Consider the following 72,089-nt stretch of genomic DNA (forward strand, 5'->3'; position numbering starts at 1 on the left):
CAGCAGGATACTTCGTTTTACCACACAAGACTTCAACATCCCTAACAATTCCCACAGGGCAGATAGTATCTCTATTGGCAAGCTGAATAGTGACATCAATAGGCTCTATCTGAACAGGTGCAATCTCATCTTTGATTTCATCGTATAAGGATTGAGGTATTGCACTAACACTAGCACCCACGTCACATAAACCATGATAACAATGATCTCCTATCTTAACAGAAACCACAGGCATGCCAACAACAGGCCTATGTTTGTCTCTAACGTGAGGTTTAGCAATTCTAGCAGCATCTTCACAGAAGTGAATATTATGTCCCTCAACTTCTTCAGACATAAGGTCTTTGATAATAGCAATGCTAGGCTCAACTCTAATTTTCTCAGGGGGTGTAGGTGTTCTAATATAGCCTCTACGTATCACAGTTGAAGCTTTAGAATGATCCTTTATCCTAACAGGGAAAGGTGGTTTCTCAATCTAAGCACTTGGAACCACAGGATCATTATAGGCTATGACTTTCTCTTTAACTGGAGTGGGTTTAACTACATTAACTTCTAAAGGAGGATGATATTTAAACCACTTCTCTTTGGGGAGATCAATATGGGAAGCAAAGGATTCACACAATGAAGCTACTATCTCAGAGTCAAGTCCATACTTAGCGCTAAAGTCACAAAAAGTATTTATCTCAACAAAGGATTTAACGCAATCAAAAGTGAAATCCATACCTGACTCCTTACCTTCTTCAAGCTCCCAATCTTCGGAGTTGCGTTTAGTTCTCTCCAATAAATTCCATTTAAAGTCAATATCTCTCTTCATAAAAGAACCGGTACAAGAAGTGTCAAGCATGGTGCGATCATCATGAGAAAGCCGAGCATAGAAGTTCTGAATGATAATTTTTCTTGAGAGCTCATGATTGGGGCATGAATATAGCATTGATTTAAGCCTCCCCCAAGCTTGAGCGATGCTTTCTCTGTCACGAGGCCAAAATTTATAAATATAATTCCGATCACGATGTACTAAATGCATAGGATAAAACTTTTGATGAAATTCCAATTTCAACCGATTGTAGTCCCATGATCCAGTATCATCACATAGCCTATACCATGTCAACGCCTTATACTTCAAAGATAAAGGAAAGACCTTATTCTTGACCTCATCCTCGGGCACACCTGCAAGCTTAAATAAACCACAAACCTCATCTACATGGATTAGATGCAAGTCTGGATGTGATGTTCCATCTCCTGTAAAAGGATTAGCCAGCAGTTTCTCAAGCATACCCGAAGGAAATTCAAAGCAAATATTTTCAGTAGGTGCAGCAGGTTGAGGAGCAACTCTTTGTGCTTCCGTTCGAGGTGAAGATACCCCGAACAAGCCCCTCAAAGGATTAGTATCCATAGTGACAAGTGACAACAAATTTCAGCACACTATATGAATGTTTCCTTACCAAGTTCCACATACCAAAGGCGCTTCACTCCCCGACAACGGCGCCAGAAAAGAGTCTTGGTGGCCCACAAGTATAGGGGATCAATCGTAGTCCTTTCGATAAGTAAGAGTGTCGAACCCAATGAGGAGCAGAAGGATCTAACAAGTGGTTTTCAGCAAGGTAAAATTTGCAGGCACTGAAATTGTCGGTAACAAGTGATTGGGTGGTGAGATGATTCGTAGCAAGCAACAAGTAACAAAAGTATCAACGGTGCAGCAGAGTGGCCCAATCCCTTTTGTAGCAAGGGACAAGCCTGGACAAAGTCTTATAGGAGGAAAAACGCTCCCGAGGACACACGGGAATTTCTGTCATGCTAGTTTCATCATGTTCATATGATTCGCGTTCGTTACTTTGATAGTTTGATATGTGGGTGGACCGGCGCTTGGGTACTGCCCTTACTTGGACAAGCATCCCACTTATGATTAACCCCTCTCACAAGCATCCACAACTACGAAATAAGAATTAAGACAAAGTCTAACCATAGCATTAAACTAGTGGATCCAAATCAACCCCTTACGAAGCAACGCATAAACTAGGGTTTAAGCTTCTGTCACTCTAGCAACCCATCATCTACTTACTACTTCCCAAGGCCTTCCTGTAGGCCCAAATAATGGTGAAGTGTTATGTAGTCGACGTTCACATAACACCACTAGAGGAAAAACAACATACAACATATCAAAATACCGAACGAATACCAAATTCACATGACTATTATTAGCATGACTTATCCCATGTCTTCAGGAACAAAAGTAACTACTCACAAAGCATAATCATAATCATGATCAGAGAGGTAATGAGTAGCATCAAGGATCTGAACATAAACTCTTCCACCAAGTAATCCAACTAGCATCAACTACAAAGAGTAATCAACACTACAAGCAACCTTACAAGTACCAATCGGAGTCGCGAGACGGAGATTGGTTACAAGAGATGAACTAGGGTTTGGAGATGAGATGGTGCTGATAAAGATGTTGATGGTGAAGAGTCCCCTCCGATGAGAGGAGTGTTGGTGATGACGACGGCGAGGATTTCCCCCTCCGGGAGGGAAGTTTCCCTGACAGGATCGTCCTGCCGGAGCTCTAGATTGGTTCTGCTCAAGTTCCGCCTCGTGGTGGCGGCGAAACCCCGAAAAACCTCCTCTGTGATTTTTTCCTGGACGAAACCCTCCATATAGCAAAAGAGGGGGCCAGTGGGCTAGTGTGCTGCCCACAAGCTCCCATGGCGCAGCCTGGGGGGGGGGGGTGGCCGCGCCGTGCAGGCTTGTGGGCACCCCCTAGTGCCCCTCCGGCACTTCTTCGGCCCAGTATTTTTGATAAATTGGGAAAAAAAATCCCCGTTGATTTTCACGACGTTTGGAGTTGCGCAGAATAGGTATCTCAAACTTGCTCCACTTTCAGGCCAGAATTCCAGTTGCCGGTATTCTCCTTCTTCATGTAAGCCTTGCAAAATAAGAGAGAAAAGGCATAAGAATAGTACCGTGAAGTGAAATAACATCCAAAGAAGCGATAAATATCAACAAGGAAACATGATGCGAAATGGACGTATCAACGAGTAGTTGGCTCGTCAGCCATCTCGAGAAGGATGTCGTGGAGTCGTACGAGCGCCTCTCGTGCTGCAGTCTCCACGGCCAACATCAGATCCTCCATCTGTGGTCCTTCAAAGAACCAGCTAGTCGGGGAGTCATTAGCCTTCACTATCACATCCATGTGATATTCCTTAGTGTCGGCGTTGACCCAATGCTCGTGGTAGAGGAAGATGGGTGTGCGGCGTACTTGACACTTCTTGAGGCTATCAATCAAAAGCAGAGGAAAGCCCGTCTCCAGAAGCATCTCAGGTACGGCAGCCATCTACAAGATGTAGAGGAGAGGGTTAGAAGGTTTTTAGTGGGTGCAGATTCTCAGGTTAAGTTCTATGTGCACTAATCGTTTCGGCTATCGTCCATGCTACCTAAGGCTTCCTATAGTCAGGATGGCTCTGATACCAACTCTGTAGGGGCCCCTACTTACAAGTCGAGATCACCGTGCTCAGTAATCCCAGAGATCAATGCTCACCGAACACAGATACCGAATAAAAGAGTCTTGCATCCAAGTACCAATTATTACATCACATGACCACATAGTCAAGTTTCACAAAGCAGAGCCTAAGGCCAAATCACTTTGATACAACTAGTAGCGGAAATCATAGGGGCTAAGCGGGTGTCCATGCCATCAAACCTACACCGACAGGCATGCTGACTCGGAAGCGTCCTAGTTCGCAGGGGCGTCTCCGAAGACGTACTCATCTCCAAACTCCAGTCCTTCCATGTCTGGTCAATAACATAACCAGTGGCAAGACAATGAGTACTTTGAATGTACTCGCAAACAGCCCATGATATGAACAATGAAAGTGAAGGATAACAATATCATGCATCTTTGGTGCAACTCATCTTGGTGGAATGATCATGAATATGCATCAAGTTAAAGAAATACTTTTGAAGAACAGGTTACAGATATCAATATATCTGTCGAGGGTTGAGCCATCCGGGCTCACCCTATATGCCAAGTCTCCAAACTTGGTCATATTATTACTTTCATAGCAACACCTTTTTCATCACCACACACACACACTTGGTTTATGCGGAAATAGCTGGACGTAGTTTAAGCAGGATTACCCAACTGTCCTTGACCGTGGACACGGCTATTCGAATAGTTTTACACTCTGCAGAGGTAGTACGTTGGACCCACGAGATCCGGGGAACTTCTGTGTCATCCATGACTCGCGGTATATAACATACCCGAGGTAAGTACCCGATCAATGCCTTTCCCCTGACGATACTAGACAAAGAGATCCACTCGATTGGTACCCAGCCCACATGTTGTACGTCTTACGTGCACCAACTTTGGACAGTACCAACCATGCGGGGACCAACGGTGTGACTGAAACTCATAAAAATTGCAGAGTCGTCCTACCTGGCATGACCCCATCACGAGAGTGACCACACATCACTCCCGCCACTAGTAATGTGGCTCTTTGCTAGCACCGACCAGAGTAATTAACATAGCCCCGTCCCATAAGGGGTAACGTGGTCGTACTCGTAAGGTTGGGACAGTCGACATATCATAAATCTAACCCCATTTCCGAAACCATACTCACACAAGTACTGCGTGCATCACTTCACCAAAAGTGACCACCTATCTCATCATCACCCTCGGGCATTAGTGGCACCCGACGGGGTTTTCATAAAATATTGCTTTATGTCATCAACATGCTCATGATAATACTACTTCTATCTTTACTTGTCAACATGATATTAGCATGACCCTCAAGGTGTAGGATCAAGCTCAATGCATGTGCTCCGGGGGAGCCATCGGTAAAATCATATCAAATAATTACTGACACTTATGATCATATGCAACAAAAATACTTGTTGTATTAATCATGCAAATTAACACATGTCCAGTCATGGTCAAAGGGTTGCTTGCCTTGGTCAGCTAGGTATCCGGGGTCTTCGAGGCCTTCCGCTCCGATTCCCTCGTCACACGGGTTTTCTATCGTCGATAAAACAATAAATAAGAAATAGCTCACACAGAAACAGATCGCAAAGTCATTTTAAAAATGTTCTTTATTACTGATAAATCTAAGTTATCATTATGAAAAATATTTGCCTTAATTTTCCTTGAAGGAACATTTTTTTAATTAACCAACCAGAAGCAAAATTATTCCAATTTAGTCCTTTTTATTATTGTAAAACAGAATAGTTGTAGAAAAATTCATCCAATCATGTTATTAAATACTACATATTATTAGCAAAATAACAGTGGAAAAATTATATTTTTTACACTGGTTAAATGTTTTTATAAAAATCTTAGAAACTAGGTTTTAAAAAATAAAAGAAAAACGGCTAAACTCCTGGTTTGGCTCGGCTTGGAGCTGGGCTGGCCCATGGCCAGCCGACAACCTGCCCAGGCGCACGCGCCGTCAGGTTTGAACCTGACGTGCGGGGCCCTGCGGTCAGTGGCTGTGGACAACACGGGGGAGGAGGCTGGGCCACCGACAGGTGGGGCACACGTGTTGGGGTCGTCTCCTACCTTTGGCCAGAGAGAAGGAGGAGCACGCCGGCGAGGTTGCCGACACCCTCAAGCCCCAACAAGGACTGGAATGGGTTCGCCTTGCTGTCGCCTACCTGCTAGTGGTCGGAACAACGTCGGAGAGGCAGGGGTTCGCCGGCGACGAGGAGGCCGTGGCAGAGGAGTTTCGGAAGGTGGTCGAGGAGGTGGCTAGAGACACGGAAATGCTCGAGCGAGTTGGGGAAAGCTTCCTGGGGTTGAGAGGATCAGTTTGGTGGGTCGAGGGGCGCAGGAGCCTTCGTGTAGCCGGAGATCGACCCGAGCTCTGAGGCGGAGGGGCCTCGGTCCATCTCGAGCACTAGGGCTCTGCTAGGTTGCTGGGGTGGCTAGGGAGGTACTAGTGATCGTGGTGAAGCTATCTGAGGGGTGCTGGAGCGAGGGGGAGGGCTATTTATAGGCCTGCGACTGTGAGCCGATTCGGGAGCACCGGTGACTCACCGTGGCGCGCATGGGGGTGCAGAGAGGAGCTGGGTCCGAAACCACGGTCTCGGGACATGGTTTTGGACTACCAGAGCCATCTGCTGCAGAGGGGGAGAGTGAGAAGTCGAGCATCCGTGGCCGCGCATCCTTGGTCGGTTCCGGTGCGCGCGGGCACGCGTCGCACGAGCTCTAGCGCGGGAGAGGAGGGGCCCTGAGGCTTTCTCGACGCAGAGGGTTTGTCGGGGAAGAGGTTGGACACCTCGGGGAGGCTGGAACTGGCCGAGAGCGCCGCCCCCACCTTGGTGGCTTCCTGTAATGCGCCCAGAGCGCAGTTTTGGCATGCCACGGCATGCTGGTGCGCTCTGAGGCACTTTGGACATGTCTAGCATGTCATGGCACTGGCTGGGAGTGTGGCTAGCCGTTTGGGTCTTGTGGGAGCTTCGGCTGGTCAAAGGAGACAAGAAATACTGGTGCTGTCATCCTTGAACTGAAACCTAAATTGGAGTTTTTGGCCTTACCACTTTGAACCAGTGAGGGGCCAGTTGACTGGGGTTAGATACAGATACTGGCCACCTAATCTATGAGTTTGGAGCAAAGGGGTTGGGTTTAGCTGTGCCTAAGGTGGCTTTTCCCTATATGTCAGAAGGTGCTCGACAGTGGTTTGAGGGGGTTGCACCCCACCACTGTGCTGCAACTTAACAAGTTTGGGTTTGGTGCTAAACCATGGGGTTTCACCAAGTTTGAGCTCCATTGGACAAGTTTAGCTTTGTAAACTTGAAAACACTTCAATATGACTAGATCCGTCCCTTCCAAAGAGAGTGTGGGCAAACTAAGTACCACAAATCCCATTTTTGGTGTGGAACCCTCATTTGAGGTATTAGGCACTCTTGCAAAGTTTGAGCATCATTGGATAAACTTTGCTATGTAGAGTTTCTCTAACTTCAATCTGGGCAGAAGGGGTTTTAGGGTTATTTGGGGTCCTTAATCAGCTTTGATCAAGGTGAAACTTTATGTGGACACCAAATATGGCTTAGGTATATTACTGGAATTTTCTAGGATTTTATTGAGAATATTTCCTTTGGAAATATTTCAAAAGGTTAAAACAGACAGAAATGAATTTCATGGTTTTATTCAATAATTATAATATAAAATAGGGTTTAAAATCTTATGTATGGAAACTATATGTCCTTGTGATCATCTCCAAATTTAATCAGATTTTCTAAGGCAGAAAAGTATTTTTCCATGTAGGAATACCAATTCCAGCCTCAGAATTGGACATGTTATTTAATTAGGAAAATAATTACAAAAATAATTATTTTTGTGGTTTTGGAATAGAAAGATAATTTGAAATAAGATCACCAACTTTGAGTAGAAGCACTGCTTGCTATCAAGGGCATGTAGTGCAACTCAAGGTAGGGTTTTACCTTGATTAGAAGTAAGTAAGGGTTTTTGGAAATCAATGTTTTATGAAATAGGGTTTTATGATCACATGATGAGCACACAAGCATACAATGACAATCATGGCACTCACAACATTAGTCTTGAAAAAGTTTTAACAAGTTCAGATTTTCACAATACAGATAAGTGATAGCAAAAACAGGGTGTGACAATGAGGTAGTGCTAGAAATGTCCTTGGGAACCCACTCAACCTTGGCTTGGGGTTCTTCTTCAAATGAGTCAATGTCCTCTTGAAGATTTCCCTTGCCCTTGTGGTCTTGTGGTAGAAGGTCATCTTGTGAGCTTGTTCCCTTGGGAGGAGTAGGATAATACTTACCCTCTTGAGGAACAAACTTGGGAATGGGATATGGACCTTCTTCCCAAATATCTCCGTTGACGTTGAAGTAGCCAATACCTTGCTTCTTCCAATGTCCTCCTTGCTTGCGCACAATTTCCTCGAATTGCTTACTTCCGGCAAGATTCTTGAAGACACCTCTCTTTATAATACCTTTTAATAAATAATTTTCTTGCTCAAATGTAACTTGGCTAAGAGAATCATTAGTGGAATCAGGAGAGCTACTAGAAAAAAATATACCATTTGATTTAGCTTTAGCATTGTTGTTACTAGATGAAGAAACTTTCTTGCCTTTGTTACTAGTGTTCTTGGGTTTAACTTGTGGATCAAAAAGTAGAGAAGAGTAATCATTTGGCTAGATAAGAGGAACTCTTCTTTCGAAGATCATCATTGATTGCTTTTAGGAACTCATGCTCTTGCTCTAAATTTAGCTTCTCGAAGCGTAGCTTCTCATGAGTTCTTGCAAGCTCTCTATGATCTTCTAGAGTAGTTTCATGAGCTAACTTAAGAGTGTCTAATTCTTTAGTTACTCGTTCAGTCTCTTTCTTACCATCATCATTCAATTTCTCTTGACTAGTATGATAATTAGCAAGTTCATTTTCAATGTTATCATTAGTCTTATCAAAGAGCAAGTCATCTTCCCCTAACAAGTCATCCTCATCACTATCAAAGTCAAAATACTCGGGGTGTGATACCTTGGGGCCTTTTTCCATGAAGGAGTTTCCAATCCCTTCATTTGGTGAATCAAATAAGTCGTAGGAGTTGGAGGAAACAAGTGCAATGCTGGCAACACCTTCATCTTGACCATAGTTAGAGTTGGAGTGATAACTTCTCTCGGAGTGATTGTCAGACTCGGAGCCAAAAATCCATTCACCAACATGAGCTTGATGTCTTCTTCTTGAACTACTCTTGGTGTACTTGTCCTTCTTCTTCGATTCTATGCCTCTTCGGGAGTGTCTTTGTTCATAATGATCTTCTCTACTTCTTCTCTCTCTCCGAGGTGACTCGTCTCTTGAGCTTCGTCTTCTAGTTGACTCTTCTCTTCGTTTGTGGGGAGCTGAGCACTCATTGGAAAAGTGTCATGGCTTTCCACAGTTGTAGCAGTTTTGGTCACGACTAGACGAATTCTCATCATATCTTGAGCTTGAGATTCTCTCTTCGCCTCTACTCTTGTAGAACTTGCTGAATTTTCTAACCATGAGGCCGATCTCTTCATTGGTAATAAGGTTGCCACTTGAAGTAGCGGGAGCATTGACTGAAGCTTTGTAAACACCGCTTGACTTTTTGTGCAACTCATCTTTGTCTTTGAGAGACATTTCATGAGCAATAATCCTTCCGATGACTTTAGTAGGCTTGAGATCCTTGTAGTTGGGCATCATTTGGATTAATGTGCACATGGTGTCGTATCTTCCATCCAAAGCACTAAGTATCTTCTTGGTGATGAATTTGTCGGTCATCTCTTCACTTCCTAAGCCGGCAATCTCATTTGTCATGAGAGCTAGCCTAGAATACATCTCAACGACTCCTTCACCATCCTTCATCTTGAACTTGTCAAGCTGACTTTGAAGCACATCCAACTTAGATTCTCCGGCAGAATCAGTACCTTTGTGCATATCGATCAAAGCATCCCAAATTTCCTTTGCATTCTCAAGGCGACTGATTTTGTTGAATTCTTCGGGACACAAGCAGTTGAATAGGATGTCACGGGCTTGAGCATTGAATTGCAACATCTTCAGTTCTTGTGTTGTGGCATCATGATTTGGTTCTCTTCCTTCTCTCAAGAAAGCACCTTGCACACCAACAAGAACAATAGCCCAAACGGCATGATTATGACCAAGAATTTGCATTTTCATTTTATGCTTCCAACAAGCAAAATTAGTGCCATCGAAAGACCTCTACGGTGATAATTTCCCTCACTAGATGCCATACTCTCCTAGGTTGTGAAACCAATGCAATGGAGAACAAAGCTCTGATACCACTTGTAGGATCAAAAGTATGTCTAGAGGGGGGGGGGGGTGATTAGACTACTTGACAAGATAAAAACTTGTCCTTTTGCCAATTTGAAGTGTGGGCCAGTTTTAGTGACTATGACTAGTCAAGTACACCCTACACATGCATATCTAAGAGTATTGCAGCGAAAAGTAAAACATGCAAGTGTAAAGTATAGGGTAAGGTAGGGAGATCAAACGCAAAGGTTGACACGACGATTTTTGGCATGGTTTCGATAGGTGGCGCTATCGTACGTCTATGTTAGTGGAGAGTTCAACCCACGGAGGGTAATGGCTGCGAGAGTCCACGGAGGGATCCACCCACAAGGGGTCCACGAAGAAGTGACCTTGTCTATTCCACCACGGCTTCCATCCACACATGACTAGCCTCACTTACGGCAGATCTTCATGAAGTAGGCGATCTCCTTGCCCTTACAAACATCTTGGTTCAACTCCACAACACGAAGTAGGAGGCTCCCAAGAGACACCTAACCAATCTAAGAGGCACCACCTTCCATAAAGTAATAGATGTGTTAGAACGATGAACTCCTTGCTCTTGTGTATCAAAAGAAAGTCTCCTCAACACTCACACACACTCTCTCATATTTGGCAGGGGTAGGAGAGATTGATCTTGTGGAAAGCAACTTTGGGAGGCTAGAAATCAAGGTTCAAATGATTGGAATGGAATCTCTTGATCTCAACACATGAGTAGGTGGATCTCGCTCAGAAAAGTGGACCTGGCAAGTGTAAGTGTGTTCTGAGTGTTTCCTCTACGAATGAGAGGTAGGTGGAGGGGTATATATAGGCATCCCCCAAAATCCATCTGTTACAACATTATTGCCCAACTCAGTGACATCAAAATGAATCTCGGTGGTACCGAGTTGCACTAAATGTGGCAACTTAGGTGAGACCGATATAGGAATCTCGATGGTACCAATACGATGACCTAGACCGGTTTCCAAACTCGATGAGACCGATTTCAAACTCGGAAATTCTGAAACTTTAAATCATCTCAACAGAATGTTGGTCACCCAATCTCGATGACACTGATAGGAATGTTGGTTGTACCGAGATGGTGGGTTTGGCATATGATCTGTCTAAGTGTAAAGTCGGTATGGCCGAGTAGGAAATATTGGTGACACCGATTTTGCATATGTGGCTTGGGACAGATATATTTTGTGGGAAAGTGGCTGAGTATTTTCCGTGGCTATCTCTAAGCACTTGAGCAACCAATTCATCATAATACCTCATCCATTTTAATAGTATTGGCTTTCCTATGGACTCAAAGTGATTTCTCACAAAGTATAAAATGAAGAGTCTTCTTGCTTGAAGCTTTAACCAATCCTATTCCTTCCTTGTATCAAAGGGGCATCTCCACACAATCCTATAGCCAAAGCATATTTGTTTTTTTTTTGAAATGTACTTGAATAAACTCATTAGTCCAATGATGCATATGTTGTGATTAATTACCAAAACCACTACCAGCATAAGTACTCCAGAGGCCTCAAATTTATGGCATGGGGACATGAGACTTCTGTGAGGACCTAACGTGCACTCCAAGATTGTTGATAGATTCAACATGCATTCATAGATGGCAACCGACCATGTATGACCCGACATACCCCCGACGCCTATATAAGCCGGAGGGTTTAGTCCGTAGAGGCATAGATTCTTTCATCATCATCGTTAGGGGTTTAGACCACAACTCACGATCTCGAGGTATATCCACTTCTTACTTTGATACATCCATAATACAAATAAGAGCAAGAGTAGGGTTTTACCTCCATCGAAAGGACCTGAACGTGGGTAAAAACACTGAGTCCCTTGTCTCCTGTTACCCATCGATCTGATCTAATAGCTCAAGCCCCCCTACCCGAGGTCTATCGGTTTTGACACCGACATCGATCCAAGTGTGCACAAACAAGGTTGGACACACAAATCCTTTATAGTCACACACGCTCAACTCGTGTATGCAACACGTCAACTATGGCGCATGCGCACGTCAGGTGGCGTGGGGTGAGGCGCCATGGCACGCTGGTTTCAGCGACACGTCCCAACACATTGTTGACCACGTCGATAAGCATGACGAATAGTGTGGAGGGAAGTGGATCACCCTGCTGGAGGTGAAAGTGAGGTGAGAGGACTAGTCCAAGTGCACACGCGATAAATGTTGAAATCTCGGAGGCTGGTCTACTTGCCAGTGATCATATGACGGAATTGATAAGCTCCATACGTCATGTCCTTCACTCTTTCCAACTTGCACAAGCATCGTTGGCATGCGGTGTTGCACTTTTGTTATTTATGGCTTCGATATAAGGAACCTCGCTTGTGTTAGTTAGCATAGGCATTACCCTAACGTTTGTACTCCCTCCGTTCCTAAATATAAGTCTTTGTAGAGATTTCACTAATAGACTACATACGGATGTATATAGACATACTTTAGAGTATAGATTCAATCATTTTGCTCCGTATGTAGACACCTATTAAAACCGCTTAAAAGACTTATATTTAGGAATGGAGGGAGTACATACTATAGGCAAACATTTCTTTCAAAAAAAATGCTTGCCCATATTGTGCATTTTTACCCTGCAGGTTCAAGGCATTACACTAGATATTTTGTAGAGTTTTTTTTGTCACAAACTTACATGAATGTCATTCGACGATAAACTTGGCAAGCATTCAAAACTTCTAAATCAGCACAAAAAACAGTTTAAAAAATCGGATCAACGGTTGAAGAGGACTTTGGTTCGAGGCATAACTTCTCTCTAAAAACAGCCGAAAATAGGGCTGGGCCAAGAAAAAAACATTTTCCATAGAGAGTCGCCTTCCGCCAGCGAAAACGTCTTTCGTTATTCCGGTTCATCCAACAGGAAATACAAGCTAGCACTACTTGTCGAGCCCTCCCCGCAGCCAGCGTCGGAGTAGACGGGAATGGCTTCCCGCCTCCTAACCAGATCAACGGCCGCGGTCCTCGTCTCCCACCTCCGCTCCAGGACGCCGAATCCTACCCACCACCTCCTCACACATGGAGCTGCCATGTCCTCCCTCCTGGGACCCACTCATGGCGTTCCTGCCACCGTCAGATCACGCCCCCTCCTGGAGCCGACTCGGTGGTTCTCTTCGCCGGCGCCCGTGGTGGAGGCGCCGAGGACGGTTGACGGCCTGACTGTCGACTCTATTGCCGACAAGGGGTGGACGATCCTCGCCGATGCCGAGAGCGACTGGCGGAGCCACGCCGCCGCCGTCGCGCAGTCCATCAGGCTTATTAAGAAGCGTCTCAAGGTCCAATCTTGTACGACACTTGTTGCCCTCTGTCTTCCGTACTCGAAATCGACCAGGGCGTCGAGTGTTATTGATTTGTAGGGTTGGGGTGTGCATCTGATGTGCTTGTTTCTTTCGGGCATATCGACAAACACCTACCGTTCGTTCTCAGGTGCACGCGTATGTCTGTGCGCATGTGCAACGATCTCTGTTCAAGCTCATTTTTGCATAGTTCCAGGTAGCTAGAGTGGCGCAGGATCAGGTGTTGGAATGTGTTTATGTGGACTTACCACATTTTTTGCGTAGCTGTTGGTAGAGTGGCTGTGTATAGATGTTGGAATGTCTTTGTGTGGACTTGCTTCTGTTAAGCTTCTTGAATTGGGTTTTAATTTTCGCAGTGGAAATGGTTACTGGAGAGGTCGAAGCAGTTGGCTGTGGTATTGGAGAAGCCAGACCTCTGGGAGGATCCAGTTTTTGCTGGGAAGGTTAGTCGTGAACAAGGCGAGCTCATGGGCAAGATTAAGTCAGTGAATCAATTCGAGCAACAGTTGATGGAGCACATCGATATGTTGAGGCTTGCACGTGACGAGGGTGACAATGAACTTGAGACGGTGAATACATTGCTTCTTGTACATAATTACATTGTATTGAGCTCCAAACACACTTACATGGATCTTTGCTGGAACCCTTCATGGTGCAAACTAGCTGCTTGTTTTATAGCCGGTTAACTATCCTGTGCAGGAATCCATGAGAGCATTGGCCGATATGAGAAGAGAAGCAAAGGAGAAAGAACTCAACGCATTGCTTTCTGGAGATAATGACCCTTACCCTTGCTTCATTGAGGTATGTTCGTCTCGTTATCTTAAGCAATTCTTATTTCTTAGTGCAGTGCTCACTCTATAACTCTGTAGCCTGTACAGTAGCCCAAAAATTGGAACAGTAATGTTTCTTTTAAGCTTTATAGTAATGTTATTAGTGGCATTCCTTGCATGATCCCATAACCAGGTCCAAGCAGGAGCCGGTGGCGTTGAGAGCATGGATTGGGCTGCCATGGTTATGAACATGTACAAATCATGGGCTCAGCGACGGGGATACAGAGTCACTGTAATAGAAGAAATGCCTGGTGAACTAGCAGGAATCAAGGTTTGCCCGTTTATTTTTTCATCGCTTCCCAGCACTGAATCCAGTCAGTTCACCACTTTATTCATAATTACTACCAGTTTTATCCATTTATAGAGATGACAACGAATGTGAAATCAAGCCATGTGCACATTAAGCTCTCATTTCTTTTTACTATCTGTTAACTTTTCATTTGAGGCCGATTTTAGCAAACTGTTGATCTTATACTGAATACCTGCCATTCCAGAGGGCTACTATCAAAGTTGACGGTGAGTATGCATTTGGATATGCCAAATCTGAAATAGGAGTTCACAGATTAGTGCGGATTTCTCCATTTGACAGTGGAAAGCGGCGGCACACTTCCTTTGCTGCTGTCGCTGTAATACCTATTCTTGGTGAGTCCTCTAGCCGATACCAGATAAATGAATCGGATCTTCGGATAGAACGCTTCCGTTCTGGTGGACCCGGCGGCCAGCATGCCAACACCACAGAAAGTGCTGTTAGAATTGTGCACATCCCAACTGGTACAACGGCAACTTGTCAAAATGAAAGGTAGTTTTGATGCGTTTTGAATTCAAATATCTAATCATAGCTCAAGAAAAATATGTTATCAATCTGTTGAATATAACCAGCACTGTATCATATATCTCTTAACTGGTAACCAATAGGGACTTCCTGAATCCTTTGCTTGCGTATAACATATGTGTACTAACTTGTTTAAGAAAAATGCAGGTCACAACATATGAATAGGGCATCAGCAATGGCTGTGCTGCAATCTAGATTGGACCAGCTTGAGATTACCCGTCAAGCACAGATGAATGCAGAGCACACGCAATCACTCTCTGAAATAAGCTGGGGAAACCAAATAAGATCGTATGTGCTACAGGTGAGGCTTCCGTCTTTCGAGATTAATAAGATTAGGTTAACTTCTTTGGCAAGGATAAACTTAAAACTTTAGCTTGCATTATCTACTCCACTTCATTCATCAGCCCTTTTAAATTGTTTGCGTCCTCACATGCTGTTGATTAAGAATCAAGAAAGAAGCTGCATCGTACAAACTTTGCCATGCAGCTACATTGTTCAGTATGTGTTTTACTTAAATTTTCTGCCATGAAGCTTTATAGTAAAGTTTTAGAAAAAATGTGAAAAATATCATAGCGTTTGGCTATTAAAATAGTGAAATGAGTTAGCATATAGTGCAGATAGAGATGTTCTTGAATGTAAAATCTTAAGCTTGTGGCATATTTTTTATCATTGTTCTTCAGATCAAACTGACATGTTTTCCTTCTGTTGTAGCCATACCGAATGGTCAAAGATCTCCGGACAAACTATGAAGTGTCTGATCCCGATTCAGTCCTGGAAGGCGACCTAGATGATTTCATACTGAGTTTTTTGTCATTATCATTGGATAAAGTTGATGAAAGTGTCTGAAGAAAAACCATGTCTATCATTTATTATCAGCACGAGCAGACTGTGACAGTGCCCAACTAACAGTAAGAGAGGTTTTCTTTACTACTCTGACAAATACAACGGACACCTCGATCTCGAGTGGCGCGAAAGGTGCGGAATAACTGTGAAATGCAAAAAACCAGAGCTAGTTTCCTAGTACGAATGTTTTAGTCGATCTTGGTAGTTAGAGAAGGTAATGTAACGGAAATGTTTTTGATTAGAGAGGCAATATAATGAAACTATGATCGATCGTTGACCTATATTTTCATTTATATATTACTGTTGCAAATGGTGATTGAACAGTCATTCCAGTGCAAATATTGTGTTTCAACTGCAAGGAGGTGCTGCTAGTGATCTGACTTGAAACAAAATTTGATTTGTCAGGTTGGGTGTCTAGGATAAGGTGCCATTTTTCTTGCTCATGTTCAGATGCATGGAGGCGACCATATATTTTCTTGTAGTTTCCCTTTTTTGCATTGCCGTCTGAAATAAAGCTGTAAGCTTGCTGTTGCTCTTGCTGGAGATGAAGAATGAAGCATCCATTTGCATGCTACTAACATGACGTACAGTTCACAATGGTGCCTGCAGCAACATACATACATACATGGTCATAGAGAAAACCTTGTCTGTAAAATAGGACGTGTTGCGTGTTCTGATGTCTGCACGTTCACATCCAAACCAAACCAACCGAAGGATCCAGTTGATCACAATGGCTTGGCGGCCCTGAACTCCGGGTGCAGGAGGCGGCCGATCTGCTCGTCGTCGGCGTCCAGCGGGCGTCCGGTGTCGTTCCTGACGCGCCGCACGGCCGTGGTGTTGAGCGACTGATGCTGGAACCCGTAGAGTCCGAGTATCTGGTCGTCGGCGAAGTTGAGCGCGCGCTCCATGCCCTGACGGCACCGCGCGGCCTCGTAGCTCGCGCTCTGCTCCCCGCACGGCTTGCACCCGACGAAGTGCGTGACGAGCGGCCACCGGTCGTCGCCGAGCCCCGGCCGCCACTTGCTCCGCATCTCCTCGTACCGGTCCACGATCCCCTCCCAGAACCCGTGCAGGAGGTAGGAGCTCTCCAGGAACACCTTGGGCCCCCACCTGCCGCGCTCCGTCACCAGCAGGTACACCAGCGCCGACTGGTCGTCGGCCTCGTAGGCCGCCCGGTTGGACAGCGCCTCCGCGAACACCTCCCCGTACCTGTCCCGCACCGGGCCGCGCGGCCCCATGCGCGCCCACGCGTCCAGGAGGTCCAGCGACCACCGGCAGTTCCGGATCACGAAGCTGCCGGCGTTGGTTCCCAGCCAGTTCCTGGCGCCGTACACCGCGTCGTCCCAGCCGTGGAGCAGCAGGTTGTGCCGCGCGTACTTGCCCCACGGCGGCTCGAACAGCATGTCAGTGAACACCACGTCCGAGTCTACCCACCACAGGAGCTCCACCTCCGGGTGCGCCACCATCAGCGCGCGCAGCAGGGGCAGCTTCGTCCAGAACCCCGACATCTCGCTGTCCAGCACCGCGTTGCTGTAGAAGATGTCGAAGCCGTGGACGCGGCAGTAGTCCGCCTTGTTCTTGAACGCCCGGAGGAGCACGTGGTCGCCCTCCGGGTCCTTGCACCGGCGCGGCGACGAGCCGGTGACCACGAGCACCCGAGGCCGCCCCGGCGCGACAAAGGCCGGGAACCGAGGGTGCGCCGCCAGCCAAGCCGCTCTGCGGGCGTCGTAATCGGACACGTTCGGGCCGAGCGAGTACGGCCGGTCGGTCAGCTGCCGCAGCGGCGGGAGCTGCTGTTGCTCCTCGCTAGGAACAACCACCATCGCCTTAGGCGGCGGCGGAGGCAGCGTTTTCGCTAGCGCACTGGCCGGAGCGTCACGGTCGCCATCGCGGCGGGCGTACTCGATGCGGATGCGTGGGAGCGCCAGGTCGGTCGTGAACAAGAAGAGCGCGCACGGCGCGAAGATGAACAGGACGATCGGGATGATCGGGACGGCTAACAATAGCTTCGGCCGTGCTCGCCTCTCCGCCGCCACTTGCTGCTCATGCTGGTCGCCGGCGTGTTCTTCCGCCATCGCTGAGGACGGAAGAGGCATGCACGCGCTCGCGGCTGCACCCTACACGCTCTACTCTATGTATTACTGTATAAGTATGATGATGACGGCGTACCACTCCTGGTTAAATCAGAGAGGCGATGACGCGTTGGGTTTGGAGGTTCCGTTGTTTTGGCGACGGCGACGACCGGCGCCGGCTGGCCTTGGAGTCTTCGTGAATGCCTGTCATAGAGAATATGCTCCTGCTAACGTGCACATGTAAAAATGGTAGGTGCATGTGCCTGAATCGCGCACCCAACCAACACAAATTAGTCCGTTTCCCAAGTGCAAAAGATGCAGCGCTTGAGCAATGGCAAGAGCAACTTTAACAAAGCGATCCAAACAGACACGTTGTTTGCAATGGCGGAGGACGGAAAAAATTTAAGGTGTGACGAAGTTTGTAGGAAAGAATTCTATTGATTGCAAATAAAAAAAATCAATACACCTTACAAATGAAAAACCAAATACAACGAAAATATAGGCATGTTTCAATAGAAAAAGGACCTAAAACATACTGATAGTGAAACCTTCAATGACGTCTAGAAGACCAAGGCAATGGCAATGCCCTACCCTCATTCTAGAAATCTTCCTTAGTTTACCAAGATCAATATTTTTGAAGATCTCTCTCTCAATATAACAAACCATCAAGTTATTAAACCAATCATCTGTCATCTTGCTGCGTAACTCAGTCTTGGTGATTTTCATTAATGAGAAGGCCCTTTCAACTGTTGCCGTCACTACCGGTAGTAGCAATGCCAACTCAATGAGGCGATAAACAGTAGGAAACATCACATGTCTTTCGAGTTCAACCATCATTTTAGCCAGACTTGCAACATCATGACAAGATCTAATGACTTCAATTATTCTCATATGGATAATGAATAGATCAAGGTTATCTTCTATATGTTCACGCTCATAATCAGAGAAATCATCATGATAAATCTCTGTGAGCCTAGCAAGCTTATTCAGGTTGAACCTAGAAAAGGAGTTTCTTGGGTCAAGACAAGAGAAGTTCTGGAGCAGCTCTGAAGATACCTCATTTAAACGATGATCAAACTCTGTGGTGGTGGAGTCTATAGGAGCATAGAAGGTGCCCACGCAAAAAAAATGATCAGCTGTGACATTGTTTCATCCACCTTTTCTTGATTAACCCCACTTTGTAAAGATGCCATCCATACTTGGTATTGGAATGTCGTTTTTGGTGCAAAAGGCTTTGACATCTTCCAAGAGTGGCTCCCAACCATCATTTCTCGAGTTGATCAAATGTGTTCTCACATCCGTAACCAATGACATTGCTTGAAATGAGATAATTACAATTTTAGATAAATGTATGCTTACATGAACTAAATATATCAACCGTACTAGATACATCTAACACGATCCATCACATATGCGAACAATATTTTGATCCTTCTTTTGCAATAGAAGAGATAAATCATTTGTGATACGAAGGATTTTTAACATCATCTTGAGGATGAACAGAAAGATAAAAGTCTCCATTTGATGAACCAAACCTCGTGCCCTACATGAAACACGCACATCATCCTCAACGATGCCCAAAACTTCTATGATTACATCCCACGTTGATTCAATGCGAGATAAGGTTGTATAATGAGATCCCCATCTTGTGTCTCCAGGTTTGACCAAGGACGTTTCGTGATTTATTCCTCTTCATGTGGTCATTCACCTCTCTGAATCTTATCCAAAAGAACTTATTTTTTCTTGTCAAGAAATTTATCCTTCCTCTTGCAAGATGAAGTACTGAGATTGGCAATCATGGTCACATATTCAAAAATAAATCCTCAACACCCTTGCAGCATCTGAAAACAGCCACAACTACCAACTGAAATTGGTGGGCAAAGCAGTGGATATAGAAAGCATATGGGTTCTCATCTCGAATTAACTTCTGAAGTCCCTTAAATTCTCCTCTCATATTAGATGCCACATTATATCATTACCCGTGTAGTCTTGCAACAATTAAAGCGTGTTTAGCAAAAACCTCCAACAATGCCTTCTTCAAAGAAGCAGATCTTGTGTGTGGAACATGCTTAATAGCTAAAAATCTTTCAAAGGTCTCTCCTTTTTTGCTCAAATACCTGTAGAAGTAGACAATCATAAAATTAGTTAACCCAATCTACATATAAAAAAAATAAAAAACACATAGACACTTAACATTCTTTAATATGTACCTCATAACCACGACCGTTTGTTCTTTCACCGATATATCATGACACTCATCAATAAGAATAGAGAAAAGGCACTCACTTGATGACCCACAAGTATATGGACTCAATTGTAGCCTTTTCAACAAGTAAGAGTGTCGAACCAACAAGGAGCAGAAGGAAATGACAAGTGGTTTTCAGCAAGTTAATGTCTGCAAGTGATAAAATTGTAAGTAGCGGAGTAGTTTGATAGCAAGATAATTTGTAAGGAGCAAGTAACGATAGTAGTAACAAAAGTGCAGCAAGGTAGACCAATCCTTTTGAGGCAAATGACAGGCCAAAACGGTCTCTTATGATAAGCAAAGTGTTCTGGAGGATACACGGGAATTTCATCTAGTCACTTTCATCATGTTGGCTTAATTCGTGTTCGCTACTTTGATGATTTGGTATGTGGGTGGACCAGTGCTTAGGTGTTGTTCTTACTTGAACAAACCTCCTACTTATGATTAACCCTCTCGCAAGCATCCGCAACTATGATAACAGTATTAAGAATAAATTCTAACCATAGCATTAAACTTTTGGATCCAATCGGTCCCTTACGGAATAACGCATAAACTAGGGTTTAAGCTTCTGTCACTCTCGCAACCCATCATCTAATAACTAATCCACAATGCATCCCCTTAGGCTCAAATATGGTGAAGTGTCATGTAGTCAACATTCACATGACACCACTAAGAGAATCACAACATACATATCATCAAAATATCGAACACATATCAAGTTCACATGATTACTTGCAACATGATTTTTCCCGTGACCTCAAGAACAAAAGTAACTACTCACAAATGATAATCATGCTCAAGATCAGAGGGGTATTAAATAGCATAATGGATCTGAACATATAATCTCCCACCAAATAAACCATATAGTAATCAACTACAAGATGTAACGAACACTACTAGTCACCCACAAGAACCAATCTATAGTTCCGGTACAAAGATTGAACACAAGAGATGAACTAGGGTTTGAGAGGAGCTGGTGCTGTTGAAGATGTTGATGAAGATAGCCCTCCCCAAGATGTGAGAGTTGTTGGTGATGATGATGACGATGATTTCCCCCTCCGGTAGGGAAGTTCCCCAGCGGAATCGCTCTGCCGGAGGGCAAAATTGCTCGTGCCCAAGTTCCGCTTTGAGACGGCGGCGCTTCGTCCCGAAAGTGTTGTCCTCCTTTTTTCCAGGTCAAAATGACTTATATACCAGAAGAGGGGCACCGGAGGTGGGCCTGGGTGAGCACAACCCACCGGGGCGCGCCTGGGCTCCCTGGCACGCCCAGGTGGGTTGTGCCCACTTGGTGGGCCCCTCTTGTACTTATTTGCTCCAATATTCCATAAAAATTCCTCGTGAAGTTTCAACTCATTTGGAGTTGTGTAGAATAGGTAGCCTGATGTAGCTTTTTCAGATCCAGATTTCCAGTTGCCAGAATTCTCCCCCTTTGTGTATACCTTGCATATTATGAGAGAAAAGGCATTAGAATTACTCCAAAAAGCATTATTATTCAATAAAACAACATAAATAACAGTAGGTAAACATGATGCAAAATGGACGTATCAACTCCCCCAAGCTTAGACCTTGCTTGTCCTCAAGCGAAAACCAAAATCGAGAAACATGTCCACATGCTTAGAGAGAGAGGGGTGTCGATAAAAACAAAAATACGGACATAACAACATCATGTAACTTATTATAACAATAACAAACTTTAACATAAAACTTTTATCATAGAACTTTTATCATAGGCTTCTCATGAACAATTGATAATTCATCACAACATCGAAGTATAAAGTATAAACTCTATTGGAAACCAACAAACCATGTTCTCAGTCAACTTTGCAACTACAATTCATCATCTTTTCAGGAAGGGTCACATATCGGAGCCTTTAGGCAAGTCCACATACTCAACCATCATTTAGTCTTCTATGATTGCTAACGCTCACCGCGTACACATGAGCAAAATGTTTCAACCGGACACATAGAAAGATAGGGGCTTATAGTTTCGCGTCCCAACGAATTCACCTCAAGGGTGATGTCAACAATAATAACTCATACTACCCATATTCAACTCGATATATGTGCCTAGATCTTTCCTCACCACATGATGCTTGCCAAAGGAGAAAATAAAAAGGAATAGAGAGAAAAACATTGACTCTTGCATGAAAGTAAATACATAAAAGTAAAAGATAGGCCCTTCGCAGAGGGAAGCAGATGTTTCCATGCGCTTTTTGTTTATATGCTCAACCCCTTAGTGCAAGATAATTTCACGTTATATTGCCCCTTGTGATGGCAAACTTTATTATGCAGTATGTCGCTTTTATTCTTCACCATCACAAGTTCGTACAACGCTCAATTTTCCCTTACACTAAATGATCTTATAATTTTAGAAGCAATTTTTATTGCCCTTTTTGCACCGATGACAACTTACTTGAAGGATCTTAATCAATTCATAGGTAGGTACGGTGGACTCTCAAACAAGATTTGGGTTTAAGGGTTTTGGATGCACAAGTAGTATCTCTACTTAGTGCGGAATTTTTGGCTAGCAAAGATAGGGGCAAACACCACATGTTGAAGGATCCATGACAATATAAATTCTATGTGAATATGAACAAACATAATTCATTATGTTGTCTTCCTTGTCCAATGTAAACAATTTTGGCATATAATATTTTGATGGGTGCTCACAAGCACAAAAGATTTCCTGGATAGTGTATTTGCATGTGAATCTTCTCTTCCCTTATTAATTCTTTCATGAGTTGCATCATTGACCAATGCTATGTTTGTCAATCTACAATAAAATTTACTACTTATACTTTTCCTTGTGTAATGTCAACACTTACCATAAGATTAGCATATGATATTTTTCATTTATTTCCTTTCTTTTTATTAAAACAAGAAAGTAAAGAAGTCACCGGGGCACACCTGGCAAGCCACGTGTGCCCTGGTGTATCGTGCCCACCAGGATCACTTTCCTGGAAGTTTCTTATTTTCCTATTTTTTTTAAATATTCCAAAACTGACCAAAAAAAATTGCGGATTTTTCGGAGTCCGTTTACTTACCGTATCACGTACCTCCCTTTTTTCACAATTCTGGAGTGTTACGGAAGGTTTCTTTTATGTGTTCTTCCGGTGTCATAGTTTGGATAATATTGCTTTCAACATTAATGGGCGTACGTGAGATATAATGTTTTATTCGTTGCCCATTGACAACCTTTGGGTTAGTACCTTTGGCATTATTTATTTTGATAGCTCTGGATCGATAGACCTCCTCGATAACATAGGGTCCTTCCCATTTGGAGAGGAGTTTTCCTACAAAGAATCTGAAACGAGAGTTGTACAAAAGAACATATTCTCCAACTTTGAACTCACGCTTTTGGATTCTTTTGTCATGCCATATTTTTTACTTTTTGTTTAAATAACTTTGCATTTTCACAAGCTTGGGTTCTCCATTCATCTAATGATCTAATATCAAATAACCTCTTTTCACCAGCAAGTTTGAAATCATAGTTGAGTTCTTTGATTGCACAATATGCTTTATGTTCTAACTCAAGAGGCAAATGACAAGCTTTTCCATAAACCATTTTATAAGGAGACATACCCATAGGATTTTTATATGGTGTTCTATAAGCCCAAAGTGCATCATCTAATTTCCTAGACCAATTCTTCCGGGACCTATTGACAGTCTTTTGTAAGATTAGTTTTATTTCTCCATTGCTAAGTTTAACTTGACCACTAGACTGAGGATGATAAGGTGATGCAATTCTATGGTTAACATCATACTTAGCAAGCATTTTACGGAAAGCACCATGAATAAAGTGTGAACCACCATCAGTCATTAAATATCTAGGGACTCCAAACCTTGGGAAAATAACTTCCTTAAGCATTTTAATAGAGGTGTTGTGATCAACACTACTAGTTGGAATACCTTCTACCCACTTAGTAACATAATCAACATCAACCAAAATATGTGTATACCCATTAGAGGAAGGAAAAGGTCCCATGAAATCAAATCCCCAAACATCAAATGGTTCAAAAGCAAGTGAATAATTCATAGGCATTTCTTGACGCTTACCGATGTTACCTATTCTTTGACATTCATCACAAGATGAGACAAACTTACGGGCATCCTTGAAGAGAGTCATCCAATAAAAACCAAATTGCAATACCTTATGAGCGGTTCTGTCTCCCGCGTGATTCCCTCCGTAAGCTTCAGAGTGACATTTCCGTAGGATTTGTTCCTGTTCATGCTCAGGTACACAACGTCTAATAATACCATCTACTCCTTTATAAAGATGTGGGTCATCCCAAAAGTAATGTCTTAAATCATAGAAGAATTTTTTCTTTTGTTGGTATGTGAAGCTAGGTGGTATGTATTTAGCAACAATAAATTAGCATAATCAGCATACCAAGGTGTACTGTTAGAAACATTTATTGCAGCTAATTGTTCATGAGGAAAGCTATCATTAATAGGTTGTGGGCCATTAAGATATTTTCAAGCCAGACAAGTTATCAGCTACGGGGTTCTCTACTCCTTTCCTATCAGTGATATGCAAATCAAATTCTTGTAACAGAAGAACCCACCTAATGAGTCTAGGTTTGGCATCTTTCTTTTCCATAAGATATTTAATAGCAGCATGATCGGTGTGAACAATAACTTTAGAATAAACAATGTAAGATCTGAATTTATCACAAGAAAACACTACTGCTAAGAATTATTTTTCAGTAGTAGCATAATTTCATTGAGCATTGTCCAGAGTTTTACTAGCATAATGGATAACATTCAATTTCTTATCAACTCTTTGTCCCAGAACATCACCAACAACATAATCACTAGCATCACACATAATCTCAAAAGGCAAGTTCCAATCAGGTGGTTGAACAACATGTGCAGTAATTAAGGCTTTCTTTAGTGTTTCGAAGGCTTCCAAACAATCATCATCTAATACAAAAGGAATATCCTTGTGCAAAAGATTTGTAAGAGGCCTAGAAATTTTAGAAAAGTATTTGATAAACCTCCTATGGAAACCAGCATGACCAAGGAAACTACCAATACCTTTGATATCTTTAGGACATGACATTTTCTCAATTGCATCAACCTTGGCTTTGTCCACCTCAACGCCTCTTTCAGAAATTTTATGGCCCAAAACAATACCTTCGTTAACCATAAAGTGGCACTTTTCCCAATTCAAGACAAGATTTGTTTGTTCACATCTCTGCAAAACTCGATCAAGATTGATTAAACAATCATCAAAAGACTTCCCATAAACAAAAAAAGTCATCCATGAAAACCTCAACAATCTTTTCACAGAAATCAGAGAATATAGCAGTCATACATCTTTGAAAGGTAGCACGTGCATTACATAAACCAAAATGCATACATCTATAAGCATAAGTTCCAAAAGGACAAGTAAACATGGTCTTTTCTTGATCAGGTTGTGAAACAGGTATTTATGAAAAACCAGAATATCCATCAAGAAAGCAAAAATGAGTGTGCTTAGATAGTCTTTCTAACATTTGATCAATAACAAGTAGACTATAATGATCTTTTCTAGTTTCTTTGTTTAATTTTCTAAAATCAATTACCATTCTATAGCGTGTGACAATTATTTGCGCAATAAGTTCATTCTTATCATTAGGAACAATAGTAGTACCTCCCTTCTTAGGGACACAATGAACAGGACTTACCCATCTACTATCAGTTATAGGATAGATTATACCCGCTTCCAGAAGTTTCAATATTTCCGTTCTTACCACTTCTTCCATCTTCGGATTTAACCGACATTAGTGATCAACGATGGGTTTAGCATCAGGTCCCATATTAATCTTGTGCTGACATAGAGTGGGACTAATGCCCTTAAGATCATCAAGAGTATATCCAATAGCATCTCGGTGCTTCCTTAGAACTTTCAATAATCTTTCTTCTTCATGTTCTGAAAGGTTAGCACTAATAATAACACGATATATCTTTTTCTCATCAAGATAAGCATATTTCAGAGTGTATGGAAATTGTTTTAATTCAAACATAGGATCACCTTTAGGTGGAGGGGACCTCCTAGAGTTTCAATAAGCAAAATGTGCTTAAGCAGAGGTTGTTGTTCAAAAAAGATTCTATCTATTTCATTTCTTTCACGCATATGCAAATCATTTTCATGGTCTAGGAAATATTTTTCTAAAGGATTAGTAGGAGGTACATCAATAGAAGCAAGACCAATAATTTCATCCTTACTAGGCAAATCTTTCTTATGCAGTTGTCTACTAAACTTGGAAAAGTTAAATTCATGAGATTCATCACCAAAGCTAACAGCGACAGTTTGTTTCTTACAATCTATTTTGGCATTGACGGTGTTCAAGAAAGGTCTACCAAAGATAATGGGACAAAAGTCATCTTGTGGGGAGCCAAGAAAAAGAAAATCAGTAGGGTATTTTATCTTCCCACACAAGACTTCAACATCTCTGAGAATCCCAATTGGTGATATAGTATCTCTATTGGCAAGTTTAATGGTAACATCTATGTCTTCTATTTCAGCAGGTGCTATTTCGTTCTTAATTTCTTCATATAAGGAAAAAGGAATAGAACTCACACTAGCACCTAGGTCACATAAGCCATGATAACAGTGATCTCCTATCTTAAATGAGACAATAGGCATGCCAACAACTAGTCTATGTTTATCTTTTTTATCCGGTTTGGCAATTCTAGAAGCTTCATCACAGAAGTAAATAACATGCCCATCGATATTATGGACCAAGAGATCTTTAATCATAGAAACACTAGGTTCAAGTCTGATTTGTTCAGCTGGTTTGGGTGCTCTAACATAACTTTTGTTAACCACGGTTGAAGCTTTAGTATGTTCCTTCATCCTAACAAGGAAAGTTGTTTTTTCAATATAAGCAGTGGGAACTGTCGTGGGTATAAGTCTGACAGTAGATGTGTGGGGTACGAAAGGATGGGCAGAGCCTTAGCTACGGCGAGGTTGTATGAGTTCAGGCCCCTCTAGGGTGGAGGTAAAAGCCCTACGTCTCAGTGCTCTTGGGAGCTTAATGTCGAGTGTAATATGGGGTACAGTGAAATGCTAACCCCTGCACCAGTGGGGAAGGGCGGCTTATATAGAGTGCGCTGCCCTTCACAACGGTCCGGTGCACAGGGGTGGACTAGTGGCGAATAAATGCCTACATTACAGGTAATGTATGCCTTAAATGCTAATAATGGTGTATGAAAACGTATGACCGTTGCCCTCCAGGGAGGTTACGATATACAGAGTGGAATCCAGTCGGTAAGTTTAATACGCTCCGAATGCTCGTTTCCGACTGGATGATGGGGGGATCGTCACCGACTAGATGATGGGAAGTACTTAATTCAGTCAGAACTGATTAAGGGCCTTGTCCCTTATGAAGGGTAGTCCTTGGATAGGACTTATAAGGCAGGCCTATGACCCTACCCTGGGACTATAACCCCATCATTAGTCCCCGAATGGATCGGGGTTGGAACGACGAAGTGATGCCTGGAGTATGGATCTGACCGGTATGGATGCGACTTTGGCGTTGTTTGCCTCGATCCATTTTATCCTCTTGACTAGTGATCCGAGTGGATATATCCGTGAAACGAACCGTCAGAGACCGAGTGCTTCCGCGGAATCTTTCGACGTGACCAGTCAACTGACAGCGGCGGATTTTCCGAGATCCTCAAATTTCGGTTGCCGAGCGCTCAGCGGGGATGACGACATCGTCATCGAGTAGTTTCTGCCGCCTCGATTACCACGCCTTTATCTCCTCCACTAATATCGCAGTAGCCGGTCGGGGGATAAGATTTCGGGGCCACCTGTTAGTTACCCAGTCGGAAGCTTATTTAAACCTCCCCAGCGAGGGTTTCTCGTTGCGCCCCCCTGTTTACTCGCACTCGCCCCGCTTCTCCCGCAGCTCCTTGCGTGCTCCAAGCCTCCTCCTTCCTCTCCTCCCCTGCGGATCTGCTGCCTCCGCCATGACAAAGGGGCAGACAAGTAAGCTCGGGTCGCAGAAGAAGAAGAAGAAAGCGGCGGCTCCTGCTCAGCGGCGACAGCGGGCACTGCCGGCGGGTTGGATCCAGGGGGATTTCCTTCCCTCCACGGTGACGACGGACGACCTGCTGGAGCTGGTGGAGCAAGGCATGATTGCCAACAAGTCGTGGAGGCTGCCGACGGAGGGCGAGACGGAGCCGGCACCGCAGGAGGGAGAGCGCGTCTTGCTGCTCAGTCACATGTATCGAGGCTTCTCTCTGCCCCCTCATCCCTTCTTCAGAGGTATCATGAACCACTTCGGGGCGCAGCTTCATCATTTTCCTCCCAACGTGATAGCTCATCTTTCTGCATTCGTCGTGCTTTGCGAGTGCTTTATCGGTTGTCCTCCCCATTGGGGGCTCTTTAAGTACATCTTCTCCGCTAGATCCCAGACTGTCAAAAAACTTAGCTAGTCGGACGACAAAACCCATATCCTCCAGCTCTGCGGGGGCTTAGGCTTCCAGAAGAAAAAAAAGTAGCTACCCCGCTCTTCAGTTGTCCGAGTCCGTTAGGAACTGGCAGTCAACTTGGTTCTATTGACAGGACGTCGGTTGTCCGAATGCTGCGACTGGGCTGCCACCTTTTAGCCTAGACCGACCGGCTCCGCCCAGGAAGCTTGCGCTCACGAAGATGGAAAAGATCCAGATCCAACCTCTGGTCGAGGCGCTGATAGATGTCGTCCGCAAAGGGGTCACCGGCACGGATTTGCTGGAGACTTTTCTGGGCCGGCGCATCCAGCCCCTACAAGCTCGACACCACGCCATGTGGCACTACGCAGGGCCTGGGGACTCCACTCGGACTCATCCTGAATGCGTGACCGGGGAAATTGTGACGGTGTGGGTCCGCAGCATCACACGCGCCTGCAATAACCCCAGAGGAGCCCGACGAGTGAAGCCCTTCCGCGCTGACAACCCTCCTCCGAACGAGGTGAGCATATCTTGTCGAGTGCTTTCAATCCTATTAGATTTGTCGCCTTTTCTTGTATCACCGTCTGACGTCTGATGTTGTCGACTGTATTTTGTGCAGGCGTGGACCAACTGGTATTCTCCTGTCTTGAACGGGAATCCGGCTGAGGAAGAGGAAGGCAGCCAGGAGGGCAGCGTGGACAGCGTCGAGTACGTCTCCGACAGTGGGGAGATGGAGGAGGAGACCGAAGAGGAGGAGGGGGAAGTTGGGGAGCAGAGCTCGCCACCCCCACCACCAGAGCCTCGAACTAAGTGCCGTCACAAACCCGTGACTCCGTCGGCTCCTCCAGTGGCCCCGAGTGCCTCGCCAGCTCCTCCCGTGGCTCCGAGTGCTACGCCAGCTCCTCCCGTGGCTCCGAGTGCTCGGAGCATGAAGAGGACCAGGGACGCTGCTGCCGAGCCCACGGACCAACCTTCCAAGGCGGCCAAACCGAGTGGATCCTAGCCTCGGAAAGCTCTGCCTCGGATGAGGATCGCTGTTCCCGTTGCCTCAGCATAAGTGTCTTGTTCTCCTGTCTTCTTTCTGTATTTGATTGAACTCATGCTTATTGGTCGAGTGGATTTTACTCGACAGAGCTGCTACCTCCGCCACCTCTCTGCCAAGCCAGGAAGATGATCCCATGAATACGGATAACGTGGCTACATCCCAGCAAGGTACGTTGAGACGACTCCGAGAGCTTGCATTATCGTTTCGCGAATTCTGTCTTTAATCTTGCCCTTTTTCTGTAATCTCATGTTGTTCAGTTGGGCTTCCTTCAGAGGTGATTCATCTGGAGGAGGATGACCAGAAGAGGTCAGGGCAAGCTTTGGCGCCTGTCCTTGAGGCTGTTCCATCTGCTGCAGCTCCCGCCATGGAAGCGCCGCCGACCGAGACGATGCCGTCGACTGAGACGGTGTCCCTCGCGGCAGAACCGACTGGAGCGGGACTTGGGATGCCCAAGGAGTCTCCTGTCGTGCCGGGTCCGTCGACCGTCCAGTACGACGCCCGACACCTCCCGGAAGACCAAGTGGGAGCCGTCAAGGAGGCCATGGTGCAGGCTGAGTTGATGGTGGGTGATGCCAAGGGAGCGTACGACTCCATCACATCTTTGTACAAGAGAAGCTTGGAGCTCCGGGACGATATCCGAGTAAGTGCGCTAGTAAGTGTTTACTTTACTCTTGTAACCCACTGGGGGTTGAAGTGATAGACTCGGATACAGTAGTATTATTTTGCAGTGGGTTCACTCCGAGTGAACCCAGTGGGTGTAGTCCCCGAGACTTCTGTCGAGTGCTTGCATCGGCAGTTGTCTTTATATATATTTTTCGTGACTTGATCAGATCAGAACTGATCTGCCCGAATGGTACCAGTGGGGGCACTCCGAGTACACCCACTGGAAGTAGTCCCCGAGAGTAGTTTTACTCAGGTCGGGTAATAGTAGCCTCATAGGCTTGTTTTTGTCATGTAGCTCAATAGGGCGGACCTGTTCGAGCTTCATGCCAGTGGGGTCACTCTCAGTGAACCCACTGGGTGTAGTCCCCGAGACCGCTGTCGACTGCTTGCGTCGGCAGGGGTCTGAAGAACTTTGAGCTTTTATTGTTTTCCTTGTTGAATGTGTCTGACCTTCTATTCGCGCTGATTTGCAGAAGACTTGCGAAATGGGATCGGCATATAATGCTGTGAAGGCTGAAAAGATTCAGCTTGCTGCGGAATTGGAGGCAGCTGTGAATGACTTAGGTGGTGTGAAGGAGGCTCTTGCTGACCGAGAGAAGTCCTTGGAGGAGTCTCGTGAGGCGAACAAGGCACTGGTGGCCGAAATTGAGAAAATGGGCAAACAAAGAACTGAACTAATGGGTCAGATGAAGTTGATGAACAGTCAGTGTATATCGCAGGAGAAGTACGTCAGCGACTGGGCAAAGAAGATGATTGCACTGCTCGGTGGTAAGTTTTTTCCGAGTGTTTCTTGACTTTGTATGTCATTCTGCGCTTACTTTCTCCTCGTGTTGTGTTTGCAGATTTTTGTATGGACGCTGAGGCTGAAGCAGCTGACATTGAGCGGTCGGTTATTCAGAATGTTCCACTCGGTGACGAAGCCAATCGAGACATGCTCCGAGCGTACATTCGCCTTGGCAGAGTGGTACCTTTCATCGGCCACCTGAGAGAAGTTGTCGGCCGAATCGACAAGGAGCTGTGGCCCGAAGACGATTCCCGGCGGGAGATAGAAGGGTTGATGACTCGGTTGGAGGACGTCCCGAACCGAGTGCACGCGTGGAAGAAGTCTGCCGCTCGCTGTGGTGCGGACGTGGCGCTATCGCTGGTCCGAGTGCACTGCAAGGAAGCTCGTGAAGAGAAGCTGAAGGCGTTGCAGGTCGCCAACACGAAGAAGCTTCAATTCGAAGATTTCATGGAGACCTTCCTTGAGACCGCCACTCGCATCGCAGACTGGATCGACCTTGACACTTTTGTGGAGCCTGCCAGTCACGGTGCCAGTCCTGACGACGCTTGAAAAACTTTACCTCGGTATGCCGAGTGGTATTTGTATGAAACTTTGGCCACTGCTGTTGGCCGTCACATTCATGGTTCGGTGTGGATAAGCTTGATCTACACCGAGCCGACTATCGTTGAACCAACTTTGAATTCGAATCGAATATTTTGCTCTTCTTTCGGCAAAAAAAGTTTTGACACGATTTTGGCTCGTGGTTTTTGTTTGGCGTTTCTTGGTGAAGCCAATGGCAAACATGCGGAGCATGTAGTTGTCAGTTGTCTTCACATCCACATGAGCCTCAATGAGGGTCTGGTAATCCTCCGAGTGGATCTGTAGGATACACTCGAAGGAAGCTTTTTTACTTAGGCGATTCTTGATCGCAGCTAAGTCCCCGAGCACAACTGTAAGGTTGCGCTCGGAGCGAGTTGCTACTCATGTAATTGTCAGTTGTATTCACATCTACATGAGCCTCAATGAGGGTCTGCTAAGCCTCCGAGTGGATCTGTAGGATACACTCGAAGGGAGCTTTTTTACTTAGGCAATTCTTGATCGCAGCTAAGTCTCCGAGTGTGACGTTTAGTACACACTCGGAGAGGGTTTGTACTTAGGCGATTCTGGATCGCAGCTAAGTCCCTCAGTGTGACGTTTAGTGCACACTCGGAGAAAGTTTGTACTTAGGCGATTCTGGATCGCGGCTAAGTCCCCGAGTGCGACGTTTAGTGCACACTCGGAGAAAGTTTGTACTTAGGCGATTTTGGATCGCAGCTAAGTCCCTGAGTGCGATGTTTAGTGCACACTCGGAGAAAGTTTGTACTTAGGCGATTCTGGATCGCAGCTAAGTCCCCGAGTGCGACGTTTAGTGCACACTTGGAGAAAGTTTGTACTTAGGCGATTCTGGATCGCAGCTAAGTCCCCGAGTGCGACGTTTAGTGCACACTCGGAGAAAGTTTGTACTTAGGCGATTCTGGATCGCAGCTAAGTCCCCGAGTGCGACGTTTAGTGCACACTCGGAGAAAGTTTGTACTTAGGCGATTCTGGATCGCAGCTAAGTCCCCGAGTGTGACGTTTAGTGCACACTCGGAGAGAGTTTGTACTTAGGCGATTCTGGATCGCAGTTAAGTCCCCGAGTGCGACGTTTAGTGCGCACTCGGAGCGAATTTTTTATTTTTTAGACCGGAGTCTGCCAACGCCGAAGAATTTTGAATTCGCAAAAAATCAATCTGCTTTGTATTACTTCAATGATACTTGTTCTTTACATTGCCTCAGTCGGCGGTCACGTGTAGAAGCGCTTCAGGAGATCTCCGTTCCATGCTCGCGGCTCGTCCGTTTCCTTGTCGAGGTTGTAGAGTCGATATGCTCCGTTGTTCAGCACCTTGGAGATGATGATGGGTCCTTCCCATGCGGGAGCCAACTTGTGAGGTCTCTCCTGATCCACTCGAAGCACCAGGTCGCCTGCTTGGAATGTACGACTCCTGACGTGCCGCGCGTGGAAACGCCGCAGATCTTGTTGATAAATGGTTGAGCGAGTCAGTGCCATCTCGCACTCCTCTTCTAGAAGATCCACTCCGTCTTGCCTGGCTTGCTCTGCTTCGGCTTCGGAGAAGAGTTCAACTCGTGGAGAGTTGTGAAGGAAGTCACTCGGAAGGACTACCTCTGCTCCATAAATGAGGAAGAATGGGGATCGCCCTGTAGATCTATTTGGAGTTGTGCGGAGGCCCCACAACACCGAAGGCAGCTCGGTGACCCATGCGCAGGCAGCATGTCCAACTTCCCGCAGGAGTCAAGGTTTCAACCCTTGAAGAATAAGTCCATTCGCCCGCTCTGCTTGCCCGTTTGTTTGGGGATGCGCCACAGATGCAAAATCCACTCGGATACCTTGGCCTGTACATAAACCTTTGAATCTGTCCGAGTCAAAGTTTGTGCCATTGTCAGTGATTATGCTGCGTGGTACCCCGAATCTGGAGATGATGTCCCTGACAAACTTGATGGCTGTAAGGGCATCGAGCTTCTTGATGGGCTTGGCTTCAATCCACTTGGTGAACTTGTCGACTGCCACCAACAGATGTGTGAATCCCCCTTGGCCTGTCCTGAATGGACCGACTGTATCTAATCCCCACATAGCAAATGGCCAAACAAGAGGGATTGTCTTCAGCGCAGATGTTGGCTTGTGGGACTTGTTCGAGTAGAACTGACAGCCTTCGCATCGGTCGACCATATCCTTCGCCATTTCGTTCACCTGCAACCAGAAGAAACCAGCTCTGAATGCTTTGGCGACGATTGCTCTTGAAGAGGCATGATGGCTGCAGGTCCCCGAGTGAATTTCTTCTAGGATTAGATGTCCCTCTTCAGGGGAGATGCATCATTGAAGGACGCCTGAAACACTTTCCTTGTACAACTGGCCATCAATGACAGTGAAAGATTTCGACCTACGGACGATCTGCCATGCTTGGACTTTGTCCTCCGGTAATTCTTGCCTCAGGATGTACGCAATGAACGACACAGTCCAATCGGGGATGAGAGCAAGAATCTCCATGATCAAATCAACCACAGAGGGGACCTCGACTTCAGTCGGATCTGTCGAGCTCTTTGGTTGTACTGGTTCGTCTGTGAAAGGATCTTCTTTAACTGAGGGAAGGTGCAGGTGCTCGAGGCAGACATCACTCGGGACTGGTCTCCGAGTGGATCCAAGTTACGCCAATTCATCAGCTGCTTGGTTTATCAGTCGCGGAACATGGTGGAGTTCCAGACCTTCAAACTTCTTCTCGAGCTTCCTCACTGTGTTGCAGTATGAAGTCATGGTGGGGTTCCTTACATCCCACTCCTTCATCACTTGATTAACCACCAAATCTGAATCGCCATAAACCATCAGGCGACGGACGCCGAGTGTGATGGCCATGCGCAATCCATAAAGGAGAGCTTCATACTCTGCCTCGTTGTTGGAGGAATCAAAATGTATCTACAGCACATACTTGAGTTTATCACCTTTTGGCGATATGATCACTACGCCAGCGCCGGAGCCATTCAACATCTTGGACCCATCGAAGAACATTGTCCAATGAGCCGATTAGATGTGAGTCGGTTGCTGTTGTTCTACCCATTCTGCTATGAAGTCAGCCAGAGCTTGAGACTTTATAGCCTTCTTGGCTTTGAACTCGATGTCGCAGTATAACATCTCCATTGCCCACTTCGCCACTCGGCCGGATGTGTCTCGATTGTGGAGGATTTCCGACAACGGAGCATCAGAAACGACAGACACCGAGTGGTCTTGGAAATAATGAGCCACCTTCTTCGCAGTCATGTAGATCCCGTAAATAAGCTTTTGATAATGGGGATACCTCTGCTTGGAAGGAGTCAGGACTTCGGAGACATAATACACTGGCCGCTGAACCTTGTGTGCCTTGCCTTCTTCTTCGCGTTCGACTGTGAGAACAGTGCTGACGACTTGATTTGTAGCCGCGATGTACAGAAGAAGGGGTTCTTTACTGAGCGGGGCAGTAAGAACCGGCTGGGTGGAAAGCAGGGCTTTGAGGTCGTCGAATGCAATTTGGGCTTCGTCTGTCCACTCGAAAGTATCTGATTTCTTCATGAGTCGATACAGAGGTAGCGCCTTCTCGCCAAGTCGACTGATAAACCTGCTCAAAGCTGCTAGGCAACCTGTGAGCCTTTGAACATCGTGTATTCTGACCGGCCGCTCCATTCGGACGATGGTCCCAATCTTTTCGGGGTTGACATCGATCGCTCGTTCGGAAACGAAGAAACCGAGTAACTTTCCGCTGGGAACACCGAATGAACACTTGGCTGGGTTGAGCTTGATATCGTACCTACAAAGGTTGGCGAATGTTTCTGCCAAGTCAGTCAGCAGGTCGGAACCTTTGCGTGACTTGACTACGATATCATCCATATACGCCTCCACATTCTGACCGATCTGGTCAAGGAGGCATTTTTGGATCATGCGCATAAAAGTTGCTCCTACATTCTTCAAACCGAATGGCATAGTGATGTAGCAGAAGCATCCGAATGGGTTGATGAAGGCTGTTTTTAATTCATCGGGGCCATACAGACGGATCTGATGATAGCTCTAGTAGGCATCAAGGAATGACAAACGCTCGCAATCCGCAGTCGAATCGACAATTTGATCAATGCGGGGGAGCGGGAAATGGTCTTTCGGGCAGACCTTATTGAGATGCTTGAAGTCGATGCACATTCGAAGAGACCTGTCCTTCTTGGGCACCATGACAACATTAGCGAGCCACTCGGAGTGGTGTACCTCGCGAATGAAGTTGGCCGCCAACAGTTTAGCCACCTCCTCTCCGATTGCTTTCCTCTTGTGCGCGGCGGACCGGCGCAGGCGCTCTCGGACGGGTCGAGCAGAGGGATCCACATGCAGTCGGTGCTCAGCCAACTCCCTGGGTACACCTGGCATGTTAGCGGGCTTCCATGCGAAAATGTCCCAGTTCTCACGGAGGAATTGGATGAGCTCGGCTTCCTATTTTGGATCAAGGGTGGTGGAGATGTTTTTCGGGGCAGCGGTGTCGTCTGTCGGGTGGATGCTGACCTTCTTCGTGTCTCGTGCCGACTGGAATGCAGACTCGGAAGCTGGCTTCTTTGAACGCATCAAGTCAGCGGGGTCGACTGTCTTCTTGTACTCGTCCAGCTCGAGGATAGCCATCTGCTCATCGGCGATCCTCGACCCCTGCTGCAGACACTCCTTGGCTCGCTGCCGATTGCCTGTGACAGTGATCACACCTTTGGGACCTCGCATCTTCAGCTTCAGGTACACGTAACATGGACGGGCCATGAAACGCGCATACGCCGGACGGCCCAGAATCGCGAATGTCAGTTTTTCCTTGCGGAAGTTCTTGTCGGAGCCGAAAACGACGTCCAGCGCGATCTGGCCGAATGACTTGGCCTTTCGCGCGGGGACGACTCCGTGGAACTGCATGCTGCTCTCGCTAAGTTTGGACATCGGAATGCCCATCCCCTTGAGCGTGTCAGCGTACATGATGTTCAAGCCACCGTCGCCGTCCATGAGGACTTTGCGCAGTCGGACTCCTTCCACCACCGGGTCGACGACCAGAGCCTGCCTCCCTAGGGTGGGCACGTGTGCTGGATGATCCAACTGGTCAAAGGTGATCGCAGTCTGAGACCATTTGAGGAACGTGGGGTTGGTTGGGGTGGCCATGTTCACCTCCCTGTTCACCAGCTTCAGTCGACTCTTGCTTTCCACGTCAGCAAAAATCATCAGTGTTGCATGGACTTGGGGGGAACGGATCCTCCTTGTCCTCATCATCCTGTTCATTGTCCTTTTCACTCGGCTGCCCTTCGCCGAACCCTTGGATCAGGAGGCGACATTGCCGAGTGGTATGCTTCGGGAATATGGCGTTTCCTTCTTCGTCCATCTTCGTGTGGATTGGACATGGCTGATCCAGGATGTGGTTTCCGAATTGCTTGTTCTTGGGGGTGAACTGAGCCTTCCCCTTGCCCTTGAACTTGGCATTGGTAACGGCTGCGGCCTCTGCCTGCGGAGTGGACGGAGCTTTCTGCTTCTGCTTCCGAGTGTTGTTCCCATCTCCATCGGCGACTGCTTTATGCTTGCCGCTACAAATGCGGTCCTCTTCTTTGCCATTTGCATAGCGTGCCGCTATCTCCATCATCTTGCTCATGGAGATGTCGCCTGTCCGACCGAACTTCAGGTACAGATCTCTGTACCGCACGCCTGCCTTGAAGGCACAGACTGCTTGGTGCTCTGTGACGTTCTCCACCGTGTGGTAGAGGGTTGTCCAACGCTGGATGAAATCGCGCAGGGGCTCATTCTGCTTCTGGACACAGTGCTGGAGCTCCACGAGACCAGCAGGGCGTTTTCACGTCCCCTCGAAGGTCCTGATGAAGACTCGGGCCAGATCTGCCCAGCTGTAGATGCTTGAAGGAGCCAACTGGTTCAGCCACGCACGTGCCGAGCCGTCGAGCATCAGGGGGAGATGTTTCATGGCGACCTGGTCATCTCCACCACCGATCTGGACCGCCACTCGGTAGTCGTCTAGCCACGTTTCTGGCTTGGATTCTCGTGTAAACTTGCTGATCCCCGTCGCCAATCGGAAGTTGGGAGGGATGTCAGCCGAACGGATGGCCCGGCTCAAACACTCGGGGCCAGAGACGATGGTCCTGCTTCCACTCGAACGGTCTCTATCGTGACCATCACGGTGTGCTCGACTACAGTCGACCTTCCTCTGGGTGATGTACCCTCTTGCGTCGGGCCTTGGATCATAAGTGTCACTGACTGAACGCCGATCATCATTATGTCGGGGCCCGTAGGGCCCACCCCGTGGAGGGGTGCGTGAACGGCGACGATCTTCGGGATTCATGGAACGACTGCCTCCTGTGTGTCGCTGATGAGAATCGGGGCTGAAAACTGACAGATGCGTGTTCGCGTGAACAGAACTGTTGTGGATCCTGTTGTGCGACTGGGAGATCGCCGAATTCTGTTGTTGCGCCGTGTGCAATAGGGCACGGATCTGCTCGATCCCTCTACCAGCCTCTGAATCAGTCGGTTGGAGGGAATCGGCTATCTTGGCAGCGGCAGCCAGGTTGAGGACGGGCGTGCGGAACACCTCCACGTTGGTCTGACGAGTGCGTCGACTGGCAGAACGGCGGGGCTGACGGTGAGCGCCGGAAGACTCGCCGACCTCGTGCTCGTTCCGACCAGTTTGGCGGGGACTTTCATGGGAATTGGCCATGAGAACTTTGGCCGCAGGCCCGCGACCCAAGTACTCGGAAGGCAACTCAGTCGGAACTGAGTCCAAGCATTGGGACGGCGGCGCGACCACAACCGACTCGAGGACTGCCACTTGAGAGGACGCGTTCTGGCGCCCCTGGGCGTGTCGCACCCAACGCTGGAGCCGCGGACGGCGAGACCGCTTGTTGCGGCGCGTGACGGGGGCGAGGATCGACACCGGAGCCGACTGCTGGAGAAGAAGGACGTCGCGGGCGCCGGCACGGAAGTGCGTAGCCCCGCGACTGGGGAGCGCCTCGACGTCGAGGGGTGCATCCCGAAGCCATGCCGAATCGTCGATGATGAAGGAGAGTGCGCCGAAGAGGATCTCATGACCCATGAACAAATCTCCACCGGACGACATGATGAAAAGATGTAGTCGCAAACTCGCGGAAGTCGCTTAGACGCGTGCCCCACGGTGGGCGCCAACTGTCGTGGGTATAAGTCTGACAATAGATGTGTAGGGTACGAAAGGATGGGCAGAGCCTTAGCTACGACAAGGTTGTATGAGTTCAGGCCCCTCTACAGTGGAGGTAAAATCCCTACGTCTCAGTGCTCTTGGGATCTTAATGTCGAGTGTAATATGGGGTACAGTGAAATCCTAACCCCTGCACCAGTGGGGAAGGGCGGCTTATATAGAGTGTGCTGCCCTTCACAACGGTCCGATGCACACGGGTGGAGTAGTGGTGAATAAATTCCTACGTTACAGGTTACGTATGCCTTAAATGCTAATAATGGTGTATGAAAACGTATGACCGTTGCCCTCCAGGGAGGTTACGATATACAGAGTGGAATCCAGTCGGTAAGTTTAGTACGCTCCGGATGCTCGTTTCCGACTGGATGATGGGGGAATCGTCACCGACTGGATGATGGGAAGTCCTTAATTCAGTCGGAACTGATTAAGGGCCTTGTCCCATATGAAGGGTAGTCCTTGGGTAGGACTTATAAGGCAGGCCTCTGACCCTACCCTGGGACTATAACCCCATCAGGAACAACTGGATCAACATTGTAAATGATAGTTTCTTCTTTAGCTTTTACCGGTTCTTTAATTTATTCTTCAACAGGTGGGTGAGATTTAAACCACTTCTCCTTAGGGAGATCAACATGAGTAGCAAAAGATTCACAAAAGGAAGCTACTATCTCAGAGTCAAGTCCATATTTGTGCTAAACTTTGGAAAAGCATCGACATTCATAAAAGATTGAACACAATCAAACTTAGGTTCAATACCTGACTCTTTACCTTCGTCGAGTTCCCAATCTTCAGAGTTGTGTTTAATTCTTTCTAAAAGATCCCATCGAAATTCAATAGTTTTCTTCATATAAGAACCAGTACAAGAAGTATCGAGCATGGGTTGATCATTACGAGAAAGCCGAGCATAAAAATTCTGAATAATAATTTCTCTTGAGAGATCATGATTGGGGCATAAATATAATGTTGACTTAAGCCTCCCCAAGATAGATTGATACTTTCTCCTTCACGAGGCCAAAAATTATATATATAATTCCGATCACGATGAACTAGATGCATAGGATAATTTTTTTGATGGAATTCCAATTTCAACTGATTCCTGTTCCAAGATCCAATATCATCGCATAGCCTATACCATGTCAATGCTTTTCCCTTCAAAGATAAAGGTAATACCTTCTTCTTAGCTTCATCTCCGGGTAAACCTGCAAGCTTAAACAATCCAAAAATTTCATCCACATATATCAAGTGCATATCAGGATGTTCGATTCCATCTCCTGCATAAGGATTATCTAGAAGTTGTTCTACCATACACGAAGGAATTTCATATTCAATATTTTCAGTAGGTGCAGTAGGTTGAGGGGCAACTAATTGTGGTTCCCATTGAGGTGAAGATACCCGAAACAAACCCCTCAAAGGATTGTTTTCCATAGTACCAAGTGACGATAAATTTCAGCACGTAGTAATAATGTTTCCTTACCAATTCCCACTTACCAAGAGCGCTTCACTCCCCGGCAACGGCGCCACAAAATGGCCTTGATGACCCACAAGTATATGGAGTCAATTGTAGCCTTTTCGATAAGTAAGAGTGTCGAAACCAACGAGGAGCAGAAGGAAATGACAAGTGGTTTTCAGCAAGGTAATGTTTGCAAGTGCTAAAATTATAAGTAGCGGAGTAGTTTGATAGCAAGATAATTTGTAACGAGCAAGTAACGATAGTAGTAACAAAAGTGCAGCAAGGTAGCCCAACCTTTTGAGGCAAATGACAGGCCAAAACGGTCTCTTAGGATAAGCAAAGTGTTCTTGAGGGTACACGGGGAATTTCGTCTAGTCACTTCAATCATGTTGGCTTAATTCGTGTTCGCTACTTTGATGATTTGGTATGTGGGTGGACCGGTGCTTAGGTGATGTTCTTACTTGAGCAAACCTCCTACTTATGATTAACCCTCTCGCAAGCATCCAGAACTACGAGAGAAGTACTAAGAATAAATTCTAACCATAGCATTAAACTTTTGGATCCAATCGGTCCCTTACGAAATAGCGCATAAACTAGGGTTTAAGCTTCTGTCACTCTCGCAACCCATCATCTAATAACTACTCCACAATCATTCCCTTACGCCCAAATATGGTGAAGTGTCATGTATTCGACGTTCACATAACACCACTAATGGGATCACAACATACATATCATCAAAATATCGTACAGATATCAAGTTCACATGATTACTTTCAACATGATTTCTCCCGTGACCTCAAGAACAAAAGTAACTACTCACAAATGATAATTGATACGTCCATTTTGCATCATGCTTTCATGTTGATTTTTATTGCTTCTTGGGCTGTTATATTACTTGTGGTACCATATTTATGCCTTTTCTCTCTTATTTTGCAAGGATTATTTGAAGAGGGAGAATTCAGGCAACTGGAATTCTGGACTGAAAAGGAGCAAGTCCCAGTCCACTATTCTGCACATCTCCAAATGCCCTGAAAATTTACATGGATTTTTTCTGGAATATGTTAAAAATACTGGGCGAAAGAACTATCGGAGGGGGGCCACCAGGGCCCCACAAGCCCCCCTGGTGGCGGTGGGCAAGCTTGTGGGCTGCCTGAAGACCCACTAGCACCCCTCTTTTGCTATATGAAGTGTCATGGTCTGGAAAAAAATCAATCCGGAGCTTTTTCGTGGTTTCGCCACCGCCACGAGGCGGAACTTGAGCAGATCCAATCTAGAGCTCCGGCAGGACGATCCTGCCGGGGAAATTTCCCTCCCGGAGGGGGAATCGTCGCCATCGTCATCACCAACACTCCTCTCGTCGAAGGGGAGGCATCTTCATCAACATATTCATCATCACCATCTCCTCTCCAATCCCTAGTTCATCTCTTGTAATCAATCTTCGTCTCGCGACTCCGATTGGTACTTGTAAGGTTGCTAGTAGTGTTGATTACTCTTTGTAGTTGATGCTTGTTGGATTACTTGGTGGAAGAGTTAATGTTCAGATCCTTGATGCTATTCATTACACCTCTGGTCATGATTATGATTATGTCTTGTGAGTAGTAACTTTTGTTCCCGAGGACATGGGATAAGTCATGCTGATAATAGTCATGTGAATTTGATATTCGTTCGGTATTTTGATATGATGTATGTTGTTTTTCCTCTAGTGGTGTTATGTGAACGTCGACTATATAACACTTCACCATATTTGGGCCTAGAGGAAGACATTGGGAAGTAGTAAGTAGATGATGGGTTGCTCGAGTGACAGAATCTTAAACCCTAGTCTATGCGTTGCTTCGTGAGGGGCTGATTTGGATCCACTAGTTTAATGCTATGGTTAGACTTCGTCTTAATTCTTCTTTTGTAGTTGCGGATGCTTGCGAGAGAGGTTAATCATAAGTGGGATGCTTGCCAAAGTAAGTGCAGTACCCAAGCGCCGGTCCACCCACATATCAAACTATCAAAGTAACGAACGCGAATCATATGAACATGATGAAACTAGCATGACAGAAATTCCCGCGTGTCCTCGGGAGCGTTTTTCCTCCTATAAGACTTTGTTTAGGCTTGTCCCTTGCTACAAAAGGGATTGGGCCACTTGCTGCACCGTTTCTACTACTTGTAACTTGTTACTCTTTGCTTGCTACGTTTCACCTTGCTACACAATCACTTGTTACCGCTACTTTCAGTGCTTGCAGTTATTACCTTGCTGAAATCCGTTTATCAGAGCCTTCTGCTCCTCGTTGGGTTCGACACTCTTACTTATCAAAAGGACTAGATTGATCCCCTATACTCGTGGGTCATCAAGACTCTTTTCTGGCGCCGTTGCCGGGGAGTGAAGCGCCTTTGGTAAGTGGAAATTGGTAAGGAAACATTTTTATACTGTGCTGAAATTTATTGTCACTTGTCACTATGGAAACTCTTCCTTTGAGGAGTTTGTTCGGGGTATCTTCACCACGAACGAAAGCACGATGAGTTGCTCCTCAACCTGAGGTACCTACTGAAAATATATTTTATGAAATTCCTTTGGGTATGCTTCAGAAACTGCTGGCTAATCCTTTCACAGGAGATGGATCTTCACATCCAGACTTTCATCTAATCTATGTAGATGAAGTTTGTGGTTTATTTCAGCTTGCAGGTTTGCCCGAGGATGAGGTAAAGAAGAAAGTCTTTCCTTTATCTTTGAAGGATAAGGCGTTGACATGGTATAGGCTATGTGATGATGCTGGATCATGGGGCTACAATCGGTTGAAATTGGAATTTCATCAAAAGTTCCATCCTATGCATTTAGTACATCGTGATCAGAACTTTATTTATAACTTTTGGCCTCGTGAGAGGGAAAGCATAGCTCAAGCTCGGGGGAGGCTTAAATCAATGCTATATTCATGCCCCAATCATGAGCTCTCGAGAGAAATCATCACTCAAAACTTTCATGCTCGGCTTTCTCATGAAGATCGTACCATGCTTCACACTTCTTGTGCTGGTTCTTTTATGAAGAAGGATATTGATCACAAGTGGAATTTATTGGAGAGAATCAAACGCAACTCTAAAGATTGGGAGCTGGAGGAAGGTAAGGACTCGGGTGTGAATTTCCAGTTTGATTGCGTTAAATCTTTTGTTGAGACAAACACTTCTAGAGATTTTAGCGCTAAGTATGGACTTGACTCTGAGATAGTAGCTTCTCTATGTGAATCTTTTGATGCTCATGTTGATCTTCCCAAAGAGAAGTGGTTTAAATATCATCCTGCTGTAGAAAGCAAGATAGCCAAAACCAATCTAGCTGAGGAGAAAATCATAGCTTTTAGTGATCCTGTTGTTCCTTGTGCTTACACTGAGAAACCACCATACCCTGCTAGGATGAAGGATTATTCTAAAGCTCCAACTGTGATACGTAGGGGTTACATTAGACCACTTGCACCCCCTGAGGAGATTAGAGTTGAACCTAGTGTTTCTATTATCAAAGATCTCTTAGCCGAAGACATAGATGGGCATGTTATCAAATTCTGTGAGGACTCCGCTAGAATTGCTAAGATAGGAGATCACTGTTACCATGGTTTATGTGATATGGGAGCTAGTGTTAGTGCAATACCCCGTTCTCTATATGATGAAATTAAAGATGAGATTGCACCTGCTGAGTTAGAACCCATTGATGTCACTATTACGCTAGCTAATAGAGACACTACCGCCCCCTGGGAATTGTGAGAGACGTAGAAGTCCTGTGTGGTAAGACGAAGTATCCTACTGATTTCCTCGTCCTTGGTACTGCACAAGATAGCTTTTGTCCCATCATATTTGGTAGACACTTTCTCAACACTCTCAATGCTCACATTGATTGCATTAAGCAGACTGTCACAATAAGTTTCGAGGGTGTGTCTCATGAATTTAGCTTCTCCAAGTTTGGAAGACAACCCCATGAAAAAGAGTCATCTGGTAGAGATGAAATCATTGCTCTTGCATGTATTGCCGTACCTCCTACGGATCCTTTAGAGCCATATCTGCTTGAGTATGAAAATGATATGCATATGGAGGAGAGAGATGAGATAGATAGAATTGTCTTAGAACAACATCCTATTCTCAAGAATAATCTGCCTCTTGAACTGCTTGGGGACCCCCCCCCCAAAGGGTGATCCTGTGTTCGAGCTTAAACAGTTGCTTGATACTCTTAAGTATGCCTATCTTGATGAGAAGGAGATATATCCTGTCATTATTAGTGCTCTCCTCTGAGAGCGCGAAGAGAAGAAGTTACTAAAAACTCTGAGGAAGCACCGCGCTGCTATTGGATATACTCTTGATGATCTTAAGGGTATTAGTCCTACTCTATGTCAGCACAAGATTAAAACCGATCCTGACTTTAAACCAGTTGCTGATCATCAAAGGAGATTAAATCCTAAGATGAAAGAAGTCGTTAGAAAAGAAATATTAAAGCTTCTGGAAGCAGGAATCATTTATCATGTTTCTCATAGTGATTGGGTAAGTCCAGTACATTGCGTACCTAAGAAGGGAGGTATCACCGTCGTTCCTAGTGATAAGGATGAACTAATCCCACAAAGGATAATTACCGACTATAGAATGGTGATAGACTTCCGGAAACTGAACAAGGCAACCAGGAAAGATCATTATCCTTTTCCGTTCATCGACCAAATGCTAGAAAGGCTATCAAAGCACACACACTTCTGCTTTCTAGACGGTTATTCAGGTTTCTCGCAAATACCTGTTGCACAATCTGATCAAGAGAAAACCACTTTCACCTGCCCTTTTGGTACCTTTGCCTATAGACGTATGCCTTTTGGCTTATGTAATGCACCTGCCACCTTCCAAATATGTATGATGGCTATATTCTCTGACTTTTGTCAAAAGATTATCGAGCTTTTCATGGATGACTTCTCCGTTTACGGGTCTTCCTTTGATGATTGACTCAGCAACCTTGATCGAGTCTTACAGAGATGCGAAGAAACCAACCTCGTCTTGAATTGGGAGAAGTGCCATTTTATGGTTAATGAAGGTATCGTCTTAGGACACAAAATCTTTGAAAGAGGCATTGAAGTTGATAAGGCTAAGGTTGATGCAATTGAGAAAATGTCGTGCCCCACAGATATCAGAGGTATACAAAGTTTCCTAGGTCATGCTGGTTTCTATAGAAGGTTCATTAAAGACTTCTCTAAGATTTCTAGGCCTCTTACCAACCTCTTGCAGAAGGATGTTCCTTTTGTTTTTGATGAGGATTGTGAGGAAGCCTTTGAAATACTTAAGAAGGCTTTGATAACCGCGCCTATCGTTCAACCACCTGACTGGAACTTGCCCTTTGAAATCATGTGTGACGCTAGTGATTATGCCGTTGGTGCTGTTCTAGGACAAAGAGTTGACAAGAAGTTGAATGTCATTCACTATGCTAGTAAAACTCTAGACAATGCCCAAAGAAACTATGCCACTATGGAGAAGGAATTTTTAGCAGTCGTGTTTGCATGTGAAAAGTTCACATCTTACATAGTTGAATCCAAAGTCACTATTCACTCTGATCGTGCTGCTATTAAGTACCTTATGCAGAAGAAGGACGCTAAGCCTAGGCTGATCAGATGGGTTCTCCTGCTACAGGAATTTGATTTGCACGTCGTTGACCGAAAAGGTGTTGATAACCCTGTAGCAGATAACTTGTCTAGACAAGAGAATGTCCTTGATGACCCACTACCTATTGATGACAGCTTTCCTGATGAGCAATTAAATGTCATCCGCACTTCACTTAGTGCATCGTGGTATGCCGATTATGCAAACTATATCGTAGCCAAATACATACCATCCAGTTTCACCTATCAACAAAAGAAGAAATTCTTCTTTGATTTGAGACACTACTTTTGGGATGATCCTCACCTTTATAAGGAAGGAGTAGATGGTGTTATTAGACGTTGTGTGCCTGAACATGAACAGGGACAGATCCTACAGAAGTGTCATTCCGAAGCCTACGGAGGACACCACGCTGGAGATAGAACTGCCCACAACATATTGCAATCAGGTTTCTATTGGCCCACTCTCTTCAAGGATGCTCATAAGTTTGTCTTGTCTTGTGACGAATGCCAAAGGATAGGGAACATCAGTAAGCGTTAAGAGATGCCTATGAACTATTCACTTGTCATTGAACCATTTGATGTCTGGGGCTTTGATTATATGGGACCCTTCCCGAGTTCCAATGGGTACACTCACATCTTAGTTGCTGTGGATTACGTTACTAAGTGGGTAGAAGATATCCCCACTAAAAATGCTGATCACCACACCTCTATTAAGATGCTTAAAGAAGTCATATTCCCAAGATTTGGAGTCCCTAGATACTTGATGACTAATGGCGGTTCACACTTCATTCATGGTGTTTTCCGCAAGATGCTAGCTAAGTATGATGTCAACCATAGAGTTGCATCTCCTTATCATCCTTTGTCAAGTGGTCAAGTGGAGTTGAGTAATAGGGAGATCAAGTTGATCCTACAAAAGACCGTCAATAGATCTCGAAAGAACTAGTCAAGCAAACTTGACGATGCACTATGGGCTTATAGAACTGCTTATAAGAATCCCATGGGCATGTCACCGTATAAAATGGTTTACGGTAAGGCCTGTCATTTACCTCTTGAGCTGGAACACAAAGCTTATTGGGCAATCAAAGAGCTCACCTTTGATTTCAAACTTGCCGGTGAGAAGTGGTTGTTTGATATCAGCTGGTTGGATGAATGGAGAGCCCAGGCATATGAGAATGCCAGGTTGTTCAAGGAAAAGGTTAAGAGATGGCACGACAAACGAATATGGAAACGAGAGTTCAATGTAGGTGATTATGTCTTGCTATACAATTCTCGTCTGAGATTCTTTGCAGGCAAGCTTCTCTCTAAATGGGAAGGTCCCTATGTTGTCGAGGAAGTATATCGTTCCGGTGCCATCAAAATCAATAACATGGAAGGAAATTTTCCTAGAGTGGTAAATGGGCAAAGAATCAAGCATTACATCTTTGGTACTTCCATAAATGTTGAGACCAATGTCATCAATGTCATAACTCCACAGGAGTACATAAGGGATGTTTATCAGGCTGTTTTAGACCTTGAAAACGAAGATGTATCAGTTTCGGCAAGAAATTGGACTCCGATGCTTTTCCAATAGGAAATTTCCTCAGTTTTGGAATTTTTGGAAAATTAGAAAAATAAAAAGCAGTCCGAAGAGCAAACGAGGCAGCCACAAGGGCCCACACCGCCACCACCCCCTGGTGGCCATGGGCAAGCTTGTGGGCACCTCGTGTGCCTCCCAGGCTCCGTTTTTTGTGGAGGACTCCTTCTGGCCCAGAAAGAATCAATATATAGTCGCCTGAAGGTTTTGATCTCCGTATCGAGTAGTTTTCCTCTATTTTCGTTTCGAGCTTGTTGTTTGCCGCAGATTTAGGTCAAGATGTCTTCTCAAGATTTAGAAGAAGAGATCTATGTGGCCGATGATCGTGCTAACTCTAGGATTAATGGGGACTTGGAACCATATGGCTGGACCACTGATGAGGAAGAGGACTATGAGCCCAAGGGGAAGGAGCAAACGAGTTCCGATGAAGAGGAGGCTCCTCTACCTCAACCTGCAAACACCCATGTGGAGTTCAAGAAGTCAAGCCTCCCTGAGCATAAGAAGAAGCCTAAGACCTTGTTTATCCCTTCTCATTTCTTGCAGGAGAGTAAGTAGGAACTTTTCCATAGAGTGTTGAAACTTGAGGAGGAAAATGATGATCTAAGGGAGCAGAACTTTTTGCTCAAGTGGAAATTAGACAAGCTCAAGACTGCCCCAACAACACCACCATCACCACCAAAGGAAGACAACTAAGCATTGGTATGGGCAATCCCCTTGGCTTCTGCCAAGCTTGGGGGAGTTGCCCTGGTATCGTATCACCTTTATATCTTTTGCTTTTACCTTTGTTTTAGTTCTTTCCTTTTAAGTTTTTATTTCTTCTTTTAGAGGAATAAGTCTTTAGTTTTTTTTAGTTTGAGTATTTTTCTTTTGTCTCTCCCCCGATGTATTTGAGCTTACGAACTATATAATAAAGAGTGTCTTAGTCAAGGGCTTTGCTTTGTGCCATGATCAAAAGTATGAAAAGAATGATAGCATGAAAGATCATGAGACGATCTTATGGAAAGTGATAACTTCACTTATGACACGTATGATGATTGAAACTTGTTGAGAATAAATCAACATAGACATTAGTCATTGTTGCAATTAATAAGAATTAATAAGGAAAGAGAGGTTCACATATAAATATATCATCTTAGACACTTTTTACAATTGTGAGCACTCACCAAACTATTACATGCCTAGGAGTAGATGTTGGACAAGGAGGACAACATAATGAATTGTGTTTGCTTGGTTCCAAACAATGTTATATGATTAGAGATCCCTTAACATGTGACGATTTCTTCCACCTCATATTAGCCAAAACTCCCGCACCAAGTAGAGATACTACTTGTGCATCCATAAACCTCCAACCCAGTTTTGCCATGAGAGTCAACCATACCTACCTATGGATTGAATAAGATCCTTCAAGTAAGTTGTCATCGGTGCAAGCAATAGAAATTGCTCTCTAATATGTATGATCTATTAGTGTGTGGAAAATAAGCTTTGTACGAACCTGTGATGAGGAAGACATAAAAGCGACAGACTGCATAATAAAGTTCTTTGTCACAGGAAGCAATATAAAGTGACGTTCCTCCGCACTAAGAGGACACGCATTCAAACCTCAAAAGCGCATGACAACCTCTGCTTCCCTCTGCGAAGGGCCTATCTTGTACCTTTACTTTTTACCCTTGTAAGAGTCATGGTGATCATCACCAATTCCCTTTTTACCTTCGTCTTGGCTACCGTCACATGCTTGGGAAAGATCTATATTCTTATATCAACTTGGAGTTGAGTACTCATGGTTTATTATTGTTGACTTTACACTTGAGGTAAACCGTTGGGAGGCAAAACTATAAGCCCCTATCTTCCTGTGTGTCCAGCTGAAGGTTTGACACCATGAGTACCATGTGAGTTATAACAATTGTGGAAAACAAAAGAGATGATTGAGTATGTGGGTTTGCCTTACAAGCTCTTATTTGACTCTTTCTGATGTTGTGATAAATTGCAATTGCTTCAATGACTATGGACTATTGTTGGTTACTTCTCGGTAAGGTTTTTTGCTTCATGCTTTGCTTTGTGAAGGAATTGTTACTTTCCCATAAGAATCTTTATGATATATTGTTGTTCTATGTGTGATCATGATGCCCTCATGTCCGTATTATGTTTTATCAACACCTTCGTCCCCAAACATGTGGACATGTTTATGGAACTTGGTTTTCACTTGAGGACAAGCTGTTGGGTAACGTAGCATAAATTCAAATTTTTTCCTACGCATGTTCAGATCTTCCTATGGAGAGACCAGCAACGAGAGAGGGGTAAGAGCATCTTCGTACCTTTGAAGATCGCTAAGCGGAAGCGTTTGCTAGAACGCGGTTGATGGAGTCGTACTCGCGGCGATTCCGATCTAGTGCCGAACAACGGCACCTCCGCGTTCAACACACGTGCAGCCCGGTGACGTCTCCCGCACCTTGATCCAGCAAGGAGGAGGGAGAGGTTGGGGAAGAAGACCAGCAACACGACGGCGTGGTGTTGGTGGAGAGACGAGGTCTCCCGGCAGGGCTTCGCCAAGCGCCGGCAGAGAGGAGGAGGGAGAAGTGCGGGGCTGCGCCGAGGGAGAGGGAAAACTGTATCCTCCAAAGGCCAAAAGTGCCCACTATATATAGGGGAAGGGGAGAGGGGGTTCCACCCCTAGGTTTCCCACCCTAGGGGGTGCGGCAGCCCTCCCAGATGGGGTTTGTGGCGGCCAGATGGGGAGGAGGGGTTGGCGCACCCCTCTGGTGGGCCTAAGGCCCACCTGAGTTAGGGTTCCCCCCCTCTTTTCCTTTCCCCTGCGCCATGGGCTGAGTGGGGAGGCGCACCAGCCCAACTAGGGGCTGGTTCCCACCCCCACTTAGCCCATCTTACCTCTTGGGGTCGCAGCCCCCCTTCGGTGGTCCCCCGGGACCACCTCCGGTGGTCCCGGTGGTCCCGGTACGTTACCGGTGATGCCCGAAACACTTCCGGTCTCCGAAACCATCCGTCCTATATATCAATCTTTACCTCCGGACTATTCCGGAGCTCCTCGTGACGTCCTGGATCTCATTCGGGACTCTGAACAACTTTCGGTAATCTCGTATAACAATTCCCTATAACCCTAGCGTCATCGAACCTTAAGTGTGTAGACCCTACGGGTTCGGGAGACAGGCAGACATGACCGAGACACCTCTCCGGCCAATAACCATCAGCGGGGTCTGGATACCCATGGTGGCTCCCACTAACTCCACGATGATTTCATCGGATGAACCACGATGTCAAGGATTCAATCAATCCCGTATACGATTCCCTTTGTCTGTCGGTATAGAACTTGCCCGAGATTCGATCGTCGGTATACCTATACCTTGTTCAATCTCGTTACCGGTAAGTCTCTTTACTCGTTCCGTAGCACGTCATCGTGTGACTAACTCCTTAGTCACATTGAGCTCATGATGATGTTCTACCGAGTGGGCCCAGAGATACCTCTCCGTCACACGGAGTGACAAATCCCGATCTCGATTCGTGCCAACCCAACAGACACTTTCGGAGGTACCCGTAGTGCACCTTTATAGTCACCCAGTTACGTTGTGACGTTTGATACACCCAAAGCACTCCTACGGTATCCGGGAGTTGCACAATCTCACGGTCGAAGGAAAAGATACTTGACATTAGAAAAGCATTAGCATACGAACAATACGATCTAGTGCTAGGCTTAGGATTGGGTCTTGTCCACCACATCATTCTCCCAATGATGTGATCTCGTTATCAATGACATCCAATGTCCATGATCAGGAAACCATGATCATCTATTGACTAACGAGCTAGCCAACTAGAGGCTTGCTAGGGACACATTGTGATCTATTCATTCACACATGTATTACTGTTTCCTGTTAATACAATTATAGCATGAACGATAGACGATTATCATGAACAAGGAAATATGATAACAACCATTTTATTATTGCCTCTAGGGCATATTTCCAACAGTCTCCCACTTGCACTAGAGTCAATAATCTAGTTACATTGTGATGTATCGAACACCCATAGCATCATGGTGTTGATCATGTTTTGCTCGTGGAAGAGGTTTAGTCAACGGGTCTGCAATATTCAGATCCGTGTGTACTTTACAAATATCTATCACTCCAGTTTGGACATGGTCCTGGATGGAGTTGTAGCGGCGCTTGATGTGCTTCGTCTTCCGGTGAAACCTGGGCTCCTTGGCCATGGCAATGGCTCCAGTGTTGTCACAGAAGAGTGTCATAGGACCCGACGCGCTTGGAACCACTCCAAGGTCGGTGATGAGCTCCTTCATCCAAATTCCTTCATGAGCCGCTTCTGAAGCAGCTATGTATTCCGCTTCACATGTAGATGCTACCACGACTTCTTGTTTGCTGCTGCACCAGCTCACTGCCCCACCATTCAACACATATACGTATCCGGTTTGTGACTTAGAGTCATCCGGATCTGTGTCGAAGCTAGCGTCGACGTAACCCTTTACGACGAGCTCTTCGTCACCTCCATAAACGAGAAACATTTCCTTAGTCCTTTTCAGGTACTTAAGGATATTCTTGACCGCTGTCCAGTGTTCTGCACCGGGATTACTTTGGTACCTCCCTACCAAGCTTATCGCAAGGTTTATATCAGGTCTGGTACACAGCATGGCATACATTAGAGAGCCCACGGCTGAAGCGTAGGGGACAGAACTCATCTTCTCTCTATGTGCTGCCGTGGTCGGCGACTGAGTCTTACTCAATCTCATACCTTGCAAAACTGGCAAGAACCCTTTCTTTGAGTTTTCCATATTGAACTTCTTCAGTATCTTGTCAAGGTATGTACTTTGCGAAAGACCTATGAGGCGTCTCGATCTATCTCTATAGATCTTGATGCCTAATATGTATGCGGCTTCTCCAAGGTCCTTCATTGAAAAACTCTTGTTCAAATAGGCCTTTATGCTCTCCAACATCTCTATATTATTCCCCATCAACAATATGTCATCCACATATAGTACGAGGAAAGCTACAGAGCTCCCACTCACTTTCTTGTACAGACAGGCTTCTCCGTAAACCTGTATGAACCCAAACGCTTTAATCACCTCATTAAAGCGAATGTTCCAACTCTGAGATGCTTGTACCAGCCCATAGATGGAGCGCTGGAGCTTGCATACTTTGTTAGAACCTTTAGGATCGACAAAACCTTCTGGTTGCATCATATACAACTCTTCCTTAAGATTCCCGTTAAGGAACGCTGTTTTGACGTCCATTTGCCAAATTTCATAATCATAAAAGGCGGCAATTGCTAACATGATTCGGACTGATTTCAGCTTCGCTACGGGAGAGAAAGTCTCTTCGTAGTCAACTCCTTGAATTTGTCGAAAACCCTTTGCGACAAGTCGAGCTTTGTAAACGGTTACATTACCGTTTGCATCAGTCTTCTTCTTGAAGATCCATTTATTTTCTATGGCTCGCCATTCATCGGGCAAGTCCACCAAAGTCCATACTTTGTTCTCATACATGGATCCTATCTCGGATTTCATGGCCTCAAGCCATTTGTTGGAATCCGGGCCCGCCATCGCTTCTTCATAGTTCGAAGGTTCACCGTTGTCTAACAACATGATTTCCATCACAGGGTTGCCGTACCACTCTGGTGCGGAGCGTACCCTTGTGGACCTTCGTGGTTCAGTAGTAACTTGATCCGAAGCTTCATGATCATCATCATTAACTTCCTCTTCAGTTGGTGTAGGCACCACAGGAACAACTTCTTGCGTTGCGCTACTTTCCTGTTCGAGAGGGGGTGTAATTACCTCATCAAGTTCTACCTTCCTCCCACTTACTTCTTTCGAGAGAAACTCTTTCTCTAGAAAGGATCCGTTCTTGGCAACAAAGGTTTTACCTTCGGATCTAAGATAGAAGGTATACCCAATAGTTTCCTTAGGGTATCCTATGAATACGCATTTCTCCGCTTTGGGTTCGAGCTTTTCTGGTTGAAGTTTCTTCACATAAGCATCGCAGCCCCAAACTTTAAGAAACGACAACTTAGGTTTCTTGCCAAACCATAGTTCATACGGTGTCGTCTCAACGGATTTAGACGGTGCCCTATTTAAAGTGAATGCTGCAGTTTCTAATGCGTATCCCCAAAATGATAGCGGTAAGTCGGTAAGAGACATCATAGATCGTACCATATCTAATAAGGTGCGATTACGATGTTCAGACACTCCGTTACGCTGCGGTGTGCCAGGCGGTGTTAGTTGTGAAACGATTCCATACTTCCTTAGGTGTGTGCCAAACTCGTGACTCAAATATTCTCCTCCACGATCAGATCGTAGACATTTAATTTTTCTGTCACGTTGATTCTCAACCTCACTCTGAAATTCCTTGAACTTTTCAAACGTCTCAGATTTGTGCTTCATCAAGTAGATATACCCATACCTACTCAAATCATCGGTGAGAGTGAGAACATAACGATAACCACCGCGAGCTTCAACGTTCATTGGACCACACACATCAGTATGTATTATTTCCAATAAGTCGGTGGCTCTCTCCATTATTCCTGAGAATGGAGTCTTAGTCATCTTGCCCATGAGGCATGGTTCGCATGTGTCAAATGATTCAAAGTCAAGAGACTCTAGCAGTCCATCAGTATGGAGCTTCTTCATGCGCTTAACGCCGATATGACCAAGGCGGCAGTGCCACAAGTATGTGGGACTATCATTATCAACTTTGCATCTTTTGGTACTCACACTATGAATATGTGTAACATCACGATCGAGATTCATCAAGAATAAACCATTCACCAGCGGAGCATGACCATAAAACATATCACTCATATAAATAGAACAACCATTATTCTCTGACTTAAATGAGTAGCCGTCTCGCATTAAGCAAGACCCTGATACAATGTTCATGCTTAAAGCTGGTACTAAATAAAAATTATTAAGGTTTAAAACTAATCCCGACGGTAGATGTAGAGGTAGCGTGCCGACGGCGATCACATCGACCTTTGAACCATTCCCGACGCGCATCGTCACCTCGTCCTTGGCCAGTCTCCGCTTATTCCGCAGTTCCTGCTTTGAGTTGCAAATGTGAGCAACAGCACCGGTATCAAATACCCAGGAGCTACTACGAGCGCTGGTAAGGTACACATCAATAACATGTATATCATATATACCTTTAACGTTGCCGGCCTTCTTGTCCGCTAAGTATTTGGGGCAGTTCCGCTTCGAGTGACCTTTTCCCTTGCAGTAGAAGCACTCAGTCTCAGGCTTGGGTCCGTTCTTTTTCTTCTTCCCGGCATCTGGCTTACCGGGCGCGGCAACAACTTTGCCGTCTTTCTTGAAGTTCTTCTTACCCCTGCCTTTCTTGAAACTAGTGGTCTTGTTGACCATCAACACTTGATGCTCCTTCTTGATTTCTACTTCTGCAGACTTGAGCATCGAGTACAACTCGGGAATGGTTTTCTCCATCCCTTGCATGTTGTAGTTAAGCACAAAGCCTTTGTAGCTTGGTGGGAGAGACTGGAGGATTCTGTCAATGATAGCATCATCCGGAAGTTCAACTCCAAGTGAAGTCAGACGACCGTGTAACCCAGACATTTTGAGTATGTGCTCACTGACAGAACTGTTCTCCTCCATCTTACAGCTGAAGAACTTGTCGGAGACTTCATATCTCTCGACACGGGCATGAGCTTGAAAAACTAGCTTCAGCTCTTGGAACATCTCATATGCCCCGTGTTGCTCAAAACGTCTTTGGAGCCCCGTTTCTAAACTGTATAACATGCCACACCTGACCAGAGAATAGTCATCACTCCGCGCTTGCCAGACGTTTAGAACGTCCTGTGCTGCTGCGGGAGCGGGAGGGTCACCTAGCGGCGCATTAAGGACATAAGCCTTTTTAGCTGCTTCAAGGATGAGCTTTAGGTTGCGAACCCAGTCCGCATAGTTGCTACCATCATCTTTCAGCTTGTTTTTCTCTAGGAATGCGTTGAAGTTGAGGTTGACGTTGGACATCTACAATATTTATAAAGACAACTTTTAGACTAAGTTCATGACAATTAAGTTCATTTAATCAAATTAAGTATGAACTCCCACTTAAATCGACATCCCTCTAGTCATCTAAGTGATACATGATCCATGTTGACTAACCCGTGTCCGATCATCACGTGAGACGGACTAGTCACCATGGTGAGCAACTTCATGCTGATCGTATTCAACCATACGACTCATGTTCGACCTTTCGGTCTCTTGTATTCGAGGTCATGTCTGTACATGCTAAGCCCGTCGAGTCAACCTAAGTGTTTTGCGTGTGTAAATCTGGCTTACACCCGTTGTATGCGAACGTTAGAATCTATCACACCCGATCATCACGTGGTGCTTCGAGACAACGAACCTTCGCAACGGTGCACACTTAGGGGAATACGTTCTCGAAATTTTAGGAGGGATCATCTTATTATGCTACCGTCGTACTAAGCAATAAGATGTAAAACATGATAAACATCACAATGCAATCATATAGTGACATGATATGGCCATTATCATCTTTGCTCTTTCGATCTCCATCTTCAGGCATTGCATGATCATCATCGTCACCGGCGTGACACCATGATCTCCATCATCATGATCTCCATCATCGTGTCTCCGTGAAGTCGTCACGCCAACTACTACTATCACTACTACTATGGCTAACCGTTAGCAATGAAGTAAAAGTAGCAAGCACAAGGCGTTGCATCTCATAAAATAAATTAAGACAACTCCTATGGCTCCTGCCGGTTGTCATACTCATCGACATGCAAGTCGTGAAACCTATTAAAATAACATGATCATCTCATACATCATACATGCAACATCACAACTTTGGCCATATCACATCACATGTCAAACCCTGCAAAAACAAGTTAGACGTCCTCTAATTGTTGTTGCAAGTTTTACGTGGCTGATTTGGGTTTCTAGCAAGAACGCCTTCTTACCTACGTGACAGCCACAACGATGATATGCCAAAGCTATTTACCCTTCATAAGGACCCTTTTCATCAAATCCAATCCGACTAGAGTAGGAGAGACAGACACCCGCTAGCCACCTTTATGCACGATGTGCATGTTTGTCGGTGGAACCAGTCTCACGTAAGAGTACGTGTAAGGTCGGTCCGGGCCGCTTCATCCCACAATACCGCCGAAAATAATAAGACTAGTAACGGCAAGCAAATTGACAAACCATCGCCCACAACTTTTGTGTTCTACTCGTGCATAGAATCTACGCATAGAAAACCTGGCTCGGATGCCACTGTTGGGTAACGTAGCATAAATTCAAAAATTTTCCTACGCATGTTCAGATCTTCCTATGGAGAGACCAGCAACGAGAGAGGGGTAAGAGCATCTTCGTACCTTTGAAGATCGCTAAGCGAAAGCGTTTGCTAGAACGCGGTTGATGGAGTCGTACTCGCGGCGATTCCGATCTAGTGCCAAACAACGGCACCTCCGCGTTCAACACACGTGCAGCCCGGTGACGTCTCCCGCACCTTGATCCAGCAAGGAGGAGGGAGAGGTTGGGGAAGAAGACCAGCAACACGACGGCATGGTGTTGGTGGAGAGACGAGGTCTCCCGGCAGGGCTTCGCCAAGCGCCGGCAGAGAGGAGGAGGGAGAAGTGCGGGGCTGCGCCGAGGGAGAGGGAAAACTGTATCCTCCAAAGGCCAAAAGTGCCCACTATATATAGGGGAAGGGGAGAGGGGGTGCCACCCCTAGGGTTCCCACCCTAGGGGGTGCGGCAGCCCTCCCAGATGGGGTTTGTGGCGGCCAGATGGGGAGGAGGGGTTGGCGCACCCCTCTGGTGGGCCTAAGGCCCACCTGAGTTAGGGTTCCCCCCCTCTTTTCCTTTCCCCTGCGCCATGGGCTGAGTGGGGAGGCACACCAGCCCAACTAGGGGCTAGTTCCCACCCCCACTTAGCCCATCTTACCTCTTGGGGTCGCAGCCCCCCTTCGGTGGTCCCCCGGGACCACCTCCGGTGGTCCCGGTGGTCCCGGTACGTTACCGGTGATGCCCGAAACACTTCCGGTCTCCGAAACCATCCGTCCTATATATCAATCTTTACCTCTGGACTATTCCGGAGCTCCTCATGACGTCCTGGATCTCATCCGGGACTCCGAACAACTTTCGGTAATCTCGTATAACAATTCCCTATAACCCTAGCGTCATCGAACCTTAAGTGTGGAGACCCTACGGGTTCGGGAGACAGGCAGACATGACCGAGACACCTCTCCGGCCAATAACCATCAGCGGGGTCTGGATACCCATGGTGGCTCCCACTAACTCCACGATGATTTCATCGGATGAACCACGATGTCAAGGATTCAATCAATCCCGTATACGATTCCCTTTGTCTGTCGGTATAGAACTTGCCCGAGATTCGATCGTCGGTATACCTATACCTTGTTCAATCTCGTTACCGGTAAGTCTCTTTACTCGTTCCGTAGCACGTCATCGTGTGACTAACTCCTTAGTCACATTGAGCTCATGATGATGTTCTACCGAGTGGGCCCAGAGATACCTCTCCGTCACACGGAGTGACAAATCCCGATCTCGATTCGTGCCAACCCAACAGACACTTTCGGAGGTACCCGTAGTGCACCTTTATAGTCACCCAGTTACGTTGTGACGTTTGATACACCCAAAGCACTCCTACGGTATCCGGGAGTTGCACAATCTCACGGTCGAAGGAAAAGATACTTGACATTAGAAAAGCATTAGCATACGAACAATACGATCTAGTGCTAGGCTTAGGATTGGGTCTTGTCCACCACATCATTCTCCCAATGATGTGATCTCGTTATCAATGACATCCAATGTCCATGATCAGGAAACCATGATCATCTATTGACTAATGAGCTAGCCAACTAGAGGCTTGCTAGGGACACATTGTGATCTATTCATTCACACATGTATTACTGTTTCCTGTTAATACAATTATAGCATGAACGATAGACGATTATCATGAACAAGGAAATATGATAACAACCATTTTATTATTGCCTCTAGGGCATATTTCCAACACAAGCGAGGTCTAAGCTTGGGGGAGTTGATACATCCATTTTGCATCATGCTTTCATGTTGATTTTTATTGCTTCTTGGGATATTATATTACTTGTGGTACCATATTTATGCCTTTTCTCTCTTATTTTGCAAGGATTATTTGAAGAGGGAGAATTCAGGCAGCTGGAATTCTGAACTGGAAAAGGAGCAAGTCCTAGTCCACTATTCTGCACATCTCCAAATGCCCTGAAAATTTACGTGGATTTTTTCTAGAATATATTAAAAATACTAGGCGAAAGAACTACCGGTGGCCCCACAAGCCCCCACTCTGCCACCACCCCCCTGGTGGCGGTGGGCAAGCTTGTGGGCTGCCTGAAGGCCCACTAGCCCCCTCTTTTGCTATATGAAGCGTCCTGGTCTGAAAAAAATCAATCGGGAGCTTTTTCGTGGTTTTGCCGCCGCCACAAGGCGGAACTTGAGCAGATCCAATCTAGAGCTCCGGCAGGACGATCCTGCCGGGGAAATTTCCCTCCCGGAGGGGGGAATTGTCGCCATCGTCATCACCAACACTCCTCTCATCGGAGGGCAGACATCTTCATCAGCACCATCTCCTCTCCAATCCCTAGTTCATCTCTTGTAATCAATCTTCGTCTCGCGACTCCGATTGGTACTTGTAAGGTTGCTAGTAGTGTTGATTACTCTATGTAGTTGATGCTTGTTGGATTACTTGGTGGAAGAGTTTATGTTCGGATCCTTGATGCTATTCATTACACCTCTGGTAATGATTATGATTATGTCTTGTGAGTAGTTACTTTTGTTCCTGAGGACATGGGATAAGTCATGCTGATAATAGTCATGTGAATTTGATATTCGTTCGGTATTTTGATATGTTGTATGTTGTTTTTCCTCTAGTGGTGTTATGTGAACATCGACTACATAACACTTCACCATATTTGGGCCTAGAGGAAGGCATTGGGAAGTATTAAGTAGATGATGGGTTGCTGGAGTGACAGAAGCTTAAACCCCAGTCTATGCGTTGCTTCGTGAGGGGCTGATTTGGATCCACTAGTTTAATGTTATGGTTAGACTTTGTCTTAATTCTTCTGTTGTAGTTGCGGATGCTTGCGAGAGAGGTTAATCAAAAGTGGGATGCTTGTCCAAGTAAGGGCAGTACCCAAGCGCCGGTCCACCCACATATCAAACTATCAAAGTAACGAACGCGAATCATATGAACATGATGAAACTAGCATGACAAAAATTCCCGTGTGTCCTCGGGAGCGTTTTTCATCCTATAAGACTTTGTTCAGGGTTGTCCCTTGCTACAAAAGGGATTGGGCCAATTGCTGCACTGTTGCTACTACTTGTTACTTGTTACTCTTTGCTTGCTACGTTTCACCTCGCTACACAATCACTTGTTACCGCTACTTTCAGTGCTTGCAGTTATTACCTTGCTGAAATCCGTTTATCAAAGCCTTGTGCTCCTCGTTGGGTTCACCACTCTTACTTATCGAAAGGACTACGATTGATCCCCTATACTTGTGGGTCATCAATAATCATGCTCAAGATCAGAGGGTATTAAATAGTATAATGGATCTGAACATATAACCGTCCACCAAATAAACTCTTGGGGAACGTCGCATGGGAAACGAAAAGTTTCCTACGCGCACGAAAACCTATCATGGTGATGTCCATCTATGAGAGGAGATTTGGATCTACGTACCCTTCTAGATCACATAGCAGGAAGCATTAAGAAACGCGGCTAATGTAGTGGAACATCTTCACGTCCCTCGATCAGCCCCGCGAACCGTCCCACGAACCGTCCGACGGTCCGCTCCGATCTAGTGCCGAAAGGACGACACCTCCGCGTTCAGCACACGTACAGCTCGATGACGATCTCCACCTTCTTGATCCAGCAAGAGGGGGCGGAGAGATAGAAGAGTTCTTTGATATCGTGATGGCGCGCCGGTGGTGGTGATGATCTACTCCGACAGGGCTTCGCCTAAGCTCCGTAGAAATACGATCTAGAGGAAAAACTGCGTGGTATAGGGTCGAGTAGCATGTGGCAAAGTTGTGTCTCAAAAACCCTCAATACCTCTAGTATATATAGGAGGGAGGGAGGGGAGGAGGCAGCCTCAAACCCTCAAGGTTTGGCCGAAATTGGAGGTGGAGGAGTCCTACTCCAATCCTACTTGGAGTAGGATTCCACCTTCCCACTTGGAAACTCTTTCCACCTTGTGTTTTTTCCTTCTCAAACCATATGGTCCTTAGTGGGAACTTATTCCAGCCCACTAGGGGCTGGTTTATCTCTTCCCATAGCCCATGAGACCCCTTGGGGTGTGACGATCCTCCCGATGGTCCCCGACAGCCCTCCCGGCACTCCCAGTACATTATCGATGAGCCCAAAACATATCCGGTGACCAAAACAGGACTTCCTATATATCAATCTTTACCTCCGGACCATTCCGGAGCTCCTCGTGACGTCCTGGATCTCATTCGGGACTCCGAAAACCTTTCGGTTACCAACACCTATTACTCAACTATACCGAAACGTCACCGAACCTTAAGTGTGCAGACCCTGCGGGTTCGAGAACTATGCAGACATAACCCAAGACACTCCTCAGTCAATATCCAACAGCGGGACCTGGATGCCCATATTGGATCCTACATATTCTCCGAAGATCTTATCGGTTGAACCTCAGTGCCAAGGATTCATATAATCCCGTATGTCATTCCCTTTGTCCTTCGGTATGTTACTTGCCCGAGATTCGATCGTCGGTATCCGCATACCTATTTCAATCTCGTTACCAGCAAGTCTCTTTACTCGTTCCGTAATACAAGATACCGTGACTTACACTTAGTCACATTGCTTGCAAGGCTTGTGTGTGATGTTGTATTACCGAGTGGGCCCCTAGATACCTCTCCGTCACACGGAGTGACAAATCCCAGTCTTGATCCATACTAACTCAACGGACACCTTCGGAGATACCTGTAGAGCACCTTTATAGTCACCCAGTTACGTTGCGTCATTTGATGCACACAAGGTATTCCTCCGGTGCCAGTGAGTTATATGATCTCATGGTCATAGGAACAAATACTTGACACGCAGAAAACAATGGCAACAAAACGACACGATCAATATGCTACGTTCATAGTTTGGGTCTTGTCCATCACATGATTCTCCTAATGATGTGATCCCGTTATCAAGTGACAACACTTGCCTATGGCCAGGAAACCTTGACCATCTTTGATCAACGAACTAGTCAACTAGAGGCTCACTAGGGACAGTGTGTTGTCTATGTATCCACACATGTATTTGAGTTTCCAATCAATACAATTCTAGCATGGATAATAAACGATTATTATGAACAAGGAAATATAATAATACCTAATTGATTATTGCTTCTAGGGCATATTTCCAACAGTCTCCAACTTGCACTAGAGTCAATAATCTAGTTCACATCACCATGTGATTTCAATGAATCCAACACCCATATAGTTCTGGGGTCTGATCACGTCTTGCTCGTGAGAGAGGTTTGAGTCAACGGTTTTGAAACTTTCAGATCCGTGTGTTCTTTACAAATCTTTATGTCATCTTATAGATGCTGCTACTACGTGCTATTCGGAAATACTCCAAATATCTACTCTACTATACGAATCTGTTTCACTACTCGTAGTTATTCGGATTAGTGTCAAAGCTTGCATCGATGTAACCCTTTATGACGAACTCTTTAACCACCTCCATAATCGAGAAAAGTTCCTTAGTCCATTAGTCACAAAGGATAACTTTGACCGCTGTTCAGTGATTCAATCCTGGATCACTCTCTGTACCTCTTAACAGACTTGTGGCAAGACACATATCAGGTGCGGTACACAGCATGGCATACTGTAGAGTCTACAGCTAAGGCATAGGGGACGACCTTTGTCCTTTCTCTTTCTTTTGCCGTGGTCGGGCTTTTGAGTCTTACTCATATTCACACCTTACAATACAACCAAGAACTCCTTCTTTGCTGATCTATTTTGAACTCCTTCAAAAACTTGTCAAGGCATGCATTTCATTTGAAAGTTCTATTAAGAGTATTGATCTATCTCTATAGATCTTGATGCTCAATGTTCAAATATCTCTATCCAGGTCTTCCTTTGAAAAACTCCTTTCAAACAACCTTTTATGCTTCACAGAAATTCTACATTACTTCTGATCAACAATATGTCAACCACATATACTTATCAGAAAATCTATAGTGCTCCCACTCACTTCTTTGGAAATACAAGTTTCGCACAAACCTTGTACAAACCCAAAAGCTTTGATCATCTCATCAAAGCGTATATTCCAACTCTGAGATGCTTGCACCAGTCCATAAAAGGATCGGTGGAGCTTGCATACTTGTTAGTATCCTTAGGATCGACAAAACCTTCTGATTGTATCACATACAATCTTTCCTCAAGGAAACCTTCAAGGAAATAATGTTTTGTCTTCCTATGTGCAATATTTCACAAATAATGCAACAACTACTAACATAATTCCAACAGACTTTTAGCATCGCTACGAGTGACAAAGTAACATCATAGTCAACTCTTTGATCTTGTCGAAAACATATTTGTGACAAGTCGAGCTTTTCTTAATAGTGACTTATCACCATCATCGTCTGTCTTCCTTTTAAAGATCCATATTTACTTAATAGTCTTACTACTATCAAGTAGTTCTTCCAAAGTCTACACTTTGTTTTATACATGGATCCTCTCTCGGATTTCATGGCCTCCAGCCATTTGTCGGAATCCGGGCCCACCATTTCTTCTCCACAACTCGTAGGTTCATTGTTGCTCAACAACATGACCTCCAAGATAGGGTTACCGTACCACTCTGTAGTAGTACGCGACCTTTGTCGACCTACGAGGTTTGTGGTAACTTGATCCGAAGCTCTAATGATCACTATCATCAACTTCCACTTCAATTGGTGTAGGCGCCACAGGAACAACTTCCTGCGCCCTGCTACACACTAGTTGAAGTGACGGTTCAATAACCTCATCAAGTTCCACCACTCTCCCACTCAATTCTTTCAAGATAAACCTTTCCTTGAGAAAGGATCCGTTTCTAGAAACAAACACTTTGCTTCCGGATCTGAGATAGGAGATGTATCCAACTGTTTTGGATATCCTATGAAGATGCATTTTATCCGCTTTGGGTTCGAGCTTATCAGACTGAAACTTTTTCACATAAGCATCGCAGCCCCAAACTTTTAAGAAACGACAGCTTAAGTTTCTCCAAACCATAATCTTTACTGTGTCATCTCAACAGAAATACGTGGTGCCCTATTTAAAGTGAATGCGGTTGTCTCTAATGCATAACCCATAAACGATAGAGGTAATTTGATAAGAGATATCATAGTATGTGCCATATCAAAATAGGGCGTAGCTATGACGTTCAGACACATCATCACACTATGGTGTTCCAAGTGGCGTGAACTGCGAAACAATTTCCACATTGTCTTTACTGTGTACCAAAAACTCGTGTTAGAGCATATATCTCCATATGTGGTTTTGGTACTTGATGACAATTCCTATGGACTAATGGTTGCCTTAAGTTACATTTATAGGATTTGTCCATAGGCACTTCTTGAAGTCCATCTGTTGGGTTCAAGGAGTTTATATGATGACCAAGATGGTATTCAAGGTATTATCCAAAGAATGGTCATAGAGACACATGGTTGATCAAGATCTCAGACAAAGACTAAATCAAGATGATCAACACACAAAGCGTACAAGATGTACCGAGAGGGATCAAGTGATCCCATGGTATGGTAAGCATTGTCCATTACGTGTTTGTGTACTAACCCATGGTCTTCGTGAGAGTTCTATGTGGGGGTTAGGTGTGTTTCCATGGGCTTGCGTCAAAGGGAAGATCTCATACAACCCATGGAGTATGACGTCATGTTTCCATGGGCTTGCGTCAAAGGGAAGATCTCATACAACCCATGGAGTATGACGTCAAGTTGTGATCGTCATCAAGATTGCGATGTGCAAGTTCAAGTGGATCAGCACGAAGATAGCATGCTTGAAGCTTGCCGTCCATTGTGGTGGCAATGGACTTGTGAAGACATGCTGAAGAGTGGCTCACCCATAGTGAGTATGGGGGAGCAATCAACTAGTCTTCATCAAGACAACGCAATCAAGAAAGGTGGTCCATCTTGAGGAAGCCAAGATCATCATCATCTAGCTCAAGAGGACGAGGTGCAAGGTATAGGTTTGCCCTTGATAGGTTTTCTAGTTAGGGTAGATTGATGTACTATCAAGGAGGGCTCTCAAGTGAGTAGCTTGATCGTATCGTTCGTTGAGAGCTCAAACCATTTGCATCCTTGCATCATACTTCTTGGTTCTTGTTTGGTGTTTCTCTTTGTGAGTTTTAGAGCTTATGGTCATCTTCGTGACAAGCTCGAGTTCATCGAAAACGGAGTCCATATGCATCTACTATGATGTTTTCGATGTTGGAGTTTTTGCCGGTTCTTCATTCATAGAGGACTCACATCTCTATATCATTGGCATTTTCATATCTGCATGGTCTTAAGATTTTCATCGCTGTTTCAATAGCTCTTGTCGTACTGAATCCAACAAGCTTGGGTTTGCTCGATTCGGAGCTCGTATGCGAAAGTTATGGCTGTTTCAGTGGCGACCGGTAGTACCGCTGGACCTAGCGGTAGTACCGCTAGAGTTGGCGGTAGTACCGCTGGCTGGCGGTAGTATCGCCCCTGGTCAGCGGTAGTACCGCTCCAGGAGCTTAGTACCGCCTGCCTAGCGGTTGTTCATGGACGGACCTTTTTGCGAAGACTTTCTTGGCGGTGGTAGTGCCTTTGCACTACCAGGGGCCCAGCGGTAGTACCGCTGGAGTGCCAGCGGTAGTACCGCTGCAGCCAGCGGTAGTACTGCTAGCTGGCGGTAGTACCGCTGCAGTCAGCTGTAGTACCGCTGGAGTGCCAGCGGTAGTACCGCTGCAGCCAGCGGTAGTACCGCTGGAGCTCGGGCAGAGAGTGGGGGTAACGGTCTGATTCCTTCCCCCACTATATAAAGGGGGTCTTCTTCCCCCTTGGCCTTATCCATTAGTTGAGCTCTTGTTCTAACTCCATTGTTGACATTCTTAGAGCTTGCTTACTCTCAATCCCTCCAATGATTCTTGCTTGTTCTTGAGGGAGAAGAGAGAGGAGATCTAGATCCACATCTCCACCAATCACTTTCTCCTCTATGTGAGGGGAACCCCTTGGATCTTGATCTTGGAATTCTTTGTGAGCTCCTTGTTCTTCCTCTCATATTTCTCCATAGCTTTCGTTGTTGTGGAGGGATTTGAGTGTGAGGGACTTGACCACTTCGTGTGTTCTTGCCATTGCATTAGTTGCATCGGTTTGAGTTCTCCACGGTGATACGTGGAAGTGAAGTTTGATAAGCTTATTACCTTTGGTACTTAGTACCCTAGATATTGTTCTTCGCGGATGCTTTGGCGTCCTAGAAGCTTGGTGGTGTCTCGGAGCTCAATCATTGTGGTGTGAAGCTCCAGGCAAGCGTCGGGGTCTCCAATTAGGTTGTGGAGATTGCCCCGAGCAATTTGTACGGGTTCGGTAACCTCCCCCAAGGGTTGCCACGTGTACGGGTTCGGTGACCGCCCCCAAGGTTTGCCATTTGTACGGGTTCGGTGACTGCCCTCAAGGGTCCCTTAGTGGAATCACGGCATCTTGCATTGTGCGAGGGCGTGAGGAGATTACGGTGGCCTTAGTGGCATCTTGGGGAGCATTGTGCCTCCACACCGCTCTAACGGAGATTAGCATCCGCAAGGGTGTGAACTTCGGGATACATCATCGTCTCCCCGTGCCTTGGTTATCTCTTACCCGAACCCTTTACTTATGCACTTTACTTTGTGATAGACATATTGTTTATTGTAATATATCTTGCTATCACTTAGTTGTTTATCTTGCTTAGCATAAGTTGTTGGTGCACATAGGTGAGCCTAGTTGTTTGTAGGTTTTGTGCTTGACATATTAAACGTTAGTTTTATTCCGCATTTGTTCAAGCCTAAACCTTAATTATTTTAAAGCGCCTATTCACCCCCCCCCCCTCTAGGCGACATCCACGTCCTTTCAACTCGCAACTCAGATATTCATCTCTATGATCATATCGTAGACAGTTTATCCTCTTGTCACGATGATCTTCACTCTGAAATAACTTTGAACTTTTCAATATTTCAGACTTGTGATTCATCAAGTAAATACTCCCGTATCTACTCAAATCGTCAGTGAAGTGAGAACATAACGATATCCACTATGTGCCTCGGCACTCATTGGACTGCACACATCAAAAATGTATTACTCCCAACAAGTTACTCTCTTGTTTCATGTGGAATGATTTGCATGTCTCAAGTGATTCAAAATCCAGTGAGTCCGAACGATCCATCTCTATGGAGCTTCTTCATGCATTTATACACCAACATGACTCAAGTGGCAGTGCCACAACTAAGTGGTACTATCATTATTACTTTTTATCTTTTGGCACCAATGTTATGAACATGTGTAACACTACGATCGAGATTCAATAAACCATTGAGGGTAATTATTCAAGCAAATAGAATAACTATTATTCTCTTTAAATGAATAATCATATTGCAATAAACACGATCAAATCATGTTCCTGCTCAACGCAAACACTAAATAACAATTATTTAGGTTTACCACCAATCCCGATGATAGAGGGAGCGTGCGATGTTTTGATCACATAAACCTTGGAAACACTTCCAACACATATCGTCACCTCGCCTTTAGATAGTCTCCATTTATACCGTAGCTTTCATTTCAAGTTACTAGTCACTTAGTAACCGAACCGGTATCCAATACCCTTATGCTACTAGGAGTACTAGTAAAGTACACATCAATATCATGTATATCAAATATACTTCTATCGACTTGGCCAGCCTTCTTATCTACCAAGTATCTAGGGTAGCTCTGCCTGAGTGACCGTTTCGCTCATAACAGAAGCACTTAGTCTCGGGTTTGGGTTTCTTCATTAGAGCAGCAACTGGTTTGCCGTTTCATGAAGTATCCCTTCTAGCCCTTGCCCTTCTTGAAACTAGTGGTTTTACTAACCATCAACAATTGATGCTCCTTCTTGATTTCTACTTTCGCAGTGTCAAACATTGCGAATCACTTAAGGATCATCATATCTATCCTTGATTTGTTTATAGTTCATCACGAAGCTCTAGCAGCTTAGTGGCAGTGACTTTGGAGAACCATCACTATCTCATCTGGAAGATTAACTCCCACTTGATTCAAGCGATTGTTGTACTCAGACAATCTGAGAACATGCTCAACAATTTGAGCTTTTCTCCTTTACTTTGTAGGCAAAGAATCCTGTCGGAGGTCTTATATCTCTCAACAAGGGCACGAGCATGAAATATCAATTTCATCTCTTTGAACATGTCTTATGTTTTGCGACGTTTTCAAAACGTCTTCGGCACCTTGCTCCTAAGCCATTAAGTATTGCGCACTGAACTATCATGTAGTCATCAAAGACGTGTATGTCAGATGTTCGCAACATCCACAGACGACGCCCGAGGTGCAGCACACCGAGTGGTGCATTAAGGACATAAGCCTTCTGCGCATCAATGAGGACAATCTTCAGTTTTACGGACTTAGTCCGCAAAGTTGCTACTATTAAGTTTCAACTAAATTTTCTCTAGGAACGTATAAAAACTGTAGAGCTATAGTGCAAGCTACATCGTAATTTGCAAAGACCATTAGACTATGTTCATGATAATTAGTTCAATTAATCATATTACTTAAGAACTCCCACTCAAAAAGTACATCTCTCTAGTCATTTGAGTGGTACATGATCCAAATCCACTATCTCAAGTCTGATCATCACGTGAGTCGAGAATAGTTTCAGTGGTAAGAATCTCTATGCTAATCATATCAACTATACGATTCATGCTCGACCTTTCGGTCTCTTGTGTTCCGAAGCCATGTCTGCACATGCTAGGCTCGTCAAGTTTAACCCGAGTGTTCCGCGTGTGCAACTGTTTTGCACCCGTTGTATGTGAACGTTGAGTCTATCACACCCGATCATCACGTGGTGTCTTGAAACGACAAACTGTAGCAACGGTGCACAGTAGGTGAGAACACAATTTCGTCTTGAAATTTTAGTGAGAGATCACCTCATAGTGCTACCGTCGTTCTAAGCAAAATAAGGTGCATAAAAGGATTAACATCACATGCAATTCATAAGTGACATGATATGGCCATCATCATGTGCTTCTTGATCTCCATCACCAAAGGACCGACACGATCTTCTTGTTACCGATGCCACACCATGATCTCCATCATCATGATCTCCATCAACATGTCGCCATCGGGGTTGTCGTGCTACTCATGCTATTACTACTAAAGCTACGTCCTAGCAATATAGTAAACGCATCTGCAAGGACAAACGTTAGTTTAAAGACAACCCTATGGCTCCTGCCGGTTGTCGTACCATCCACGTGCAAGTCGATATTAACTATTACAACATGATCATCTCATACATCCAATATATCACATCACGTCATTGGCCATATCATATCACAAGCATACCCTGCAAAAACAAGTTAGACGTCCTCTAATTGTTGTTGCATGTTTTACGTGGCTGCTACGGGTATCTAGTAGATTGCATCTTACTTATGCAAAAACCACAACGGAGATGTGCAAATTTCTATTTAACCTCTCCAAGGACCGCCTCGGTCAAAACCAATTCAACTAAAGTTGAAGAAACCGACACCCGCCAATCATCTTTATGCAACGAGGTTGCATGTCACTCGATGAAACCAGTCTTTCGTAAGCGTACGAATAATGTCGGTCCGGGCCGCTTCAATCCAACAATACCACCAAATCGAGAAAAGACTAAGGAGCGCAACAAATCGAACATCACCGTCCACAAAACCCTTTGTGTTCTACTTGAGGTAACATCTACGCATGAACCTCGCTCATGATGCCACTGTTGGGGAACGTCGCATGAGAAACAAAAATTTTCCTACGCGCACGAAAACCTATCATGGTTATGTCCATCTACGAGAGGAGATTTGGATCTATGTACCATTGTAGATCGCACAACAGGAGGCGTTAAGAAATGCGGTTGATGTAGTGGAACGTCTTCACGTCCCTTGATCAGCCCCGCGAACGTCCCACGATCCGTCCCACGGTCCGCTCCGATCTAGTGCCGAACGGACGACACCTCCGCGTTCAGCACATGTACAGCTCGATGACGATCTCCACCTTCTTGATCCAGCAAGAGGGGGCGGAGAGATAGAAGAGTTCTTCGGCAGCGTGACGGCGCACCGGTGGTGGTGATGATCTACTCTGACAGGGCTTCGCCTAAGCTCCACAGAAATACGATCTAGAGGAAAAACTGAGTGGTATAGGGTCGAGCAGCACGTGGCAAAGTTGTGTCTCAAAAACGCTCAATACCTCTAGTATATATAGGACGGAGGGAGGGGAGGAGGCAGGCTCAAACCCTCAAGGTTTGGCCGAAATTGGAGGTGGAGGAGTCCTACTCCAATCCTACTTGGAGTAGGATTCCACCTTCCCACTTGGAAACTCTTTCCACCTTGTGTTTTTCCTTCTCAAACCATATAGGACTTAGTGGGAACTTATTCTAGACCACTAGGGGCTGGTTTATCTCTTCCCATAGCCCATGAGACCCCTTGGGGCGTGACGCCCCTCCCAATGGTCCCCTACAGCCCTCCCCGCACTCCCGGTACACTACCGATGAGCCCGAAACATTTTCGGTGACCAAAATAGGACTTCCTATATATCAATCTTTATGCCCGGACCATTCCGGAGCTCCTCATGACGTCCTGGATCTCATTCGGGACTCCGAACAACTTTCAGTTACCAACACCTATAACTCAACTATACCGAAACGTCATCGAACCTTAAGCGTGCAGACCCTGCGGGTTCGAGAACTATGAAGACATGACCCGGGACACCCCTCGGTCAATATCCAACAGCGGGACCTAGATGCCCATATTGGATCCTACATATTCTACGAAGATCTTATCGGTTGAACCTCAGTGCCAAGGATTCATATAATCCCGTATGTCACTCCATTTGTCCTTCGGTATGTTACTTGTCCGAGATTCGATCGTTGGTATCCGTATACCTATTTCAATCTCGTTACCGGCAAGTCTCTTTACTCATTCCGTAATACAAGACCCTGTGACTTACACTTAGTCACATTGCTTGCAAGGCTTGTGTGTGATGTTGTATTACCGAGTGGGCCCCGAGATACCTCTCCGTCACACGGAGTGATAAATCCCAGTCTTGATCCATACTAACTCAAGGATACCTTCGGAGATACGTGTAGATCACCTTTATAGTCACCTAGTTACGTTGCGATATTTCATGCACACAAGGTATTCCTCCGGTGCCAGTGAGTTATATGATCTCATGGTCATAGGAACAAATACTTGACACGCAGAAAACAATAGCAACAAAACGACACGATCAATATGCTAGGTTCATAGTTTGGGTCTTGTCCATCACATGATTCTCCTAATGATGTGATCCCGTTATCAAGTGACGACACTTCCCTATGGCCAGGAAACCTTGACCATCTTTGATCAACGAACTAGTCAACTAGAGGCTCACTAGGGACAGTGTGTTGTCTATGTATCCACACATGTATTTGAGTTTCCAATCAATGCAATTCTAGCATGGATAATAAACGATTATTATGAACAAGGAAATATAATAATAACTAATTTATTATTTCCTCTAGGGCATATTTCCAACATAAACCTTAAAGTAATCAACGACAAGATGTAATCAACACTACTAGTCACCCACAAGCACCAATCTATAGTTCCGGTACAAAGATTGAACACAAGAGATGAACTAGGGTTTGAGAGGAGTTGGTGTTATTGAAGATGTTGATGAAGATAGCCCTCCCCAAGATGGGAGAGTTGTTGGTGATGATGATGATGACGATTTCCCCTCCGGGAGGGAAGTTCCCTCGGCGGAATCGCTCCGCCGGAGGGCAAAAGTGATCTTGCCCAAGTTCCGCCTCGAGACGGTGGCGCTTCATCCCGAAAGTCCTCTTCTCCTTTTTTCTAGGTAAAAATGACTTATATACCAAAAGAGGAGAACCGAAGGTGGGCCTGGGTGAGCACAACCCACCGGGGCGCGCCTGGGCTCCCTCGCTCGCCCAGGTGTGTTGTGCCCACCTGGTGGGCCCCCTCTGGTACTTATTTGCTCCAATATTCATATTCCATAAAAATTCCTCGTAAAGTTTCAGCTCATTTGGAGTTGTGCAGAATAAGTAGACTGTGTAGCTTTTTTCAGGTCCAGCTTTCCAGCTGCCAGAATCCCCCCTTTGTGTATACCTTGCATATTATGAGAGAAAAGGCATTAGAATTACTCCAAAATGCATTATTATTCAATAAATCAACATAAATAGCAGTAGGTACACATGATGCAAAATGGACGTATCATTACCCATCTCTTCTTTGATTACTTTGGTGAGCGCATTTGCACAATATTTGACAAGGCCTTTTTGAATTGTCCGAGAAGTCATTTTGGCATTTTTAGGGCATAACTCATCAAATGCAACCTTCACTTATGGAACTCCTTCTTTGACCCAATCAAGCAACTCTAAAAAATTCCCCTTGTTCAAAGAAGAATTGGATTCATTATGCCGACGAAATGGTTCACCTTGCAATGCTGGATAATTTATAGTGCCCAAAGATGCATCGACACGAGTTTCATACTTGACTAGTGAATCTTGGTTGTAAATTGTAACTTTACTTTTCACACTTGCCCCTTGATTTTTAAAATCATCACATGTTGTTTTTCGAAATATTGTGGATGCTACAT

General features: G+C 45.3%; 2 protein-coding genes across 3 annotated transcripts; one reads left to right on the top strand and one right to left on the bottom strand.

Moving 5' to 3' along the window:
* Positions 1-12,580: 12,580 nt before the first annotated feature.
* Positions 12,581-15,873, top strand: LOC123448836 (peptide chain release factor PrfB2, chloroplastic). Of its 2 annotated transcripts, none has more exons than XM_045125857.1 (7): positions 12,581-13,066; positions 13,444-13,656; positions 13,787-13,888; positions 14,051-14,188; positions 14,412-14,716; positions 14,897-15,050; positions 15,461-15,873. In XM_045125857.1, exons 1-7 carry the CDS (start codon positions 12,716-12,718, stop codon positions 15,593-15,595), a joined length of 1,398 nt encoding a protein of 465 aa, XP_044981792.1. In that variant the 5' UTR covers positions 12,581-12,715; the 3' UTR covers positions 15,596-15,873. The 2 variants fall into 2 exon arrangements, with proteins under 2 accessions (XP_044981792.1, XP_044981793.1); XM_045125858.1 differs by having other exon boundaries at positions 12,668-13,076.
* Positions 15,874-16,097: 224 nt separating this feature from the next.
* LOC123448838 (probable glycosyltransferase 4) lies at positions 16,098-17,809 on the bottom strand. The gene has a single exon (XM_045125860.1). It carries the CDS (start codon positions 17,686-17,688, stop codon positions 16,318-16,320), a length of 1,371 nt encoding a protein of 456 aa, XP_044981795.1. The 5' UTR covers positions 17,689-17,809; the 3' UTR covers positions 16,098-16,317.
* Positions 17,810-72,089: the final 54,280 nt, after the last annotated feature.

Source organism: Hordeum vulgare, chromosome 4H, assembly GCF_904849725.1.
Source record: "Hordeum vulgare subsp. vulgare chromosome 4H, MorexV3_pseudomolecules_assembly, whole genome shotgun sequence".
Classification (NCBI taxonomy): domain Eukaryota; kingdom Viridiplantae; phylum Streptophyta; class Magnoliopsida; order Poales; family Poaceae; genus Hordeum; species Hordeum vulgare.

What these genes read in the sequence shown, in the direction of transcription:
- LOC123448836 (XM_045125857.1), top strand. Translation starts at nt 12,716, where the DNA reads ATGGCTTCCCGCCTCCTAACCAGATCAACGGCCGCGGTCCTCGTCTCC. An exon ending in CTTACCCTTGCTTCATTGAG is followed by an intron (nt 13,889 to 14,050) that starts GTATGTTCGTCT and finishes TCCCATAACCAG; the next exon opens with GTCCAAGCAGGAGCCGGTGG. An exon ending in TAAGATCGTATGTGCTACAG is followed by an intron (nt 15,051 to 15,460) that starts GTGAGGCTTCCG and finishes CTTCTGTTGTAG; the next exon opens with CCATACCGAATGGTCAAAGA.
- LOC123448838 (XM_045125860.1), bottom strand. Translation starts at nt 17,688, where the DNA reads ATGCCTCTTCCGTCCTCAGCGATGGCGGAAGAACACGCCGGCGACCAG.